We start from the raw sequence: 72,089 nt of genomic DNA, 5'->3' as shown, positions 1-72,089 counted from the left end.
ACCTTAATTATGAGACTTTAATACAGCGTATAATTGCGGAACTTAAAAACTGCATTCAAAGTGATATCCAAACCAATATTTCTTAGCATACTATTGAAATTTTTGACATTTATAGCCGATAGATTATGCTTCAACCTATGAAATTACAAATGAAAGGCAAAAACAAAAAACAAAATAAAATACAGAATAAGTCGCCAATTGCAAAGTCGTAGTTAATAGTCAATATGTCAAAGACGCCAACGAAAAGATTTTGTAGTTGATAGTACATACATTATAGTATGTACTTTTTCGATACAGTACAAATCAAAATATAAATACATAGATTAATAAGATGAATACAACATTTTCCAAACTTGTTTCTGAATCCCATATTTGAACATTGTAATACTGTATTCTTGTAATTTTCATCAATAAAAAATGTTTAAACTAGAAGCGTCTAAAGCCAAAAAATTCGATAGCTAACGTGATGGTACCCAAATTCCACCTATTTTGACAGTTTCTTAACCTATGTTTATTTATGCTTCAGACAAAAGTTTTCATTATGTGTTTATTATGTAGATGTATTATTATTTACTATATGGTTTCACCAATTTGATTTTGAATTCATATGAAATCATAGAAAAAAATGGTCTGCACTGACCTCCAAACCAGTCTTATAACAGAGCTTTTGTTTAACTTCTTTAAATATTTCAACAATTGGATATTAGTCCATGCTTACTCTTCATTATTTAAGAAATGGATACTTGTAAGAAATTGTATTTGCTAAATTGAAACAAATGACGTTTTGATTACGTCGCATGGTCACGTTTCCGTACATTTTGCTTTTTCAGTAAACATCTCATCTGTTGTTAAATACTGTGAACGTTTTGTGAATATCTAAATATTTATACCTATCTTGAAAGATGTGCATACTAGTAGTATCAAATCATAAAAATACAAATTGTTTAGTCTCTAGGAAATCTAAGATTTCCGCTGCTATTTGTCTAAATAGGTGCAATTTGGGTACTCGATGCAAAAAGAGGACGAAAGATACCAGAGGGGAGTCAAACTCATATATAGAAAATAAACTGAAAACCCCATGGTTAAAAATAAAAAGACAAACAGACAAATTATAGTACAGAAGACACAACATAGAAAACTAAAGACAAAGCAACAAATACCCCACCAAAAACTTGTGGTGATCACAGGTGCCCCGGAAGGGTAAGCAGATACTACTCCACATGTGGCATCCGTCGTGTTGGGTGCCGTGACGGTAGATGCATACATACCGAATCATGCCAAGGAGCATACGCTCAAAAGTAAAATAAGGGTATACAGAGAGAAATAACTGTAAAATAATTAAAAAGATTAACATCTCCAGTTCCTATATTCTATAAGTAAAGACCATATTGTATTTATGAAGTTGACTCTGACTATTATTATGTCCTGAAGACGAGAAATTGCATTTTGTACATCATTAAAAACTTTTGAAGTTTATGTCGTGTAGCACATATGTCTGGTTATCACTTCCAGTAGAGAGCCATTCTGTTTTGACATTTAATTTCATCGATGTGACCATAATAATAAATTGATCGTTTACAAAATTTTGAATTTTTCGAGATACTTAAGATCTCTAACTCTGGAATATAATAATATTAACTGTATTTGTCAAGACCTCTTGTAATTATGGTTCCTCAATGCTTTTTAACTTCGTACATTTTTTTCCGAGCGTCACTAATATACGACACTAGCGTCAGGCATACACAATTTTGAGTCTGGTAGCTTTCAGTTAGCCAAAATTTAAACATCACGTTGCTGAATATTGTAGATCGTTCACGTGTTCCAAATATTTAGAAACCTAACCATAGAGTTACTATTGCTGTGCGTCATACAATGTCAGCAATTTATTAACAATGTAGTCGAGTATCCCATTAAAGCCTAATATCTTAAATAAAGAAATTGATTATAATCTAGAAAATTATATGATTAAGCAAAGTATTAGCGAATGAAGCATCCTTTGTCATTTTATTTGCCAACTTTAAAGATTCGTTACACATTTCAGGAAAATCAACACCATATTCAAATTCCATGTCTAGGATTGATGAGGACACGGACCATATAGGAAAGGCAACATTTGCATATACATTTGACCTTTGAATAGATAATTTGAAAATTCCTATGACAGTCTATTTTGTTTCGTTAATGGTTATTACCAATATAAAATTATGTAAATGGGTATGCTTTCATATTACGGAGACATCAGTCTTTTGATTTGGTTCGTGGCCTTGTTAATCATTTCATCTTGGTTTTTCGTTTTTTGTAAAGGAGTTGTTAGTTTATCTTCGGGTTTTGAATGTTCCTTTGGTATCTTTTTAAAATCTCTTATTCATTAAATTCTCAAAGATTTGAATGGATTTTCCGACTGCGTTAATGATATCGTTATTTGCAATAATACTTGGTACTTGGGAACACCATATATCGAATTCTTAATTATCTTAGCAATTGCATTTCTGATGGTCAAATAAAAGACTCATGAAACCCTTCATTCAATACGTAGAAGCAATTGCTGATTTCAAGTTGTTTCTCTGTCAAAAGAAGAAACTCATGAGCTTAAGAGAATGTATCATTGCTTTCAATATTATTTTGACAAAATATTGTAGTTTTAAAAAGTTTTCATTGCGATCAATATTTTTTTCTTTAAAGGTGGATTGTGATATATGCTAGTGCGTTTTTTGTATTGTAATATATACTGTACTTTTACTGATTGTTTGATCGATATTGATAAATTGGTCACGCTTCACTGGTTGGTTACATGTCATTTTGCACGTAGTGATGACACGATATTATGAGATGAAGCAAATTTTGAGAGATTTCAACCATAACCAATGTCTATATATATATAAAGAGAAGATGTGGTATGATTGCCAGTGAGACAATTGTCTACAAGAGACCAAAATAACACAGACATTAACAACTATAGGTCGCCGTACGGCCTTCAACAATGAGCAAAGCCCATACCGCAAATTCAGCTATTAAAGGTCCCGATATGACAATGTAAAACAATTCAAACGAGAAAACTAACGGCCTTATTTGTATAAAAAAATGAACGAAAAACAAATGTGTAACACATAAACAAACGACAACCACTGAATAACAAGCTCCTGACTTAGGACAGGCACATACATAGCTGCAATAAGCTGTGACATTATGTATTTCTTTACGTGAGACTCTGTCGAAAGAAGTGTGTAGTTAATTGTAAATGATACGATAAGATCGTGAAGATTATACTTTGAAAAGGAAATGTTATAAAATGGTGATTAACCAAAAACCGAAAAACTGCAACTAAAACCACGACCTTATTAGACTTAAACAATAACATGCAAAAACGTTTTAATGGCAGTGCTTCCTTATGCTGTAAATTGATCCTTTTACTTGTGATATGAAACAAGTGATTCCTTTTTTGTTTATTTTGATCAAAAGGGAAATAAAATTTTGCGAATAAAAACATTGAAAGCGAAACACCATATAATAAATAAGCAGTTGTTTTATAAATCTGTCCTTGTCATTATTGACTGACGTTCATCTGAAAATGCATTTATAGACATTTGCAGATATGATCAAATTTAAATATCTTTCAATTATTATAACAAAATCGTGCAATCAGTGGTTTGTGGCTTTCAAAAAAGACAGTAAAAAAAAATTTCCGAATATATATAATACTCATGCTGTCTTGTGAATTTTAACTTGTCCTGAAAACCATAAAATCTCAATCAAATAGTAAAGCGGAAAAAAAAAAGAAATTCGATGGTTTGCTAGGTTTGTTAACAATTGTTTTAATGGAAAAGAAAGAATATGGTACACCGTTTATCCATGCCATATAAATCGTAGACGTATTTGACAAAACCAGAAGCAAGAAACGACGTATTGCTGCTGTTCATCAAGTGACAGTGCGGCCTTCGGTACAAACCAGCTCACAAATTACTGTTAAGACTTTCCGATGAAACATTTTGATCAACATTCGATGTTAGTTTGATCACGCATTATATACATTGAAAAACAAAGATTTTATGTAATTTCTACAAAATAAGACATCATTTTGCAAAATCATCAAACAAATAATGTACTGTCATAACTTTTTTTGATAAACTCATTGATACATAAAGTAGTAATATAGTAGAAAAGCTTAATTGATTGAAATTTATAGGAAAATTAAGAAGAATCGAGGGAGATACAAAGAAGATCTTTTGTCGGATTACGATGACAATATCACGGTCAAAAGAAAGAACGCAAAGATGCAATGCTTTAAAATTTCCTTTCTATTGATAAAGACTGTTCCGTTCACTTTGGGATGTCTTTTTGTTACTTTCGTCGTTGGTTTGTTATCTCATCACCATTTACACAAGATCTCTATTCATTCATTACAATACATAAAAAAGATCACAGAAAAAACTAGAAAAACAACCCTGACAGAAAAGCAAACGAGCTTAGGTACTCCGGAAGTGTAAAGAGTGACATAGTCTACTGCTGACATCTGATAAAATATAGACTATATTCTACCATGATTCAACCTATATGTTTGAAATGTGCATCTCAAGACTTCAGAACTTATTTGTTATAAATCCGTGTTCCCTTTTTATATGTGAAACTTATAGCAAATACCGAAAATTCAACGTCAATGATTAATTATTTCCGCTGCAATATATCATTCCGTATCTGGACAAGTTGCCAAATTAGTTTATAATGGTCTACTTTAAAAAAAAAAAAAAAAAAAAAAAAAAAAAAAAAAGGTCCGTTATCAACACCAAATTCCTGTATTGATCGTTTTATGCACTTATTAGTTCCTGATTTGAGAAAGTGAAAATTTGACAAGGTTAATATTGTTTGCTGAGTCAGTCTATGGAAGAAGCGTATCGATAAAAACTTTTCTTGTATCAATGAGCGATATTGTCTAATATCAATTGTAAATATGCAGACATTCCATGCGGAAAATGTTGTTTTCGGCAACGAAAAATTATGAAAATACTAACTTTAAAACTTATTGTTCAAATATAAACAACAATTGAGTCTAAATATACATTCAGAAGTTAGTTAGAAGCTAAAGTTTATGTCCGTGAAAAAATTTGAAGTGCTGTGTTTTTCTTATATACATAAATAAACAATGCGGTACTTTTAAAATATCAATGCGATACTTTTAAAATATCAATGCGATACTTTTAAAATATCATAGCGGTGTTTTTGTAATATCTATAATAGTAATTATTAGTATTAATATTTGACTGCTTTCTCCAAATTTTGACAATTTTACCTCTTATGTCTGTTTTGTTCATGCATCATTGTAAATATGACAGAATTTGATGATAATGTCATACACGTGACAGGTTTAGCGCAATATAACCAGGTTCAATCCACCATTTTCAAAATTTGAAAACGCCAGTACCGATGGGGTTTAATAAACAATGTCGTAATCAAATAGCTTAGTATCAAAATCATTGTTCACATATATATAACATTTAGCAAATTTCTAATGAACGCACCCAAATAATATATATCAGATATGCTCGTAACGCATGCATGGAAGACTTTCTTTATTGAAAACAATGAAACTAACTTTTGACAAAGATGAATCATACTGTACTCGTTCAGATTGATTCGACAAAATTTGGCCTGTGCTTTTTTGAATCTCCTTTTTGTATACAAATTAGACTGTTGGTTTTCCTGTTTGAGTGGTTTAACACTAGTTATTTTTTGGTTCCTATATAAAAATACCAAATAAACAGCACTGAACGATCTAAATGTATAAATATAGAAAAAATATATACACATTTCTTACGTAAACAGACATTTACATCTTATTCATTTGTTTTCTAAACATTTTTTTTTAGTATTCATTGAAGAAATGAATTTATAACAAGCGATACGGATTGTTATTTATACGATCGATTACTAGTCAAAAACGCAAGTCAGATCTCTGTGGTAACAAAGCAACGGAATGCCCTCACGGTCATCGCGATGTAAAAGAGCGTCCAGGCGGCGAGCTGATTATGTTCATAGTGATATCGATTTACCAACGGGGAAAGTCTTTGATATTAAAAAGGAACTGTTTTCCATCTCAATATTTTTTCTATGTTAATAATAAATACATTTTCTGTTTGACAAGATTTTTAATTTTCGTTGTATCTGAAGTTGTTCAATTTATAGTCTGAGGCTACTCAGTTGGTATCTTCAAAGTTCGAAACATCAGCATTTGTACATTTTAATTTGTTTGGAATATTTATTTTACCATTTGAATATTTATTGTTATTTGGAGCTGTATTGGATTGGACTGTTTGAAAGAATGTTTTTTTAAGTAATGATATGTATGGTCCACAACGAAGTTGTCGGTGCCATATAGCTTTATCCTTGTTAGAAATTCCGTAATTTCGAAATTCCGTCATTCTGAAATTCCGTCATTCTGAAATTCCGTAATTTCGAAATTCCGTCATTCCGTAACAAACCATTATACGGAGGTTTTTTTTTAAACGCCTTCATATATTGGGCTGACTTTTGTTATGTGAGTTGACCATGTTGAGTTACAGATCAAGTTTAAGTTTTGTTCTGCTTGGCTAATTTTTGCTGAAATTACGGGCTATGGACTTTGATAAATTGTTGAAAATCTCAGTTATACAGACTTTTTTCCAAAAGTTTTTGTATGTGAGCTAACTATGATGATTTGCAGATGAAATTTAAAATTGTTTTGCTCCGCTAATTTTGGCCAAAATTAAGGGTTAACAACTTCGAAAATTGTTGAAAATCACAGTTATACTGACTCTTTTTCTATACACCTCTAGATTTTGAGCTGATTTTTGACATGTGAGACTACCATCATGTTTGTGTCCACATTTGTTATTGAAATTGCAGATTTTTCAACATTTTAAGACGGGACAATTCGTGTCGCTTTGACATATCTAGTTTTTGTCTGTTTCGATATTACCCATGTGGATAGGCTATAGCAGTGTGACCTCAAAGGCAGATCCAGCCGTTTTCAAAAGGGGTTCCAAACCTAGGATAAGGGGGTGGGGTCCAACCATATGTCCCAATTCAAATAGATATAGGAAGATGTGGTGTGAGTGCCAATGAGACAACTCTCCATCCAAGTAACAATTTAAAAAGTAAACCATTATAGGTTAAAGTACGGCCTTCAACACGGAGCCTTGGCTCACACCGAGCAACAAGCTATAAAGAGCATTGATCGGCCACTGGACCTATATTAGAATCTAATAGGTTGGTAGTCTATTTACAACCGCATTTAAATTCCACCATTGCATCATCACTTCAATCAGAATTAGTCGGTTAAACCATGTGATTGAAAACAATAGACTGAACAGGTTGTTAACACTTTCAAATATCAATAGGGTCAAGCAACATTTTTAAAATGATAAGATCGTGTAAGCGTTAATTTTGTTACAGATACGAAATTTTAGTGATATTGATCCTCAAACATTAAGCCGGTCATGAATTAAGTTTGTGAATTATGTTTGCGGTTCTTTTGACATGCATTGTGATGTGTCATCGTATTAACTTTATATTAGAAAACTATAGCAGTTATATTAGAAAAGAATCGCATTCATAATTTTTTGATATTAAAAAAATATTGCTATGATATAAGACAAACATCGCATTGATATTTTAAAATATAGCAGTATCTTTGACTTATAGGCGATTTTGGCTTATCCAACAATTGAATTCATCTCAATTGCATTCTACATAATTTGCTACATGACATTCATTGAATTTGTACATCTACAAATGATAAATCGTGCATTTATGTCTCATTTATTCAACAATTCAATTTTCTCGTTTAAATACACCTTGCTTGGTATAACTTAAAATAATTCATAGAAATTATACAGCAGACGTATGTCTTGTTGAATGTCAGCCTGTTTTAAGAAAAGAATCATTACTTTATACCGAGAAATCTTCGTTCCTTCATAAAAATGTAAACATTCGTCTGAGATTTCCCACAATGCAACTCGTTGATATAAGACAATATCGCTCATTGATATAAGAAAAGATTTTATCGTATCGCACCTTCCATAGACTGTGAGTACTCAACTTTCCTCTTTTTTTTTTGGATCAGCGGAATAACATACTATTCAAAAACCCACAATAAAATGAGTCAAGAAAATTCCCGCTTATCTAATTGTGATTATGCGATGTCGTAGATAAACTTGCGCACAAAATTCCAGTAAAAAATGAAATATGAATTGTGTTCAAGTTTAAACTTTTCTAAAACTTGTATTACGATATAAAAATAATGATAAGATTTAAAATCAATTTAATGAGAAAAAAATACATAATACTAAGTCGTTTGTTAGTATTCGATTAAGTACAAAGTACAAAGTAATACTTTTGCAGCCCATCGATTACGCATTTATAAAAAGTGTTCAGATTCACGGGTATCATTCGGTTTAACGAGAGAAATGGTCGTGAAAGAATATCTAACGGCGGTCAAGTATTGAGAGACGATCGTGAAAGCTCTGGTAACGGATCGTGAAAGACATTTAATGAAAATTTTAGGTCAGAATCTTTGAAAAAATCGCTTAATTTTCAAAACGCGGAATAAATCCGAACAAAAAAATATGTCTGTCAAAATGGTTTAACCTCCTCAACATAACTGTGAAATAAGATATAGAAAATATGCAGTACTTTATGAAAAAACACAAAAGGCGCAAAGTATGTCTATGAAATTAATTACAAATAACACGCTTTTTGTACCTATAATGGTCATATATCAGTTTATCGTGATATATTTGAAATTCAATCTTTGGTGTATCTGATAGTACAGAAAAAATTAAGGTATGTTCTTCTCTTAAAAGCATTAATTTGTATATGAAAACCTTGAATTTGTTGAATATCCATCAAACTTGATCGAGAAAGATCAGGCAACGCACTATTTTGATCGTGAAAGATAATGCGTGACCAGACTTATTACTAGTAATCAGAAATCAGCATTTCTTTTTCCATTTGATAAACCTGCAACTAGTTGAAGCCCGTAACTATTTTGATAAGGATGAACATTAAAGCTATTTATTTTTATTCAACACTTTACCTAGAAAGTTAAAAAACAACAACAAAAACGTCTCTAAATAAGTTTGAAAGATTCAGCTCTGAGAATCGGTCAAGTGCAATTCAGGCAGACCGACACTATTTAGCCAATAATATGGATATGCAACGTTTAAACCAAAATGATATCCATCAAACAAAAAATTACAGCAAAACAGCATCTGTCATGAGTAATTTGAGATTGAACGATAACCAAAATTGTGTGCAACAGTACTTTCTTAAGTTCTGTATATACAACGCAGATGTGGATTGACTTAACTATATACTACAGACTATAGTATACCAGAGCGCAAATGCTGTAATGTCTCGTCTGCTTTACTTATGATAGTTAATTTTTGGAACGTCTATAATATCATGGGTTTTACTAGAAGTGTCAAATGCGCTTAATGCGCTTAATGTATTTTTGTCCATCTGATGAGTTAAGCCTTTTCAATTGATTATTATTTTAATTGATATATCGTTCTTATGTTGTACTGTTATACCACTGTCTCAGGTTAGGGGGAGGGTTGGGATCCAGCTTACATGTCTAACCCCGCCACATTATTTATGTATGTGCCTGTCCAAAGTCAGGAGCCTGTAATTCAGTGGTTGTCGTTTGTTTATGTGTTACATATTTGTTTTTCGTTCATTTTTTTATACAAATAAGTCTGTTAGTTTTCTCGTTTGAATTGTTTTACATTGTCATATCGGGGCCTTTTATAGCTGACTATGCGGTATGGGCTTTGCTCATTGTTGAAGGCCGTACGGTGACCTATAGTTGTTAATGTCTGTGTCATTTTTGTCTCTTGTGGATAGTTGTCTCTTTGGCAATCATACCACATCTTCTTTTTTTTTAAATTATGATTGTCAATGGTTCATAAAAAGAGTGCAAGGTCAGATGAACTATGACATACAGATCTCTACAAATATCCCGTTGACCAAATAAATGTGTTCCGATCCTTACAGTGCCTTAGAAACTGACAAATGTAAAAGTTATGCTTGGCCAATTAATTCGAAACATAAGGTCAAAAGTATATGAACCCTGACCGACAACCAGACATAGACATCTTACTATCATTCAATATATCAAAAACAATTGACGTGATCATGGTCATATATGAAACATGCAGACCGACATGTACACCATGCATTCTTAAGACAGATAAGTATTGTTTCCAATAAATAAAATTAGTTGAAATGAGTATGCACGACCGTAAATCATAACATTGTCTTTTATATTGTTCACAGTTTTGTAGTTTTAAGGTTACCTTTTATCAAACAAAAGAAACTATAAAATAACTGATTCCTCTTGAAATATCCGGATTACATTTGTCCTATAGTATCTGTATAAATCATGTATGCGACATGTTAGATGAAATATAGTTTCCGGGTTATTAGAAACAATCGATTTTTTCCGATTTTCTAAGATTTAATTCAAACAAATCCGCAAAAATCTTTTTAAAACACAGGGTTTCTTTTATAAATTGCATTTTTTTATTTGACTTTGGTTTGTGTCTTATTTTTCAGTACATGAACTTCAACAAATCTTTAACCTTGTCTAAAACATAGCTTTTGGTGCAAGCTATTTTTCTAATTTAAAACACAGTTACGTTTTATTTTGAATGATTAAAGTTTCCGCCATGTCTTTATCAAACAATAAAAACAATATTGAGATGCGAGCTGTGTGTTTGTTAAGGTATACGATTAGTACGGCCAAGATGCTGAATTATCTTAACTCCAAGACAAACATTTACAAAGATCGTAGTTTGTTAAATTATGAAAATGGCACAAAAAGTTGAAAATTTTCCCAACTTTGTCTTTAATTGTTTGTTGGTTATGATAGATGTTAATGTATTGTATTTTATAGACTATTTTGTAATTACAGTGATCAAAGTAGTAGCCACATTAACACAGATATTGACATACTACATACTAATAGGCTCATAGCAGCTCTAAAGATAAAACGTAAATGTTCTATAGTTCGTGTGCATATTTACAGTGATATGTGAAGTATTGGATACACTATTATGATGTACCTTGTTTAAGTAACTGACTTTTACAGATCTAATTAAACAAGAGTGTTTGCGCCTTCAAACATGTTTAAGCCTTTGTATAACTCATTAGTCGAAGAAACCCTCATAAACTTGATCTTAACAATTGAGGAAATGTCATAATCATCACGTTTCACTAATGAAAATAACATATAATTGACCAATAACCTACGCTGATGAGGTGCCTTGATCTGGACAATTACATAGACATGAAAAGAATAAATCTTGAAGGTACACACTTTAAAACACACAAAAAAGAATTGCCTGTCCAAAATCATATATCATTCTAGTTTGCTCATTTAATAGATTTATGTGAATGCCTGTTGCATACGTTCCTGTTAAATTTCTTCGCAACTTTTCTAGATCTATTTTGAATACTAAGATAAAGTACCTGGCAAATGACACGTATTGCTATTTCTAACTCACCATTTGATTGTTTTTAACGGTAGCAAATATTTACATAGTCCCTTACTTAGTAATATCGTATTTGCTTGACATTTGTTTTATGATAAGTGTTTATAATTGAAGACGAATTAGATACAAAAGATAAGGAAAAGGAAGTAAATTTGTGAATGTCAACTTTGAAACGAGTTAATTTCAACAAATGTTTTACTGTCCTCATGCAAACACTTCATTGACTTCAAAAAGAAATTTATTCCCTGTAACACATTGTGACCTTATAGCGGTTTCTATATTTTTTCTGATTGATTTCCTTTATTAAGGTAGTAATGTTTCGTTTTCATGGAGAGTTCACAGTCAATTAGAGGAAAGACCGTCTAATCAATTTTGTTTAAATTTTACTGTCATTTGCTTTATTTCACCAAAGATAGAACAACTGAAAACATCTAATATAGCCTCAATAATAAAAAAAACATGGCAATAGCTGACTGGTTGGTAATCGCCCCTTTAGAACTTTGATAAAATAATCAATAAATGAAATATTTGAAATTAACAATCATACCATACCTCCTTATTTCAAGACCAACTACATGATAAACTTTATACTGATCACACATACTCAAAAAGGAAGGGATATTATACAGCATATTCTGGTCCTCATAGGCACACATCGACTAATATGTTTTTCAGCCTATTCAATAACTGTGATGTCACACGTAAAGGTAATAAGTGTATACTACGATCGATCTAATACCGCAGTCCCAGATCTGTGAAAGAAATGCAAATTTTGTTGATCGTAGTACGATCGTGTAGATCGCAGTAAGGTCGTATCACGGTCGTGGTGGGGTCTTCAAGATCGTGATGAGCGTGGCCAACTTTGAACATGCTCACAACAATCGTGGTGCGGTCGTGGACAAATCAGGTTGCAGTAGAAGCGTAGTGAAAGCGCACTAAGGTCGTAGTAAGATCACAAAGGTCACTGTACCATCGTAGAAAGAGCGTAGCGAAAGCATGATTTTATTAGGAGAGACTGCGCTACGATCTCACATCGACGTTATTACGACCTCACTACGACCAATTACGTTCTCACCACGACCTAACTGCGCTTCCACTACGATAATACTACGTTTATACCACGCTGTTCAAGACCATAGTACGAATTTAGCACGCCCTTGCCGTCCTCACCGCGCTCTTCTTACGACCTGACTACATTCATACTACGACCATCATTCTCATTGTTATTTTCACGTAAAATATATTAAATCTCTCCAGGTTTTGTTTGTTTGTATGTAATTAGACTTCTTGTCCATTTTCTCTAACGGCTCAACCATGCTTCTCGTTTTTATATAGATTAGACCGTTTGTTTTCCTGTTTGAATGCTTTTACACTAGTAATTAATTTTTGGGGCCCTTTATAGCTTGCTACTAGTATTCGGTGTGAACCAAGGCTCCGTGTTGAAGGCCGTACCTTGGCCTATAATGGTTTGCTTTTATAAATTGTTACTCGGATGGAGAGTTGGCACTCATACCACATCTTCCTACATCTATTGACCTATCTGTGTCATCTCTGCTATCATTCACTAAAATATCGTCATTTGAGCTTTATGGACCACCAAAAGGTTGTAATTTAGTGTTGGATTGGTCGGTCCGACATCTCTGCCTGATCAGAATGCGTTACTATCAGAGCTCCCACTGCCTTTACATCAACCCCTACAATCACGCCCACGTGTTCTAGTAGGTTTTGGTGACATGACTGTACTATTTCCGTATTAATCAGAAATAGAAGGAATGGAACTGCATTGATATGGAACACGATGTTGACGTTTTTGCTAAGAACGTAGTAAGATCGCGGTATGAACGTAGTATTATCGTGGTAAGAACGTGCTACAATCGCAGTAGAAGCATGGTACGATCTCGTAGTGAGAACGTGATCAGCGTAGAATGATCTAGATAAGCGTAGTGAGGTCGCAGAATAAGCGCGATGAGAATGTGGTATAATCGTAGCGGGATTGTCGTAGAAGCGTAATGAGGACGTAGTAGCATCGTGAAATCAACGGAGATTTACATTTTCATGCCGCTCATACCGCGATCTGAATTTATTATAGATTGTGGTGAGCGTGGTGCGATCGTGGTCTAGAGGGACTGGGCTCAAATTAGATTGAATAATAGCAAAACAGAAACGGATCGACCTATAATAAAACATGCACATTTTTAGAGAGGAATGAAATTTACGTGTAAGCCCTTTCGTCGAAATTAAAAACTGCGTGTTTTATATGAACATTTAATAGATATAGGAAGATGTGGTGTGAGTGCCAATGAGACAACTCTCTATTTAAGACTGTTTTTGAAAAGACAGAACTTTTTTGCATGATTCATTTCTCAACTTTCCCATCTGAAGGGTGATAGCTCGGATAAAGTTGGTTTAATAAAACATTGTTTTGTTTTGAAGCAAGAAAACGAGCCATATAAAACAATTTCAATTTTATAATCCTGGTACCTTTGATAACTATCAATTTATTTTTTGAACGCTCTTCCACTCATATTGTACATAGTATTCGATCATTTTGTTTTCTTATCTGTCATACAAAACTGGGTTTTCAATTTATTCTTTATATTTTACACAACCTGTAGCTTTAAAAAAAAAACACCATTATTAATATTAATGTTCCTTTTTGTTTTTATATGAAACATGTTAACCACTTATTATTAAAAATGTCTACTGAAGTTATATTAAGACGCTTAAACAAAGCAAACAAAATACCGTTTCCATGACTAAAAAAACACGTTTGGACAAAGGACGAAAATACAAGAAAGTGTATGGACAATCATAGACCAGGCGCATTCGCGTATGTAAACAACGTTTTAACTGAAATATTTGATAGAAACGAACACAAATATAGTTGTAACTATAGGTATCTTCAAAGGATAGGAATATTCCTCTTTAATTGCGACAACAGTATTATAAGGGATGATGATCAAAGTCAATGAAAATTATTTTTTTAGAACCGGACTCAGTGTTTTTTAACTTAGTCGGATAGTTACACTAATACACTAATATGTTAGAAAATAAAGCGTTTTATCTAGCTAGTCATAACGTATCAGCAATGGTTTCAGATGACAAGCGGGACACTACTTTTATAGTGTGTCAGGAACTATTTCAAGTACTCGTAATCAAATGTTTGGATATACTCAACATCTGGAATCCGACGTTTATGATCTGATTTTCAAAAATGAATGTGCCGGTTTTTTACCAGCATTGACGTATTTTCCAATACGTCTCTTTAAATTCAAGATATGCTAAAAACTATAAAATATGAGTTAAAATAGACCAGAAACTAGAAACAATGTTTATCTTCCCATGACTATTTGGTTTGTTAAACAACTGTAAAGGAATCTATTTATTCATTATTTAAGGATTCTATAAACTTTAGTGAATACAAAATAGACATGTTGTTCGGTCCTTTTACGTCGTTGTATTAAGTCAATCCAGTCATTGCATTTTATTAAAGCATTATCAAGGTGAAAGAAATTAATTCATAGTAATGTTTCCTTATGGGTTGGATTTCGGTTTCCTAATTTGTTTATTGCATTTACGTAATTGCATAAAAGTTCAGTGGGGTTAAATATGATAAATGTGGGGGTTTTTTTGCCAAAGATTTAGTATGATAAGGGTTAGATAGAAATGAGGAAAACCTTAATCATTGGAATAATGAACGCGTGTGCTTCAATACGTTTTTGTAATTATTGTTTACAGAAGACGTATGAACAAAAATAGTAAACTAAAAATTTGAATTTTAATGATAAATAGGTACGAATTCTGGAAACATTTCATTGAAATTACATTAAAATTACAGGTCTTTGTACATTCAGTACTTTCTTTGGTTTGTATTAAAGCTTGAATATTAAAATGGTCTATGAAAATCGTTTCGTCGCAAAATGAAAAGATGGATACCAGAAAAATCAACTACTAGTATTTGTATTTGTCTATCAAGGCACCCAGAGGAGCACAATTACAGTTTACAAAAATTTGTGATGATCATTTTATTTTTAAAAATATCAATAAACCAACATTAATAACTATATGAAAAGGGAGACAACAACGACCGTGTAAAATATAATGAGTGAGCATTGAATGAAGAGCTGACGGATCACTGGATAATGTCTTATTACTAAATTGTGCTTTTCTAGTCTTTATATAAACTATTTATTGATATCATCATTATACTATTATTGGATCTTAAATTGAAATAATCATTATACTATTATTGGATCTTAATTTGACATCAACCATATAAATTTTGAATAGCAATATAAAAATATAAAGTAGATTTTTTTAAGCAGTCTATTATTCCTTTAAGCACCGTTGTTTTCCTGTGCCTGTCATTGAATTTTATGCGACTGTCATACAAGTTATGCTAGCTATAAAACCAGGTTCAATCCACCATTATCTACATAAAAAATGCCTATACCAAATCAGGAATATAACAGTTGTTATCCATTCGCTTGATGTGTTTGAGCTTAATATTTTTCCATCAGATCACAGTCTTTCCGTTTTGAATTTTCCTCGGTATTTTTGTTATTTTACTTTTTCCGCTTATAGCTGATGTTTTACCCTCAGTTTTAGTTTGTAACACGGACCTGGATTTGCTTAATCGAATTAAGACTATTGGACAGTCGTATACTATTGTTGGCTTTATTCAATCATATTGTATTAGTACTCTTGTTTTATACAATAATCAAAATAGCTAGAAAATGTTCAAAGCTAGTGATATGCATATCTACAATAGCTCTAACGATATAATGGAATTGTCCCAGTTGGTATGCATATTAAAATGGATATGGGAAATATTGTATACACTATTCTAATGAACCTTGATTTAGTAACTGATTTTGAAAATGTTATCTCATTACTAACCTAATTATCTTAATAGCATGTATCGCTCTACTTCTTTCTTCAACAATGGACATTGTCCATGATTATGGATTAGAATAGAATTGATGACAAAAATCTCTTTTTGTAGAAATGGTGTTAATTTGTTTTTTTTACGATTTCTCTCCACCTCCTTTAGATTTTGCTCAAAACATCAAATGTCTATAACTCCAATGAGGATTCAACTGATGGTTTCAACCATTTGAAACTTCTGGATAGATCGTGCCTTGTTGATCCTTCTTGCTTTGGGAAACGCCGTTTTTTTTTTTCAATTACACTCTTATTTTTTTCTGTTGATAAGTAAACGAACAAAACTTAAAGGTACACACTTAAAAAAATTACAAAACAAAAAGGCTTGTCCAAAACCCTACATCATACTTGTTTGCTCTTTTAATAGATTTAGTGTGACTGTCTGTGGCTCAATTCTTAATTGAAAATTTCTAATAAATTTCTTCGTAACTCTTGTAGATTTCCGTCTTTTTCAATACTAAAAAAGTACCCAGCAAATGACACGCTTTTCTCATAACATCAGTTGATTGTTTTAATGGTTGCAAATATTTATCTAATCACTTCTTATCTATATCGCATTTGATTTAAATTTATCTAATGACAAGTATTTACAATTCAACACGAATTAGTTACAAATGAGAGGGGAATGGAAGTTAATTTGTAAATTTAAATGTGAATATTGAAAAGAATGTACTTCCACAAAGATCTTAACTGTCCTCTGGCAAACACTTTATTGACTTCAAAAAGATATGTATTTCCACTTATACAAATATGATCTATTCACGTCTTCTTAATTTTGCTGATGTCTATTCCTTCTTATAGTGTTGCAATGTTTCATTTTCATGGACAGTAGACAATAAAAAAGAAGATCGACCATCTGAATAATTTTGTTTAAATTTTACTGGCATTGGCTTTACCAAAGATAGAACATTTAACTGATGAGATCTTATATAGGCTCTCAAAATGAAAAATATAAATTATTCCCTTCATAACGATAGTTGAATCATCGGCAATCGCTGGACATATTAATCAATGTGTCATATTGGTGTCTTATAGTGTGTATGTATCTAATTATAGTTATTGCTTTATAATGACCCACACAGAGGTAATGTGTCTTTGAGCCAATTCAATAACTTCACGATGGCATAACTAAAGACAATGAGTAGCTCCTGCGATCTTTAAATTCTAAAATAGTAGAATACAACCGGTCTAAACCAACAAACATATTTTGATAGAGGAATGCAATTCATTTGCAAGACCTTACATCATGATTGTTTTTGAGAAAGACAGATCTTTTTTGTATGATTAACTTATTCCATCCATATGGGAGAAGATAACTAAGATAGAGTCTCTATTATAAAGGATAAGAAAATGAGTTCCGTGGACCAAATTTTCATTTTATTTTTTCTGAATGCACATTATAAGATGAATCTTTTTTTATCTAAATATTCTAATGTTTAGTATTCTTTCTTTCATACAAAACTGGTTTTCCCATTTTTATTTTTTATTATTCTGAACATTTTTAATCTGTAGCTTAAAAAACAACACAATTAATAATTTTTTAGGACGATTTAAACTACATTTTGGCACGTTAATTATTCTATATTTATATTGATTTGAGTTCAGACACTTGATGTACCTGTTTCATTTTTAAAGAATTCTTTACATTGATTACTTTTCAGAATTATCATTAGCATACTTTAAGAATACCACCGGAATTTACAATGTTAAACGGGAAAAATGAGATGCATTAATATGTTTTGCTATCTGCTAGAATATTGACGATAAAAAAAAAAATAAACATAGAATACAAAGCAGAACAAATCAAACCAAACGATGTTTCAAAGACAAAAAAAAAGACATATTTAGACAAAGATCGAAAATACAAGAAAGTGTTTGGACAATCTAAACCGGGCGTATGCCGGCAAGCGAATGAGATTTGAATTAAAGTATTTGATAGGAAAGAACTCACAGAAATAAGAAGTACTTATAGGTATTGGTAAGGGATAAGAATATTCCTCTTGGATTGCGACAACAGTAATGATAGAATGTTGATGATCAAAGTCAATGAAGAGTTATTTTTTAGTTCCAGAATAAGTGGTTTTAAAATGTAAAGTACTTTTTGAAGAGTACTTGTCGGATTTCAGGCTACACGAGATGGTGACCATAAACATTTTGTTATAATTGCGTTTATGTTGTCTTTAACCAGGAGTGGGTTTTATTGAACTTTTAAAAACATACTCACAAAAGTAAAGTTAACGCCTTGCAAACGATTTTGTTTAAATTTGTCAGATTGTTACGTGTAAAGGTTAGAAAATTAATTGTTCTACTCAAGCTAGACATTACATTTACAACAATGCTATCGGATGCAAAACATGGTACTGTTTTCGTTTTGTGCCACGAACTGTTTCAAGAACTCTAAAATCAAAAGTTTTGAAATATTTGCCATCGTGAATTCTAAGCAAATGATCTGGTTGTATTATGCCAAAAGTGTTTATTCTGCCGTTGGCGAATATGTTCATCATATCTCTTTATTCAAGCTGTTCCAAACACTATAAAAAATAAATTTAATAAAATGGAAACAAAATCAATGTTAATTTTCCCAGGACTGTTCATTAAACAATAAATTAGAAATCTCTATATTCAATTTTCAAGGACTCTGTCATAAATTATTAGAAAATAGGCATTAATTCCATATAGCCATTTTATTTTATTCTAGCATTTTAAAGTTAAGAGAAATAGTTCATATGTAACGTTTCCTTATAGATTTGATTACGGTTTCCAAATTAGATCATTGCATTAAGTAATAGTATAAAATTTCTGTGGGTTAACTGATCTTAACTCAGATAAAAATTATTTTTTTAAAGTCAAGCATATAGTATTATAAGGGTCAGACAGAAATCAGGAAAACCTTTCCTGTGAAAAGATAAACGCATGTGCTCAAATATGTTATCATAATTATAGTTTGCAGAAAACGTAGTTATGGACAAACAAAGTAAAACTGAAATAAATTGCATAACGAGAGTGAAACAGAAATCAGGAAAACCCAGTTTGTAACATATCAACGAGTGTGCTCGCATGTATTCCTATAATTGTAGTTTTCAAAAAACGTAAGGATAAACAAAAATAGAAAACTGAAAAATCTGTATGTTTACTAAGTACGACTTCTAGCAACATTGAAACCCAGACAAATCTATACATTTTAATATTCCCTTGGTATGTATTAAAATCTTGAATATTGAAATAAGCTTACCACTACTATCGCGGATATACCATATCAATGGTGCAAACTTTGTTTCATTAAGTTTACTGTTCATAACATAAATATGAAAATCATTCGAAAAACTAAGAGTTTTATTTTCCCTGGTGTTAAAGAGGGGCGAAAGATACCAGAGGGACAGTCAAACTCATAGATCAAAATAAACTGACAACGCCATTGCTAAAGGTACCAGGATTATAATTTAGTACGCCAGACGCGCGTTTCGTCTACATAAGACTCAGCAGTGACGCTCATATCAAAATATTTATCAAGCCAAACAAGTACGAAGTTGAAGAGGAAAAGACAAACAGACAAAAATAGAACACAATACACAACATAGAAAACAAAAGACTAAGCAACACGAACCTCACCAAAAACTTGGGGTGATCTCAGGTGCTCCGGAAGGGTAAGCAGATCCTGCGCCACATTTCACCCGTCGTTTGCTCGTGTTATTACAAACCCGGAAAATTGCCTAATTCTGTAGGTCATATTCGTGAAAAGGGAATGGGATTGTAGTTACGACATACGGAACATATCCGATAGTATCTGTGAAACGGTTATTCCATAACGGTCAACCAACTCGTGATGGCGTACGTAAAATTTACAAAGGTATGATTTCAACTTCACCATTTGGAACTCTTGGTTTAATAGCATTCTTGTGAGCAGCATCCCTCTATCAAGGAAATCATGATAGGAAATACAAGCCCGGGAATATCTGTATGCAGGCGCTGCTGGAATGTTGCTACAGAGGAATGAAAAGTTCACAACTGGGAAGCTGAAATCATCATTTTTTTTCGTAAAGTTTTGTTTTCAACCGACCTACATTATCAATTTCTAGATGTAAGTCAAGATATGAGGCCGACTTAACTTTGTCTGTTGTATCCTTTATCTGTAGTTCGATGGGATCAACATAGTCACCAAGTTTTGAATTTTAAAGTGAGAAAACATCATCTTTATAGCGGAAAATAGAGTTAAAGGATATTGCTAACTTCTTATATTTCTTCGTAGGTAGTTCCTGTATGGAGTCAGCCTCATAACAATAAAGAAGTAAGTCGGTAAGAAGAGGGCCATAATTGGTACAAATTGGAATGCCGACAGTCAGTTGAAAAACACGTCCTCCAAACGAAACAAATATGTTGTCAATTAAGAAATCAAGCATCTTGATAATGTCAGTTTCAGTGAATTTTTTTTTAAATCAGAGTGGTTCTTTACAAAGTAGGATTTATCCCTCCCTAAGACAAGATACTTGAATCTACGTTGATTATTCTTCTTTTAGAAAACAAAGCAATACCAACTCTTTCAATTCGAAGATAGGTCTAATGTGACAATGTATATATGTCTAGCAAACTAATTACCAAGCTAATTGGTGATTTTTACACCATCTGATTGTCAATATTATATTTCTCATTCATCTCTTTATTTTGGGCATGCTTATAACTTAAAAAAAACAGCATACCTAAATCTCGCTTTTAGCCTCCGTCAAAGCTGGAAATTGTAGTTTATTTGTTATACTATTCTTTGGCCAAAGCAACTGTCCATGTGCGGGCTGTATAGCCAATCGAAGTCGTTAAAAACTGCCAGCTATACAAAATTAGTATGCATGAATTTGAGTGTTATAGGGGAGGCAACACTTCCTTAAATAAAATTCTATTGTGACTTCTTGCTTTTTCAACATATGTCAAATTAATGTCTACAACAAAATTTATCAAAAGTCTGAAAATTACACCCAACAGCATAAGCCATAAGATCTAATTTTTTTAATGCCGACAAACTTTATGTACCTCAAGGGATTCGAATTCACACAGTTGTGAACTTATAATTGAATTTGTTAATATCTTGTACTAATCATCTTTCCATCATGCAATGAACCAATGTCCCCTAGCTTATTTCAATATTCAAGCTAATAATATATACTAAGAGAAATACTGAACTGCATAAAGTTTATACAAGTTAACTGATCTTGACAGATGTCTCGTGATGGGAAAAGCTCACACTGGCCCCTTGATTTATTTGTGATAAAAAGAGAATTTAGTTAAAAATATTTTTAAAAAGTCTACAATGTTGGAGAGTTGTGATTGTTAAAGATGCACTTAGATCCAGGAGAGCAACACAGACACTTTAAAACTTCTATTTTTATGTATTTTAACTTAAAACCTAAAGGTCAAACAGCAGTAGGAATGTTGTTGGCTGCTTTTTAAGTAGGAACAAACACAAAAAGCTTTCCATGAGTATTTTAATTGAGTCTCTTTGACAGAGTTTTACAGACACTCTACAATACAGATAAAAAAAAACATATATGAGCATTGGATACGACAGGAAATGACACTATAAGGATTGATTCAAAATGAAAAGAGACCTGATTTGTAGTTACTGAGTACAACTAATATTTTATTGGAAGATGGGATAGACAGAAGACAGACTTAAAACAGAAACTTTCTCTTTCTGGAGCATGTATAATAACCATAAGGAAAACATAAGAGTTTTTGGACTATCAAAACAGTAGTTTTTCTCAAAAATTAAAACTTTCTAATTCCCCAAAGTATATTTCTGAAAAGTTTGTGTCACGCCATGGAATATTTCTTTATATCTATCATTGTTATAAAATTTTTCTTTGCTTAAATGTAATCATAGTATATTCCATACGTAGTATTCATAATTATATCACATTGATGAATGACTTATCCAAATGAACTGCATGCTTTTTAGTTGTCTCAAAAAAATCCATTCTTACCAGTAATATCTTTTCATACCTTCATTCTGTATTCAGATGTTGGATTCTGCAAATGTCTTGTATAATTAGCTATAAATTTACAGGTTGGTTTTTCTTTTTCTTAGTTTGAAACTTTAGTTCCAATATTCTCATTTATAAATGTTTTAATTCTTTGAGTTTTATTAATGTTCAATGGTATATTAATATTATTTGTAACTATTTGCTGTTTACACATAAATTTACAGCAAGTATATAAGTTGGCACTTACAAATTACTAATATTGCCATATGGGATAAATACCCTTCGACACATGATCTGATTTTCATAAACAATAAATCCAGTAAATATCAAGAAAAAGCTACAAATAATTAAATATACAAAGAAAGATGACAATCTATAAACCTTAAACAAACTTTAGCAAAAATGAAAAAGGTTAGTTCTAAAATTGGAACTCATTTACAAAATTGAACCATAGTATGAAAGTGGACACCTATTCACAAAATTCATCTCTATGGTATTTTTTGAATTAAACAACTTTAGCTGCTTTTAATGATTTATTATAATGTTTTACTGAGTCACATGTAAAAAACACCCAATAGTTTAGTCATCATTAGCTGCCATATCATTGTCAAAGTTTGAGCCATAATCTGAGGGTCCAGAACTTAGTACATCTACTAACATATGTTTAGGTATTTCTGATCCTCGTACTTGTAATGTATAGCAGGCTGTTTCTACTTTCTGAAGACTCTGTCTTAATGTGCTCAGTTTCCGTCCAATTTCACGTCCACAGTTTCCAAATGACACAAAACCAGACTGCATTAATTGTAAAAAGTCACGAACTTGAAAAGGTGTATCTAAATCCCCCTTCCCAACACTTCCCACAGCAAGTCTCATTAGCTCTCCTGTCAAATCTGCTAGCCCTAAAAAATACTCTGTTGGAGGTACATGTACTTGTACTTCTCTCAGTTCTTTATCCATTTCACATTCATTACAAATGTCAGGAATTTTTGTCCCTTCAGAATTTCCGTCTTCATTTTTTTGTGTAGTGAGTTGTGAAAGTCCATTATCTATGTTGTCCACAGATGAACAAGTAGACTTGAATGTGAGGTCTTTTTGTACTTCTTCTAAAGTAACTAGTTTTTTGTTCTTTAGATAATGATAGAATGAAACTGCTTCAATGTATTCTTGTAATCCTACAACAACAAAAAATAATATTGATTACCAGTAACCATATTTTGAGTAACATATCATGAGTTTCATCCATGTATGTATCACACAATTTAAAAAAAAAATGTATTTATATGTATAGATAAATAACCCAATTTCTTTTCAAGCATGTTGAATTTCAAGGATACACCTATAAAATGACACTTTTTTATACTTGAAATTTTACACAGATAGATATAAAAAAGTGCATTTGTGAAAAGTAGATAGTAAAGGAATATATTTAAACTTATTAACACTTATTGTCCTCATTATGTTGATTATGTTGATGCTGATATTTTGGTCATGCTTTTCTTCAACAGCTTAGTATGAAGTTTTTACACTAAATCCTTCAGAGGTGTACTAACTGAGGCCACATTTAAAAGAATGTCTGTTTCCCCTCCCCCGGGTCTACCCTTTGTAAACCGACCAGGAAGGCGGGTTCTTTTTTTTTTTTTTTAACTGGATGTGATTGTCATAGCATGGTCACATGAATGGTTTGACTTGTCTAGTCCAGGCCACTTATCAGTTGTTTGTGCTCAATTTGAGTGTATTTATTTAGATTATCAATCCTTCTGCTTTCAAGCACTTTTCAAAAATGGAAACAAATTATTTTCAGGAAAAAAATAATTAAGATTTTTTTGTGGAAAATAATTTTTTGATCCGGGGGCTTATTTTTGACCCGGGTGGGGGGAGGGGAAACAAACATATTTTTAATTTTGGCCTGACATACAAGACTGGGAAAATACAGATTGTTTGTAAGTTGAAATAGGGCTTTAACTAGCCTCCAATGACTGTAAATAGTTTTAGATCAGAAATGTGTGTCTTTTGTTACATGTTTTAGTACTATGTACTGATCTGTGGGTCAAGCCCTCTCCAACAGATTATTACTGCTTGTTTTTATAATGTTTTGCTTATCCACTGTCCAAGTTTAGAAGTCAAAAGGAAAAGAGAGCTCACAATCATGTTAAACCAGGCCCCCAATCCTTTTGTGCCAGGAACCTGTGAACCAGTTGCTATTTGTTAGTTGCTGACCTGCATGTGTTAATCATCCATTGTTGTAATATAAACCCAGCCTTTGCATTGCAAAGTTTGATATTTTCAATACAATGGCAGATTGTATATTGAAAGAAGGCCTGCCTCTTCTCTCCTTTGTGTAGAAATTTAATTGTTGTCCTAATATCTCACTAATTCTACTTTTCATGGTCTGAATGCTATATCACATTTCACTATATATGATTCTGAAAGTGTAGGAGCCCTGCTAAAACTAATGCAAATATGGACAGAAACCTATTTTTCCTTAGAAATACCTGGTGAATAAGCTCTCAGAAACTTGTATGGATCTTCTTGGTCTAGTTCTTTTGCTATTGACAACAGTTTGGTGTTCTCTATGGCCTTTAATTTCTCCAAAGCTTCCTCTAGTATTTTTATGTCGGGTGAGGACCTTGATATAAAAGATAAACTACAAATATATCTATCAGATTTATTGAGTCATTCATTAGTTGTTTTTGGCTTTGAACTATATGTCAGTTAATGTTAATGCGAGTACTCTCAGATTTGTCCTTTGTGTCTTTTTGTTTTTTGGATGTACAAGTACCTGTCCACTTCCATTCTGCGCTTTACCGACTGTTCAAGGGCTGTATAGCCAGTCATCGGTGCTTTTGTTAGATGAATTTCTAGTTGTATACATCTCCTGAGTTAAACCTTTTTCAACTGATTTTATAGTTTGTTCTAATGCTGTACTGTTACACCACTATCCTAGGTCCACTACAGTTCAGTGGTTGTTGGTTTCATGTTTGTAATATTTGTTTTGTTTTTTAATTGTTTTGTTATGAATTAGGCTGTTAGTTTTCTCAATTGAATTGTTTCATATCTTTCATGTCAGGGCTTTTAAAGGCCAACCATAGAGTATGGGGTTTTCTAATTATTGAAGGCCGTATGTTTGTTTATAGTTGCTTACATCTACTTCATTTGAATTTTGATTGATAGTTGTCTCATTGGCAATCATTCCACATCTCCTTATTGGTATATTAAAATAAAAAATAAAGTTTGAAGTTGTCATATAAAATGAAAGCAGAAAAAAGAGGTATACAATGTATAGGGAAAAAAGTTCTGACAAAAGTGTCTGTGCTTTACAAGAATAACTCTGTAAAATCAGCCAAACGTTTTAATTACGTTGAGATCTTTAGGGAATATTAAGCTTCTCAATGATCAAAATTAGTGTTTGTCAAACTGCATATAACCAGTGTAATTTTTTTGATAAAATGGTTGGTTTAAATTTTTAGAAATTCTTATATTTTTGTCAAAGGGTCAAACTTGATACTTTGTCAAAATTTTATGAAAATTAACCGAGCCAAATTAATTTTAGTGAATGTGTTGGGTACCACCTTAAACCAAATATTGTCTTAATCAAATAAACTATTGACACAGACATATGGCTTTCCTGTACATATTCCTGTATGCTATCTAAACGCATGTAAAACAATTGTATAATGCAGATGATTATCAGTATATTTAGAAAAATGGAATGTAGGGTTTCCTGAAAAGAGTACAATGTTATGTTGTAGAAAAACTTGTTTCAAACTAGATGTGCTAGAATTATATACATGTGCATGTGCATGTATACCATGTATACAAGGATGAAAAAAAAACCAGAAGGTTCCAAAATCCAGACATTTGGAATAATCCAATATTTTGAAAGGGAATGTTGGATGAGGACCAGTTAAAATCAGAAATTCTTAATTTTTATTAAATAATTTCTAACAGGAACTCTTTGAAAAAAACATTCTTTTATCATACAAGGGGTTGCCAATTTAAGTTAATTTCATAGCATTTCATTCCTCTTAAAACAACAAAAAGCTGGATATAAGTATTCTGTTTTTGCAGGATTTAAAAAACATTTAAGTTGGGCATTAGTGTTACCATTGTTATATTTTGTTGTTGTTTTTTTGTTTTGCAAGTAGAGAAGTAGTTAAGTGATGAATTGAACCAAACACATAGCTATTACCCAATAAGTCTTTGTAGCAAGAAAATGGTTCGTTTACTTTCTATAGTGACATCTCTACTTAGTTTAACTAATCTTTCATGTTTATCATGTTTGGTGTCCAGTTCTAACTGATACTGTCTAAACATTGCTACTGTTGGACAGTTCTCATCAACAGTTGTTGAAGCTTCTGCTTTTCTTTTTCTTTGTGCTGAAAAATAAAATATTACTGATCAAGGCCTGCAACTTTAAAATTAATAGAAATGTTGTCCTTTAAAAACACAAATTAAGATAAGTTTGAAAGAATAATAATAGAGGACAATGGGTCAAATTTATCGTATTACAAGGGGGGGGAAGGAAAAGAAAAATTTATACAAAAAAAATATATATTTTACTTGGCGAAAAAAATAATAAAGTGGGGAAAAATATATTGTTTTGGCGAAAGAGGTTGCGAAAAAAATAATTGACCCAGGGGAAACCCTGTAAATTATGCTAATAGTTTTATCAATTGAATTGCTTCAATTTTTCATTTCAGGGCAATGACAACTGTCAAAAGAATAAAGAGTTTGTTAAACTGCTGTTTGCCTTTTGTTTATTTTATGCTTTTGAGTATATTTCATTGAAACTTGGTATAGTCTGGGGTTGTTTCTTCAAAAGAATGACTTGCACATGTACATGTACACAACAGTCCATGTCCCACTCTTGCTATAATTTCTTTTTTTGTAAAAATACTGATTACAAACATGACAAATGCATATCTGCTTTTTTCAATTGATTGTATGTGCAAGTCTTTTGATTCAACCATTGTCAACAAAAAAAATGGAAATGCCCACTCCTATGGGTTGGCAGAGTGGACAAGCCAGAAATTTTGCACACCCAGTGCCCACTCCCACAGTGGGCGGGTGGACACAGAAAAATCCACCTGAGCTGTGATGTACATGTAGTTCTAAAAAGAAAAACTTAACTTAGAAATGCAGGTACATTTTTTTTTAATGCTGGTGCCTGCAAAATAGCCACTGTGCATGCCTTACAATAAACACACATTTAATATTTCTGTTTAAAAATGAATTTGTTACAGCCGGCAAAGTATTCATTTTTAAACAGAAATATAACAAGGTTTTCTCATTTTTAAAGAAATATGCAGGTGTTTTTAAGGTTCATCATAACAAATGGACAAATATGGCCGTATTTTCACCTCAAAAACTACTCAGTGTACAGACTTACCTGCCAGTCTGCCAGGCCTTAAAACTTTCCAAACTGCACAGGTAAGTCTGTACACTGAGTAGTTTTTGGGGTGAAAATAAGGCCATATTTGTCCATTTGTCATGTTTGTTATGATGAACCTTTAACAGGTTGCAATTGGGCTCAAGTCAGGAAATGTGGGGTATTCCCTATTTTTAGAGAACACTCCAGTTTTCTGGGGTGAAAAAAAAAAAAAACAGTTTACAGGGACTTCATTTTTCCTTTTCAGTTTATGGTATGCAATCTACAAAAAACGCACCTACATTTGTAAATATGATAATATGTATTTATGATAGCAAGTGTTATATAAGTTAAACCAGATGCTCCGCAGGGTGCAGCTTTATACGACCGCAGAGGTTGAACCCTAAACGGTTGGGGCAAGTATGGACACAACATTCAAGCTGGATTCAGCTCTAAATTTGGATTGTGATTAAATAGTTGACACAGCATAGGTTTCTGACACAGAATGAATATGGTCTAATGAACTTAAAATATTTTTTTTGCCTTTGAGCAATTCACTATGCTGTTGAATATTAATCCTCTCAATAAATGTTTGAAGAAATTTTCTTTTTATTTTTGAAATCTGAAATGAGAAAAATTTAACCCCCCCCCTCCCACCCCCCACCCCCCCCCCCACCCCCGCCCTATTTTTTTTTCACAGCCCCCTTTCCCTTTTTCCAAAACTGATCTCAATTCAAATTTCTAATGGAGTTTGCAACAATAACTACTCATTTAAATACATCATATAATATTAAAATGTAAAATAAAGTGCTTGTTATTACTGAATGGTAAAGATTGTTTTAAATGATCAGTTGGTAGTAAAAGTGAATATACATTGTATATTGTATAAAACAATGATTTAAGTTGATTCAACTACAATTCAGGACAAAGAAAGATAACTCCAATTGAAAATTTCTTTATTGCACAATATTGTGCAATTAGATATTTCTTGCTATTGCGCAATACTGTGCAATTGAAAATATTTGCTATTGCACAATACTGTGCAATTGAAGATTTCTTGCTATTGCGCAATACTGTGCAATTGAAAATTTCTTGCTATTGCACAATACTGTGCAATTGAAGATTTCTTGCTATTGCTGAATACTGTGCAATTGAAAATTTCTTGCTATTGCACAATACTTAATATAGTAATTTTGGATCCTGATTTGAACCAACTTGAAAACAGGGCCCATAATCAAAAATCTAAGTACATGTTTTGATTCAGCATATCAAAAAAGCCCAAGAATTCAATTTTTGTTAAAATCAAACTTAGTTTAATTTTGGACCCTTTGGACTTTAATGTAGACCAATTTGAAAACGGGACCAAAAATTAAGAATCTACATACACTATTAGATTTGGCATATCAAAGAACCCCAATTATTCAATTTTTGATGAAATCAAACAAAATTTAATTTTGGACCCCGATTTGGACCAACTTGAAAACTGGGGCAATAATAAAAAATCTAAGTACATTTTAAGATTCAGCATAGCAAAGAACCCCAAGGATTCATTTTTTGTTAAAATCAAACTAAGTTTAATTTTGGACCCTTTGGACCTTAATGAAGACCAATTTGAAAACGGAACCAAAAATTAAGAATCTACATACACTGTTAGATTCGGCATATCAAAGAACCCCAATTATTCAATTTTTGATGAAATTAAACAAAAGTTCAATTTTGGACCCTTTGGGCCCTTATTCCTAAACTGTTGGGACCAAAACTCCCAAAATCAAACCCAACCTTCCTTTTATGGTCATAAACCTTGTGTTTAAATTTCATAGATTTCTATTTACTTATACTAAACTTATGGAGCGAAAACCAAGAATAATGCTTATTTGGGCCCCTTTTTGGCCCCTAATACCTAAACTGTAGGGACCTCAACTCCCAAAATCAATCCCAACCTACTAGTCCATCAGCTAGTTCTCAAAAGCGCGCTAGTTAAGGAGTTTGTGTTACACCCCAGGGTACCGCGATTTTTTTTGATAGAATTCAACTTCATTATCTTATTGATAAAATACAAGGTGTTAGACTAAAAAAAAAAGTGTCCAAAAGAGGTTTAAAAACGTCCCTTTCAATGGTCCCCTCATTTAGCAATCACGACTAAGTAATTTTTAAATAAGATTTTTAATATAAAGCAATTAAAAAAAAATAAAGTATAGGTTTAAACAACTAAAACAGATACAAAACTATCATATTAATTGTAACTCGGAAGATTTTTTGTTTTAAAAAAAAAAAAAATTTTACATTAAAAATAATCCGATTTTTTTGGTTCAAATTAAGGCACATTTTCTCCTTTCATAAAGAAATTCGTTATACAATTACCCGTTTTAGTTAATTAAACTTGAGAATTAATCATTATGCAATGTATAAATCATTTGCAGTATTTATATATCGTCTAAAATATGAATTATTTCATAAAATATATGTACGTGCAAATACTCGTGAAATACCGGAAATCACCAAATTACCGTCTTTGATTCAGTATACAACATGTACAATGTATTCACACATAGGGAAAACGGTACTATTTATTCTGCCATAGGCGACAATGTTAACATTTTCTAAATTTACCACTTTTTAAGATAAAAACCTGGATAAAACAGTTATATGTTGTGTTAGTACTTTATTACTCTGTTTTAAAAATTAAAGCCAAATAGTATCATGACCAACTTCCAACGGAGCTTGTTTATGTTATCCATGCCCACCGTCATTTTGCACCAAATTTATGAAATTTTGCAAGTCTTTTCGAATAATTCTCTAGAAAATATTTCAATAGGTTTTAAAATTTATATTGTAAATATACACACTGCAGTTATTCATAGATAAATAAAAAATATATTGTACCCTTACATCCAATCACAGCGCTCCTAATTTGACTTCCTTCACCTGCCTTGGGTACACAAAAGGCCAACCTAATGCTGGGAAAATTAAATACTACCGTTTTCCCTATACTGTGACATAAAGATATAAAGAATTCTTATGACATTATTAATGCAATACTGGGCTATTGTGAAAACCTTGGCTATAATAAATTCTTGTATGACCCCAGTACTTAAAGAAACATAGATCATTTTATGTCCCCACCCCTACATGCTGGTTTACCTCATTCTCTACTTCTTTCAGAAAAGCCTTAATAAACAACCTGTATCCAATCATATCTTATCTTATTTAAAAAGAATGATAAATAGTTCCATTTAAACAGATAAAATGGACAGTTCCATTCAATTTGTATTCATTTTATCAAAAATTTACAAGAAATGCACAAATTCAAGATTTTTCATACTAATCTCCATTCCATGCTTTAGTATATGCCATATTGTGGTTGAAATTTTTAGAGCTTGTTATAAAATCTATTATTCTGTCTTGAGATGATGAAAACAAAGATATTAGACACTTTAAACATTAAATATGCAAACTACTCAGCTATAAAGTTGCCTTTGTTGCCTGTATTAATCAATGAAAAAGCTGAATTATGTCCCTTGGGAGTATTAATTTCCAACAAAAGTCCTTTCAAACAGTAGGAAATGAAAAATTATTTATGTCTGATATAATAAAAGAAAGAAACTACAAAATGAAGCACTTTTGAAATATTTGCTGCATGCATTATCAAGAATGTGAACAATTCTTTACACAGGAGAGTATAAATTCTATGTAAATTTAGCCTCAAGTGGGCCTCTTTTTTTCTTAGATGAACAATTCTAACACTGAAAATGCTTTCAATGTGACCAAATATTGCCTACTTCCATAAACAGTACAAACTAAACCAGACAATTTCCCATTTTAATAGATTATGTTTACAGAAATACCCAAGTTATACATTTAGGGAATTACGCAGCAAAAAAGGCAAACATTTCAGTAAAAAATATTTGTCGCGACTTGAATTCTGGTGTTTCCAATTGAAAAAATCATAGCGAAAGGTGAAATCAAATACAAAAGAACTATAATATGGTGCATTTTACACAATATAGTTAATATTGACATCCTAGAATAAAGTTTTATATCATTACCAATCAATTTGACCTATCATGATGACTCAGCACTTTTCTCAACAGTATTGTTCTCAGTGAAAAATTTCTATTCTTTCTGATAAAAATCAAATGTACTAATCAAAAGTTTCAAAATAGTATAAAAGAATTGAAGTTTGAGTGACTTTGATTTCCCTTGCTATCTTCAGTATAGGGAAAACGGTACTATTTATTCTGCCATAGGCGACAATGTTAACATTTTCTAAATTTACCACTTTTTAAGATAAAAACCTGGATAAAACAGTTATATGTTGTGTTAGTACTTTATTACTCTGTTTTAAAAATTAAAGCCAAATAGTATCATGACCAACTTCCAACGGAGCTTGTTTATGTTATCCATGCCCACCGTCATTTTGCACCAAATTTATGAAATTTTGCAAGTCTTTTCGAATAATTCTCTAGAAAATATTTCAATAGGTTTTAAAATTTATATTGTAAATATACACACTGCAGTTATTCATAGATAAATAAAAAATATATTGTACCCTTACATCCAATCACAGCGCTCCTAATTTGACTTCCTTCACCTGCCTTGGGTACACAAAAGGCCAACCTTATGCTGGGAAAACTAGATATCATTGAGATGGGAGCCATCTCTGTGGGCCCCGCTGTGAATAATGTGCATTAAAAAATTGTATCTTTACCATAGGACATGGGTTTGTCAACTGAAATCAAAGTTTTTGACCTTGACCTTGAAGTTGTAAATAAATTATGACACACCCTTTGGTGTTGGTTTATAAACATGTCAAGTATAAACTTTGAAATGATAAAGGTTCTCAAGATATAGAGCGGACACGATCTTTACCATAGGACATGGGGTTGTCAACTGAAACCAAAGTTTTTGACCTTGAACTTTGCCCTAGGCAGTCGTTCATAAATTATGACACACCCTCTGGTGTTGGTTCATATACATGTCAAGTATAAACTTTGAAATCATAACGGTTCTCAAGATATAGAGCGGACACGATCTTCACCACAGGACACAGGGTTGTCAACTGAAACCAAAGTTTTTTTACCTTGACCTTTGACCTAGGAAGTTGTACATACATCATGACACGCCCTCTGGTGGTGGTTAATAAACATGTAAAGTATAAAGTATGAAATCATAATGGTTCTCTAGATATGGAGCGGACACAAAGTGTTACGGACGGACGGACGGACGGACGGACAGACTGATCACTATAGGGGACCGCCTTTGGCGGGACCCTAATTAAATACTACCGTTTTCCCTATACTGTGACATAAAGATATAAAGAATTCTTATGACATTATTAATGCAATACTGGGCTATTGTGAAAACCTTGGCTATAATAAATTCTTGTATGACCCCAGTACTTAAAGAAACATAGATCATTTTATGTCCCCACCCCTACATGCTGGTTTACCTCATTCTCTACTTCTTTCAGAAAAGCCTTAATAAACAACCTGTATCCAATCATATCTTATCTTATTTAAAAAGAATGATAAATAGTTCCATTTAAACAGATAAAATGGACAGTTCCATTCAATTTGTATTCATTTTATCAAAAATTTACAAGAAATGCACAAATTCAAGATTTTTCATACTAATCTCCATTCCATGCTTTAGTATATGCCATATTGTGGTTGAAATTTTTAGAGCTTGTTATAAAATCTATTATTCTGTCTTGAGATGATGAAAACAAAGATATTAGACACTTTAAACATTAAATATGCAAACTACTCAGCTATAAAGTTGCCTTTGTTGCCTGTATTAATCAATGAAAAAGCTGAATTATGTCCCTTGGGAGTATTAATTTCCAACAAAAGTCCTTTCAAACAGTAGGAAATGAAAAATTATTTATGTCTGATATAATAAAAGAAAGAAACTACAAAATGAAGCACTTTTGAAATATTTGCTGCATGCATTATCAAGAATGTGAACAATTCTTTACACAGGAGAGTATAAATTCTATGTAAATTTAGCCTCAAGTGGGCCTCTTTTTTTCTTAGATGAACAATTCTAACACTGAAAATGCTTTCAATGTGACCAAATATTGCCTACTTCCATAAACAGTACAAACTAAACCAGACAATTTCCCATTTTAATAGATTATGTTTACAGAAATACCCAAGTTATACATTTAGGGAATTACGCAGCAAAAAAGGCAAACATTTCAGTAAAAAATATTTGTCGCGACTTGAATTCTGGTGTTTCCAATTGAAAAAATCATAGCGAAAGGTGAAATCAAATACAAAAGAACTATAATATGGTGCATTTTACACAATATAGTTAATATTGACATCCTAGAATAAAGTTTTATATCATTACCAATCAATTTGACCTATCATGATGACTCAGCACTTTTCTCAACAGTATTGTTCTCAGTGAAAAATTTCTATTCTTTCTGATAAAAATCAAATGTACTAATCAAAAGTTTCAAAATAGTATAAAAGAATTGAAGTTTGAGTGACTTTGATTTCCCTTGCTATCTTCAGTATACTGTGACATAAAGATATAAAGAATTCTTATGACATTATTAATGCAATACTGGGCTATTGTGAAAACCTTGGCTATAATAAATTCTTGTATGACCCCAGTACTTAAAGAAACATAGATCATTTTATGTCCCCACCCCTACATGCTGGTTTACCTCATTCTCTACTTCTTTCAGAAAAGCCTTAATAAACAACCTGTATCCAATCATATCTTATCTTATTTAAAAAGAATGATAAATAGTTCCATTTAAACAGATAAAATGGACAGTTCCATTCAATTTGTATTCATTTTATCAAAAATTTACAAGAAATGCACAAATTCAAGATTTTTCATACTAATCTCCATTCCATGCTTTAGTATATGCCATATTGTGGTTGAAATTTTTAGAGCTTGTTATAAAATCTATTATTCTGTCTTGAGATGATGAAAACAAAGATATTAGACACTTTAAACATTAAATATGCAAACTACTCAGCTATAAAGTTGCCTTTGTTGCCTGTATTAATCAATGAAAAAGCTGAATTATGTCCCTTGGGAGTATTAATTTCCAACAAAAGTCCTTTCAAACAGTAGGAAATGAAAAATTATTTATGTCTGATATAATAAAAGAAAGAAACTACAAAATGAAGCACTTTTGAAATATTTGCTGCATGCATTATCAAGAATGTGAACAATTCTTTACACAGGAGAGTATAAATTCTATGTAAATTTAGCCTCAAGTGGGCCTCTTTTTTTCTTAGATGAACAATTCTAACACTGAAAATGCTTTCAATGTGACCAAATATTGCCTACTTCCATAAACAGTACAAACTAAACCAGACAATTTCCCATTTTAATAGATTATGTTTACAGAAATACCCAAGTTATACATTTAGGGAATTACGCAGCAAAAAAGGCAAACATTTCAGTAAAAAATATTTGTCGCGACTTGAATTCTGGTGTTTCCAATTGAAAAAATCATAGCGAAAGGTGAAATCAAATACAAAAGAACTATAATATGGTGCATTTTACACAATATAGTTAATATTGACATCCTAGAATAAAGTTTTATATCATTACCAATCAATTTGACCTATCATGATGACTCAGCACTTTTCTCAACAGTATTGTTCTCAGTGAAAAATTTCTATTCTTTCTGATAAAAATCAAATGTACTAATCAAAAGTTTCAAAATAGTATAAAAGAATTGAAGTTTGAGTGACTTTGATTTCCCTTGCTATCTTCAGTATACTGTGACATAAAGATATAAAGAATTCTTATGACATTATTAATGCAATACTGGGCTATTGTGAAAACCTTGGCTATAATAAATTCTTGTATGACCCCAGTACTTAAAGAAACATAGATCATTTTATGTCCCCACCCCTACATGCTGGTTTACCTCATTCTCTACTTCTTTCAGAAAAGCCTTAATAAACAACCTGTATCCAATCATATCTTATCTTATTTAAAAAGAATGATAAATAGTTCCATTTAAACAGATAAAATGGACAGTTCCATTCAATTTGTATTCATTTTATCAAAAATTTACAAGAAATGCACAAATTCAAGATTTTTCATACTAATCTCCATTCCATGCTTTAGTATATGCCATATTGTGGTTGAAATTTTTAGAGCTTGTTATAAAATCTATTATTCTGTCTTGAGATGATGAAAACAAAGATATTAGACACTTTAAACATTAAATATGCAAACTACTCAGCTATAAAGTTGCCTTTGTTGCCTGTATTAATCAATGAAAAAGCTGAATTATGTCCCTTGGGAGTATTAATTTCCAACAAAAGTCCTTTCAAACAGTAGGAAATGAAAAATTATTTATGTCTGATATAATAAAAGAAAGAAACTACAAAATGAAGCACTTTTGAAATATTTGCTGCATGCATTATCAAGAATGTGAACAATTCTTTACACAGGAGAGTATAAATTCTATGTAAATTTAGCCTCAAGTGGGCCTCTTTTTTTCTTAGATGAACAATTCTAACACTGAAAATGCTTTCAATGTGACCAAATATTGCCTACTTCCATAAACAGTACAAACTAAACCAGACAATTTCCCATTTTAATAGATTATGTTTACAGAAATACCCAAGTTATACATTTAGGGAATTACGCAGCAAAAAAGGCAAACATTTCAGTAAAAAATATTTGTCGCGACTTGAATTCTGGTGTTTCCAATTGAAAAAATCATAGCGAAAGGTGAAATCAAATACAAAAGAACTATAATATGGTGCATTTTACACAATATAGTTAATATTGACATCCTAGAATAAAGTTTTATATCATTACCAATCAATTTGACCTATCATGATGACTCAGCACTTTTCTCAACAGTATTGTTCTCAGTGAAAAATTTCTATTCTTTCTGATAAAAATCAAATGTACTAATCAAAAGTTTCAAAATAGTATAAAAGAATTGAAGTTTGAGTGACTTTGATTTCCCTTGCTATCTTCAGTATACTGTGACATAAAGATATAAAGAATTCTTATGACATTATTAATGCAATACTGGGCTATTGTGAAAACCTTGGCTATAATAAATTCTTGTATGACCCCAGTACTTAAAGAAACATAGATCATTTTATGTCCCCACCCCTACATGCTGGTTTACCTCATTCTCTACTTCTTTCAGAAAAGCCTTAATAAACAACCTGTATCCAATCATATCTTATCTTATTTAAAAAGAATGATAAATAGTTCCATTTAAACAGATAAAATGGACAGTTCCATTCAATTTGTATTCATTTTATCAAAAATTTACAAGAAATGCACAAATTCAAGATTTTTCATACTAATCTCCATTCCATGCTTTAGTATATGCCATATTGTGGTTGAAATTTTTAGAGCTTGTTATAAAATCTATTATTCTGTCTTGAGATGATGAAAACAAAGATATTAGACACTTTAAACATTAAATATGCAAACTACTCAGCTATAAAGTTGCCTTTGTTGCCTGTATTAATCAATGAAAAAGCTGAATTATGTCCCTTGGGAGTATTAATTTCCAACAAAAGTCCTTTCAAACAGTAGGAAATGAAAAATTATTTATGTCTGATATAATAAAAGAAAGAAACTACAAAATGAAGCACTTTTGAAATATTTGCTGCATGCATTATCAAGAATGTGAACAATTCTTTACACAGGAGAGTATAAATTCTATGTAAATTTAGCCTCAAGTGGGCCTCTTTTTTTCTTAGATGAACAATTCTAACACTGAAAATGCTTTCAATGTGACCAAATATTGCCTACTTCCATAAACAGTACAAACTAAACCAGACAATTTCCCATTTTAATAGATTATGTTTACAGAAATACCCAAGTTATACATTTAGGGAATTACGCAGCAAAAAAGGCAAACATTTCAGTAAAAAATATTTGTCGCGACTTGAATTCTGGTGTTTCCAATTGAAAAAATCATAGCGAAAGGTGAAATCAAATACAAAAGAACTATAATATGGTGCATTTTACACAATATAGTTAATATTGACATCCTAGAATAAAGTTTTATATCATTACCAATCAATTTGACCTATCATGATGACTCAGCACTTTTCTCAACAGTATTGTTCTCAGTGAAAAATTTCTATTCTTTCTGATAAAAATCAAATGTACTAATCAAAAGTTTCAAAATAGTATAAAAGAATTGAAGTTTGAGTGACTTTGATTTCCCTTGCTATCTTCAGTATACTGTGACATAAAGATATAAAGAATTCTTATGACATTATTAATGCAATACTGGGCTATTGTGAAAACCTTGGCTATAATAAATTCTTGTATGACCCCAGTACTTAAAGAAACATAGATCATTTTATGTCCCCACCCCTACATGCTGGTTTACCTCATTCTCTACTTCTTTCAGAAAAGCCTTAATAAACAACCTGTATCCAATCATATCTTATCTTATTTAAAAAGAATGATAAATAGTTCCATTTAAACAGATAAAATGGACAGTTCCATTCAATTTGTATTCATTTTATCAAAAATTTACAAGAAATGCACAAATTCAAGATTTTTCATACTAATCTCCATTCCATGCTTTAGTATATGCCATATTGTGGTTGAAATTTTTAGAGCTTGTTATAAAATCTATTATTCTGTCTTGAGATGATGAAAACAAAGATATTAGACACTTTAAACATTAAATATGCAAACTACTCAGCTATAAAGTTGCCTTTGTTGCCTGTATTAATCAATGAAAAAGCTGAATTATGTCCCTTGGGAGTATTAATTTCCAACAAAAGTCCTTTCAAACAGTAGGAAATGAAAAATTATTTATGTCTGATATAATAAAAGAAAGAAACTACAAAATGAAGCACTTTTGAAATATTTGCTGCATGCATTATCAAGAATGTGAACAATTCTTTACACAGGAGAGTATAAATTCTATGTAAATTTAGCCTCAAGTGGGCCTCTTTTTTTCTTAGATGAACAATTCTAACACTGAAAATGCTTTCAATGTGACCAAATATTGCCTACTTCCATAAACAGTACAAACTAAACCAGACAATTTCCCATTTTAATAGATTATGTTTACAGAAATACCCAAGTTATACATTTAGGGAATTACGCAGCAAAAAAGGCAAACATTTCAGTAAAAAATATTTGTCGCGACTTGAATTCTGGTGTTTCCAATTGAAAAAATCATAGCGAAAGGTGAAATCAAATACAAAAGAACTATAATATGGTGCATTTTACACAATATAGTTAATATTGACATCCTAGAATAAAGTTTTATATCATTACCAATCAATTTGACCTATCATGATGACTCAGCACTTTTCTCAACAGTATTGTTCTCAGTGAAAAATTTCTATTCTTTCTGATAAAAATCAAATGTACTAATCAAAAGTTTCAAAATAGTATAAAAGAATTGAAGTTTGAGTGACTTTGATTTCCCTTGCTATCTTCAGTATACTGTGACATAAAGATATAAAGAATTCTTATGACATTATTAATGCAATACTGGGCTATTGTGAAAACCTTGGCTATAATAAATTCTTGTATGACCCCAGTACTTAAAGAAACATAGATCATTTTATGTCCCCACCCCTACATGCTGGTTTACCTCATTCTCTACTTCTTTCAGAAAAGCCTTAATAAACAACCTGTATCCAATCATATCTTATCTTATTTAAAAAGAATGATAAATAGTTCCATTTAAACAGATAAAATGGACAGTTCCATTCAATTTGTATTCATTTTATCAAAAATTTACAAGAAATGCACAAATTCAAGATTTTTCATACTAATCTCCATTCCATGCTTTAGTATATGCCATATTGTGGTTGAAATTTTTAGAGCTTGTTATAAAATCTATTATTCTGTCTTGAGATGATGAAAACAAAGATATTAGACACTTTAAACATTAAATATGCAAACTACTCAGCTATAAAGTTGCCTTTGTTGCCTGTATTAATCAATGAAAAAGCTGAATTATGTCCCTTGGGAGTATTAATTTCCAACAAAAGTCCTTTCAAACAGTAGGAAATGAAAAATTATTTATGTCTGATATAATAAAAGAAAGAAACTACAAAATGAAGCACTTTTGAAATATTTGCTGCATGCATTATCAAGAATGTGAACAATTCTTTACACAGGAGAGTATAAATTCTATGTAAATTTAGCCTCAAGTGGGCCTCTTTTTTTCTTAGATGAACAATTCTAACACTGAAAATGCTTTCAATGTGACCAAATATTGCCTACTTCCATAAACAGTACAAACTAAACCAGACAATTTCCCATTTTAATAGATTATGTTTACAGAAATACCCAAGTTATACATTTAGGGAATTACGCAGCAAAAAAGGCAAACATTTCAGTAAAAAATATTTGTCGCGACTTGAATTCTGGTGTTTCCAATTGAAAAAATCATAGCGAAAGGTGAAATCAAATACAAAAGAACTATAATATGGTGCATTTTACACAATATAGTTAATATTGACATCCTAGAATAAAGTTTTATATCATTACCAATCAATTTGACCTATCATGATGACTCAGCACTTTTCTCAACAGTATTGTTCTCAGTGAAAAATTTCTATTCTTTCTGATAAAAATCAAATGTACTAATCAAAAGTTTCAAAATAGTATAAAAGAATTGAAGTTTGAGTGACTTTGATTTCCCTTGCTATCTTCAGTATACTGTGACATAAAGATATAAAGAATTCTTATGACATTATTAATGCAATACTGGGCTATTGTGAAAACCTTGGCTATAATAAATTCTTGTATGACCCCAGTACTTAAAGAAACATAGATCATTTTATGTCCCCACCCCTACATGCTGGTTTACCTCATTCTCTACTTCTTTCAGAAAAGCCTTAATAAACAACCTGTATCCAATCATATCTTATCTTATTTAAAAAGAATGATAAATAGTTCCATTTAAACAGATAAAATGGACAGTTCCATTCAATTTGTATTCATTTTATCAAAAATTTACAAGAAATGCACAAATTCAAGATTTTTCATACTAATCTCCATTCCATGCTTTAGTATATGCCATATTGTGGTTGAAATTTTTAGAGCTTGTTATAAAATCTATTATTCTGTCTTGAGATGATGAAAACAAAGATATTAGACACTTTAAACATTAAATATGCAAACTACTCAGCTATAAAGTTGCCTTTGTTGCCTGTATTAATCAATGAAAAAGCTGAATTATGTCCCTTGGGAGTATTAATTTCCAACAAAAGTCCTTTCAAACAGTAGGAAATGAAAAATTATTTATGTCTGATATAATAAAAGAAAGAAACTACAAAATGAAGCACTTTTGAAATATTTGCTGCATGCATTATCAAGAATGTGAACAATTCTTTACACAGGAGAGTATAAATTCTATGTAAATTTAGCCTCAAGTGGGCCTCTTTTTTTCTTAGATGAACAATTCTAACACTGAAAATGCTTTCAATGTGACCAAATATTGCCTACTTCCATAAACAGTACAAACTAAACCAGACAATTTCCCATTTTAATAGATTATGTTTACAGAAATACCCAAGTTATACATTTAGGGAATTACGCAGCAAAAAAGGCAAACATTTCAGTAAAAAATATTTGTCGCGACTTGAATTCTGGTGTTTCCAATTGAAAAAATCATAGCGAAAGGTGAAATCAAATACAAAAGAACTATAATATGGTGCATTTTACACAATATAGTTAATATTGACATCCTAGAATAAAGTTTTATATCATTACCAATCAATTTGACCTATCATGATGACTCAGCACTTTTCTCAACAGTATTGTTCTCAGTGAAAAATTTCTATTCTTTCTGATAAAAATCAAATGTACTAATCAAAAGTTTCAAAATAGTATAAAAGAATTGAAGTTTGAGTGACTTTGATTTCCCTTGCTATCTTCAGTATACTGTGACATAAAGATATAAAGAATTCTTATGACATTATTAATGCAATACTGGGCTATTGTGAAAACCTTGGCTATAATAAATTCTTGTATGACCCCAGTACTTAAAGAAACATAGATCATTTTATGTCCCCACCCCTACATGCTGGTTTACCTCATTCTCTACTTCTTTCAGAAAAGCCTTAATAAACAACCTGTATCCAATCATATCTTATCTTATTTAAAAAGAATGATAAATAGTTCCATTTAAACAGATAAAATGGACAGTTCCATTCAATTTGTATTCATTTTATCAAAAATTTACAAGAAATGCACAAATTCAAGATTTTTCATACTAATCTCCATTCCATGCTTTAGTATATGCCATATTGTGGTTGAAATTTTTAGAGCTTGTTATAAAATCTATTATTCTGTCTTGAGATGATGAAAACAAAGATATTAGACACTTTAAACATTAAATATGCAAACTACTCAGCTATAAAGTTGCCTTTGTTGCCTGTATTAATCAATGAAAAAGCTGAATTATGTCCCTTGGGAGTATTAATTTCCAACAAAAGTCCTTTCAAACAGTAGGAAATGAAAAATTATTTATGTCTGATATAATAAAAGAAAGAAACTACAAAATGAAGCACTTTTGAAATATTTGCTGCATGCATTATCAAGAATGTGAACAATTCTTTACACAGGAGAGTATAAATTCTATGTAAATTTAGCCTCAAGTGGGCCTCTTTTTTTCTTAGATGAACAATTCTAACACTGAAAATGCTTTCAATGTGACCAAATATTGCCTACTTCCATAAACAGTACAAACTAAACCAGACAATTTCCCATTTTAATAGATTATGTTTACAGAAATACCCAAGTTATACATTTAGGGAATTACGCAGCAAAAAAGGCAAACATTTCAGTAAAAAATATTTGTCGCGACTTGAATTCTGGTGTTTCCAATTGAAAAAATCATAGCGAAAGGTGAAATCAAATACAAAAGAACTATAATATGGTGCATTTTACACAATATAGTTAATATTGACATCCTAGAATAAAGTTTTATATCATTACCAATCAATTTGACCTATCATGATGACTCAGCACTTTTCTCAACAGTATTGTTCTCAGTGAAAAATTTCTATTCTTTCTGATAAAAATCAAATGTACTAATCAAAAGTTTCAAAATAGTATAAAAGAATTGAAGTTTGAGTGACTTTGATTTCCCTTGCTATCTTCAGTATACTGTGACATAAAGATATAAAGAATTCTTATGACATTATTAATGCAATACTGGGCTATTGTGAAAACCTTGGCTATAATAAATTCTTGTATGACCCCAGTACTTAAAGAAACATAGATCATTTTATGTCCCCACCCCTACATGCTGGTTTACCTCATTCTCTACTTCTTTCAGAAAAGCCTTAATAAACAACCTGTATCCAATCATATCTTATCTTATTTAAAAAGAATGATAAATAGTTCCATTTAAACAGATAAAATGGACAGTTCCATTCAATTTGTATTCATTTTATCAAAAATTTACAAGAAATGCACAAATTCAAGATTTTTCATACTAATCTCCATTCCATGCTTTAGTATATGCCATATTGTGGTTGAAATTTTTAGAGCTTGTTATAAAATCTATTATTCTGTCTTGAGATGATGAAAACAAAGATATTAGACACTTTAAACATTAAATATGCAAACTACTCAGCTATAAAGTTGCCTTTGTTGCCTGTATTAATCAATGAAAAAGCTGAATTATGTCCCTTGGGAGTATTAATTTCCAACAAAAGTCCTTTCAAACAGTAGGAAATGAAAAATTATTTATGTCTGATATAATAAAAGAAAGAAACTACAAAATGAAGCACTTTTGAAATATTTGCTGCATGCATTATCAAGAATGTGAACAATTCTTTACACAGGAGAGTATAAATTCTATGTAAATTTAGCCTCAAGTGGGCCTCTTTTTTTCTTAGATGAACAATTCTAACACTGAAAATGCTTTCAATGTGACCAAATATTGCCTACTTCCATAAACAGTACAAACTAAACCAGACAATTTCCCATTTTAATAGATTATGTTTACAGAAATACCCAAGTTATACATTTAGGGAATTACGCAGCAAAAAAGGCAAACATTTCAGTAAAAAATATTTGTCGCGACTTGAATTCTGGTGTTTCCAATTGAAAAAATCATAGCGAAAGGTGAAATCAAATACAAAAGAACTATAATATGGTGCATTTTACACAATATAGTTAATATTGACATCCTAGAATAAAGTTTTATATCATTACCAATCAATTTGACCTATCATGATGACTCAGCACTTTTCTCAACAGTATTGTTCTCAGTGAAAAATTTCTATTCTTTCTGATAAAAATCAAATGTACTAATCAAAAGTTTCAAAATAGTATAAAAGAATTGAAGTTTGAGTGACTTTGATTTCCCTTGCTATCTTCAGTATACTGTGACATAAAGATATAAAGAATTCTTATGACATTATTAATGCAATACTGGGCTATTGTGAAAACCTTGGCTATAATAAATTCTTGTATGACCCCAGTACTTAAAGAAACATAGATCATTTTATGTCCCCACCCCTACATGCTGGTTTACCTCATTCTCTACTTCTTTCAGAAAAGCCTTAATAAACAACCTGTATCCAATCATATCTTATCTTATTTAAAAAGAATGATAAATAGTTCCATTTAAACAGATAAAATGGACAGTTCCATTCAATTTGTATTCATTTTATCAAAAATTTACAAGAAATGCACAAATTCAAGATTTTTCATACTAATCTCCATTCCATGCTTTAGTATATGCCATATTGTGGTTGAAATTTTTAGAGCTTGTTATAAAATCTATTATTCTGTCTTGAGATGATGAAAACAAAGATATTAGACACTTTAAACATTAAATATGCAAACTACTCAGCTATAAAGTTGCCTTTGTTGCCTGTATTAATCAATGAAAAAGCTGAATTATGTCCCTTGGGAGTATTAATTTCCAACAAAAGTCCTTTCAAACAGTAGGAAATGAAAAATTATTTATGTCTGATATAATAAAAGAAAGAAACTACAAAATGAAGCACTTTTGAAATATTTGCTGCATGCATTATCAAGAATGTGAACAATTCTTTACACAGGAGAGTATAAATTCTATGTAAATTTAGCCTCAAGTGGGCCTCTTTTTTTCTTAGATGAACAATTCTAACACTGAAAATGCTTTCAATGTGACCAAATATTGCCTACTTCCATAAACAGTACAAACTAAACCAGACAATTTCCCATTTTAATAGATTATGTTTACAGAAATACCCAAGTTATACATTTAGGGAATTACGCAGCAAAAAAGGCAAACATTTCAGTAAAAAATATTTGTCGCGACTTGAATTCTGGTGTTTCCAATTGAAAAAATCATAGCGAAAGGTGAAATCAAATACAAAAGAACTATAATATGGTGCATTTTACACAATATAGTTAATATTGACATCCTAGAATAAAGTTTTATATCATTACCAATCAATTTGACCTATCATGATGACTCAGCACTTTTCTCAACAGTATTGTTCTCAGTGAAAAATTTCTATTCTTTCTGATAAAAATCAAATGTACTAATCAAAAGTTTCAAAATAGTATAAAAGAATTGAAGTTTGAGTGACTTTGATTTCCCTTGCTATCTTCAGTATACTGTGACATAAAGATATAAAGAATTCTTATGACATTATTAATGCAATACTGGGCTATTGTGAAAACCTTGGCTATAATAAATTCTTGTATGACCCCAGTACTTAAAGAAACATAGATCATTTTATGTCCCCACCCCTACATGCTGGTTTACCTCATTCTCTACTTCTTTCAGAAAAGCCTTAATAAACAACCTGTATCCAATCATATCTTATCTTATTTAAAAAGAATGATAAATAGTTCCATTTAAACAGATAAAATGGACAGTTCCATTCAATTTGTATTCATTTTATCAAAAATTTACAAGAAATGCACAAATTCAAGATTTTTCATACTAATCTCCATTCCATGCTTTAGTATATGCCATATTGTGGTTGAAATTTTTAGAGCTTGTTATAAAATCTATTATTCTGTCTTGAGATGATGAAAACAAAGATATTAGACACTTTAAACATTAAATATGCAAACTACTCAGCTATAAAGTTGCCTTTGTTGCCTGTATTAATCAATGAAAAAGCTGAATTATGTCCCTTGGGAGTATTAATTTCCAACAAAAGTCCTTTCAAACAGTAGGAAATGAAAAATTATTTATGTCTGATATAATAAAAGAAAGAAACTACAAAATGAAGCACTTTTGAAATATTTGCTGCATGCATTATCAAGAATGTGAACAATTCTTTACACAGGAGAGTATAAATTCTATGTAAATTTAGCCTCAAGTGGGCCTCTTTTTTTCTTAGATGAACAATTCTAACACTGAAAATGCTTTCAATGTGACCAAATATTGCCTACTTCCATAAACAGTACAAACTAAACCAGACAATTTCCCATTTTAATAGATTATGTTTACAGAAATACCCAAGTTATACATTTAGGGAATTACGCAGCAAAAAAGGCAAACATTTCAGTAAAAAATATTTGTCGCGACTTGAATTCTGGTGTTTCCAATTGAAAAAATCATAGCGAAAGGTGAAATCAAATACAAAAGAACTATAATATGGTGCATTTTACACAATATAGTTAATATTGACATCCTAGAATAAAGTTTTATATCATTACCAATCAATTTGACCTATCATGATGACTCAGCACTTTTCTCAACAGTATTGTTCTCAGTGAAAAATTTCTATTCTTTCTGATAAAAATCAAATGTACTAATCAAAAGTTTCAAAATAGTATAAAAGAATTGAAGTTTGAGTGACTTTGATTTCCCTTGCTATCTTCAGTATACTGTGACATAAAGATATAAAGAATTCTTATGACATTATTAATGCAATACTGGGCTATTGTGAAAACCTTGGCTATAATAAATTCTTGTATGACCCCAGTACTTAAAGAAACATAGATCATTTTATGTCCCCACCCCTACATGCTGGTTTACCTCATTCTCTACTTCTTTCAGAAAAGCCTTAATAAACAACCTGTATCCAATCATATCTTATCTTATTTAAAAAGAATGATAAATAGTTCCATTTAAACAGATAAAATGGACAGTTCCATTCAATTTGTATTCATTTTATCAAAAATTTACAAGAAATGCACAAATTCAAGATTTTTCATACTAATCTCCATTCCATGCTTTAGTATATGCCATATTGTGGTTGAAATTTTTAGAGCTTGTTATAAAATCTATTATTCTGTCTTGAGATGATGAAAACAAAGATATTAGACACTTTAAACATTAAATATGCAAACTACTCAGCTATAAAGTTGCCTTTGTTGCCTGTATTAATCAATGAAAAAGCTGAATTATGTCCCTTGGGAGTATTAATTTCCAACAAAAGTCCTTTCAAACAGTAGGAAATGAAAAATTATTTATGTCTGATATAATAAAAGAAAGAAACTACAAAATGAAGCACTTTTGAAATATTTGCTGCATGCATTATCAAGAATGTGAACAATTCTTTACACAGGAGAGTATAAATTCTATGTAAATTTAGCCTCAAGTGGGCCTCTTTTTTTCTTAGATGAACAATTCTAACACTGAAAATGCTTTCAATGTGACCAAATATTGCCTACTTCCATAAACAGTACAAACTAAACCAGACAATTTCCCATTTTAATAGATTATGTTTACAGAAATACCCAAGTTATACATTTAGGGAATTACGCAGCAAAAAAGGCAAACATTTCAGTAAAAAATATTTGTCGCGACTTGAATTCTGGTGTTTCCAATTGAAAAAATCATAGCGAAAGGTGAAATCAAATACAAAAGAACTATAATATGGTGCATTTTACACAATATAGTTAATATTGACATCCTAGAATAAAGTTTTATATCATTACCAATCAATTTGACCTATCATGATGACTCAGCACTTTTCTCAACAGTATTGTTCTCAGTGAAAAATTTCTATTCTTTCTGATAAAAATCAAATGTACTAATCAAAAGTTTCAAAATAGTATAAAAGAATTGAAGTTTGAGTGACTTTGATTTCCCTTGCTATCTTCAGTATAGGGAAAACGGTACTATTTATTCTGCCATAGGCGACAATGTTAACATTTTCTAAATTTACCACTTTTTAAGATAAAAACCTGGATAAAACAGTTATATGTTGTGTTAGTACTTTATTACTCTGTTTTAAAAATTAAAGCCAAATAGTATCATGACCAACTTCCAACGGAGCTTGTTTATGTTATCCATGCCCACCGTCATTTTGCACCAAATTTATGAAATTTTGCAAGTCTTTTCGAATAATTCTCTAGAAAATATTTCAATAGGTTTTAAAATTTATATTGTAAATATACACACTGCAGTTATTCATAGATAAATAAAAAATATATTGTACCCTTACATCCAATCACAGCGCTCCTAATTTGACTTCCTTCACCTGCCTTGGGTACACAAAAGGCCAACCTAATGCTGGGAAAATTAAATACTACCGTTTTCCCCATAAGCATTATCAATTTGCAACTGAAAACACACATTTAATTGTCGATTTATGATGTTTTTGTGAAACAAATTATTTTATAAAGTGAATGTGTAACGAAATATTTATGAACAAAATACAAATTAAGGTGATTTTTTTGTGTTCAGAAAAGGTGCACCCTATCGAACTCAATAAAGGTGTGCTTGATAACATTTTGTGTTTTAGCTATGTAGTGATTGACTTAATATTGTTAAGTCATTCAATCGACAAACATCGCTTTGAACGAACGTCAAATAGTCAGTTGTGGGATTTGGTAATACTTTTTACTTTCTTAGGTTTCTTAGAGATACCAAAAAAATGGCTTTGTTGGTTTTAGTTTAAATAAAGATTGTGATAAACATTGGTTGCTAAATGCACATGAAAGAGCTTCAATATCCTTAAAATGTCGACATTTGGTAGGGATGGTTAACCTTGAAACATCCGCCCAAAAATAACTCAGAAAAACTCGAATGAAGCGAGACGAAACTGATGTTTTGAAATTATGTCAGACACTGCAAAGCTGGTCAAATCCAAACATCTGAGCAGTTATATGGCTTGTTCTTGGGTTCTATAGCTTCTTCGGAATTAATGTGCGACCTTCTAAACGCGTATGAAAAGGGAAAATTTGCTACAGAAATTTTTATTACGGAACGGCTCATTCAAAAGTCAACCGATATCTTCAAAACACTCAAAAGAAAATCATTGCTTACATTTTTAAAAAAGGAAATAAAAGGCAAGCAGATAATGGCTGATAAGAACAACAAAATATTGAGAACAGATGCAAAAAAAATGTCGCCTGCTTGTCATAGCCAAGACAAGATAGTTGGTTTTGCGATACATTCTCCAGTTTGAATTATGTCCTCTTCCAATGTCTCTTGCAAACTTTGATGGTACACATGTAATGAAAAATTAAAATCTTTCCTAGGTGGTCTTTTAGAAAAGGGCATTCCTTAGGAATTTGATGACACGACAGTTATTCAGTTCATTACTAGGATACCAAGCACTTTTTTCGATTTGGCAATTACTATTTAAAAAATCATCCTTTTAGTTTCAAAAAGAGGTCCCGCATTGATTTTGTCACTGATTGTTATCCCACAATATTCATAAAGAAATTAGAACGGCAGAATTTTGGGAGGGCATTTATCAGTACGATAAGTTCTAGAACACCACAATCGTGTTCTTGGGAATGGAAGAAATGGTTGTTAGTTGGGGGAAACAAAGTTGCTCTTGTTGAATTCTTTGGTTTGGAAAAGAGTAAACAATCCTATAGATTTACACTTGAATGTATTGATTTATTTGTATCACATGGAAGTATGTGCCACAAAATATATGTTAAAAATGAAATAGCGTAGAGTGGTGTTAGCTTATAATCAAACAAGAAGAAGCCGATAAAAATGTTTCTTAATGCAAAAACATGCAGCTGACAAAGGTTACGACTCCATTGTAAAAAACCTTCTGACACTGATGTGGAAGTATTGGCTTACTATTTTCACAGTTGCATATCAATTCTAATATTGTTAGTCTGACAGATACATCTTCCAAATGCAGATTATCAAATGTGCAATCAATGTGTGCGAAATTTGGTGAGCATGATTGTAGAAAACTACCAGGATTTCACGCCAATACAGGTTATGATTCAGTAAGTGTTTTGTCTTGTAAGGAAAAAAGCAAAGCATTCGCCTTTTTGACACGTTATGTGGAGTTTTCAGATGGTCTATTCCATCTTGGTGAAACCTTTGAAGAGGTTGTCGAAGAGTTGTCAAAACACTCGAGAGGTTTTCGTGTTCTATATATGGCTACGAAATTAAAAATATAGATGAATAAAGATCAGAACGTTTTGAAATGCAAAAGATGCAATGTTAAGACACATTAAACAAGCTAACTTTCAGACGAAGATTTGGAAATCTGCTTTTAAACACAACACTGGTCTGTTGCCAAACAGCTATGGTTGGATCGTTTAGAACGCTTTGATCAGTATCAATTGGTTAGACCAACCACCAGCGTTAGATGCTTTGATAATTCTGATGTGCTGTTCATGTAAAGCTTGTTGTGCCAACACAAGATGTTCATGTGTTCAACACTGTGTTGAACAGATAGCTGTATGTTAATGCTGGAAAGCTTGTAGATATAAAGATTACCAAATCGTTGATATTGCTAACGGTGACCACGAAGATGATGTAAATGATGATAATGATAATTCGGTAGATGCAGGTCACCAAACTGATGATCATTCTATGGATTGACCTTCTGAGTGACCTTAAAATGTGGTGATTCGGTTGTTGAAAACAATTTTTAAAAATAAAAATCTAGAAACCCTGACATTTTTGTGTGTTTTAATATGAGAGTTATTTCATGAATGTGATGTATAAATACATGACAGAATCTTGCATTTCTGGTTGCTTTTGTTTGGGTTTGTCGTGGATTCTATGTTTTTGTGTCTCACCTTTACTTTAGTAACTTTATGCGCTATGTTTCAATGTAAAAAAATATATACCATTTTATCAAGAAAATTAGTATGTATGCTTCTTTTCATTCAAAATCATGACTTTTTGAAATTACCTTCCCCCTTTTTTCTTGGTCCTCTACGATTTAAAATTAGTTAAAAATTAGCCTGCGTTTTAATTAGATATGATGTGTTCCATTTAATAAAAAGAATAGTACTGAATACTTGGTTATTTTTTACATTTTTCTGTAAATATGTGCAAAACAAAATTTTTGATATACCCTTAAATACGTCCCCTGTTAACCCCTTTTGGACACTTTTTCAGAAGTCTAACACCTCTTAAAATATTCTTCAGATATTACTCTTTAAATTTATACAAAAAAATTGCGGTACCCTGGGGTGTAACACAGAATTGAAATTTTGCCCTACCAGCTGATGGACTATACCTTTTGTGGTCATAAACCTTGTGTTTAAATTTCATTGATTTCTATTTACTTATACTATATTTATTGTGCGAAAACCAAGAAAATGCTTATTTGGGCCCTTTTTGGCCCCTAATTCCTAAAATGTTGGGACCAAAACTCCCAAAATCAATCCCAACCTTCCTTTTGTGGTCATAAACCTTGTGTTAAAATTTCATAGATTTCTATTCACTTTTACTAAAGTTGGAGTGCGAAAAACTAAAAGTATTCGGACGACGACGTTGATGACGACGACGACAACGTGATACCAATATACGACCAAAAAATTTTCAATTTTTGAGGTCGTATAAAAATTAAGCTAATTTCAAGTCTAGTTTGATGCTCAACTCACAACAAAACAATTTTTTTGTTCACCAATTCATACATTGATCATCAATTATTAGATGACAATAAGATGAGTTAATCACTTGGGCATTTAATTTCAATGAATAGAAGTTTTCAATGGGAGTGAACATAATTCAGTTATGGTCAGTACTACCTGGAGCATTTAGCTAATCAATTGATTCCTAAACAAAAGATCTGTATGTTTTTGAGTTTGCTTCATTTTTTCATGTTTTGTTTTCCTGAATATTTACAAATACTACTGACATGACTGATACAGTTAAAACATGCACTTTTGTAGATTTTATGCCATAAATTGAAATAGAAAAAGGAAGTCCCTGTAAATCGGGGTTTTTTAATCCCAGAAAACTGGAGTGTTCTCTGAAAATAAGGAATACCTCACTTATTCTGGCTTGAGCCCAACCTGTTAAAAAACACCTGCATATTTCTTGAAATATGAGAAAACCTTAGAAATGGGGTAAAGAGGAATATCAACTGTTCGGACATTACGAACAGCTTTTACCATCTATTTAGGCAAGAACTGGGTAAGGCCACACACATTTTACAGAAAAAATAGCAAAACAGTAAAATTTGTCAATGGTATTATTAGCACTAATGCATTGACACTAAATGGTTATGGCAACAAATTAAAGACAAACTACAATAACATATATACAATGAAGGAGTGACAGATGATAATTATGAGAGAAATATATATATAAAACAAAAAAGAGAAGCATATGCATTATTACAGAAATCAAGTACCTTTTAATAATAAGTTTCTCACCAACAAGCATTCATTCAAATAGTTGACAACAATTTTTAATATTGTTGGGGAATTACTATTTAGAATTGATATAAGCAAGTTATATGATAAAGAAGATAATTTGTTGTTCAATAGAACATTATTTAATTTTTTAATGAGGTTATCTCTCACATAGTTATAGGAGGAAAATTTTAAAAGAAAGTGTAGTTCATCTTCAATGTCTCCATTGTTGCAGCAAGACATACCCTACTCTGCTTTGGTATTTTTAGATATCACCCTCTTTCAATAGATGAAGTATGAGCACTAAACCTAATCTATATAGTGTTGATCTATCACATTTGGATTTGCATTGATCAACATAGGAGGGTCTTCTATTTGGTTTATATAAAATTGATAATGGAAATGGGAATGTGTCAAAGAAACAACAACTCGACCATAGAAAAAACAACAGCAGAAGGTCACCAACAGGTCTTCAATGTAGCGAGAAATTCCCGCACCCGGAGGCTTCCTTCAGCTGGGCCCGAAACAAATATATACTAGTTCAGTGATAATGAATGCCATACTAAACTCCAAATTGTACACAAGAAACTAAAATTAATATAATACAAGACTAACAAAGGCCAGCAGTTCCTGACTTGGGACAGGTGCAAAAATGCGGCGGGGTTAAACATGTTTATGAGATCTCAACCCTCCCCTATACCTGGATAAAGGCCTGCAACTAAGAAAATCAGAAAATTAGTTAAATACTCTAAAATATATCAAAATTATCTCCCCTTGACCACTGATCCTTTCTTCATGCATTTGAATTTCAATTATTATTTTATGTTTCTTTAATCACTCTGTAATGTTTATGTCATGTTGTAATTAATGTTATGCTCTTAATGGGCCCTTTAATTTGGAAAATAAAAATATTGTATTGTATTGTATTGTATTGTATACCTCTAGCCAATGTAGAAAAATAAACGCATAACAATACGCACATTAAAATTCAATTCAAGAGAAGTCTGAGTCTGATGTCAGAAGATTTAACAAAAGAAAATAAACAAAATGACAATAATAATGACAATACATAAATAACAACAGACTACTCTAGAGCAGTTAACTGACATGCCAGCTCCAACCCTTAATTAAACTGATTGAAAGATTATGATTTAATCATATGAATAACAGGCACAATCCTTCCCGTTGGGGGTTTAGTATCATACCATCATAACATATATGAGAAGTGTCATGCCAACAACTGTTTTTTTAAATAAATGGGTTTAGTTCTGATATAAAGACCCTATAAGTGAATCAATATTAAGTTATTAATGCCAAAATATACAATCTTTAATGACCTGACAACAGTATCGTAACTATATCCCTTCTTAATAAGTCTATTTAAAGGTTTTGTTACTTTCTGAGGTGAATACTGACATTTTTGTGCTTTATAAAGAATATTTCTATAAAAAATTGGATGTGAAATACCTGAATGTATAAGAAGTCTGCATGTTGAGCTATATTTACAAATGATGTCCTTATACCAAAGATAAAATTTAGTAAATGTTTTGACTAGTTCATTGAGTTTGTGATATCGAAAACCCTGGTGTAATAATTTTGTCAGTAATTCATAAATTACTCTTGTTAAAATCTAAAACATTGTTACATACACGAGCAAATCATACAAGTTGAGATATATAAACACCGTAAGATGGTGACAAGAGAACGTCACCATCTAAAAATGGATAATTAACAATAGGAAATGAAAAATCATCTCTTTTATCATAAATTTAAGTATTAAGCTTTCCGTTAGTGATATAGATATCAAGATCAAGGAAAGGGCAGTGATCATAGTTAGTATTAGCTTTATTTTAAGTAAGTTCAACAGTTCAGACAACATGATAAATTTCTTTAGTATACATACTGAAGTCGTCATTATTGAGAGCCAAAATATCATCCAAATATTTAAAAGTATTATTAAATTTGTTTATCAGATGTTGTTTTGATGGGTCTTTGCTGATTTTTGTCATAAATTGTAACTCATAGCAATACAAAAACAGGTCCGCAATACGTCGTGCACAGTTAGTCCCCATTGGAATTCTGATAACCTGACGATATACGGAATCTCCAAAGCTAACAAAAATGTTATCTAGTAAAAATTCAAGGGCAGATATATATAGTAAAAAATGTTTTAATTTTTTATTTTGATTGATGTCAGTCTCTTGCTTCTGGAAGGCTATATCGTTGATTCTTTCTTAAATTATTTTTTTAAAAATATATTTTAATATCAATAGGATTTAGATTAATAAAATTAAATCCAAGTCTTGAAATAAGATTTTTCATATTTATTATCCAAGAGTTATTTTTTTCAGTTGCTTTATATAAGTGAATTATTTGACTCAAGTATATGAAGCCAATACTTTATTGCTGAAAATTCTATTCTGGTACATGTATATAAAGGCAATCTATTCAGCTCGGCTAAACATGCAGCATTTGATGCTTTACAATGTATTCCTAGAATTTCTTTAATAAATTTATACTGCAAGTGTTCAAAGGGATCTGAATTTCTGTGTTGTTTGCCTATTCCCCATACTTCACTACCGTATAGAGCAATAGCTATAGACACAACTAGGGAGTCAAATAATTTTTCTAATAGCTTGCATTGGTTATTCAGTCCAATTGGTTTTTTTTTTTAAAATATGAGCCTTCAGAGTCTTATATTATAGGACTAGAATATGGGCCACCCACTCTAATATTAAATTATATGATTTTATTTAATAATCAATGTGTTAAAATCACCAATATATTCTTATATTATCATTACAACATGTACAAGTGTTACATTTGTATTTGGATAATAAAGGTGGTATTCGGTCATTTGAGGTACCGCTGGCGTTAGGATATCTTCAAATAGACATTAGACAATATTTTAATGGCACAAACAAATTTGCAATGAATAGTATTAATGACTGAAAGGATAAACATGGTAGTAAAATACAAATTAATTCTAAATTCTATTTTAAACCGTAGAAAACCATGAAAAAACGTTGATGACGTCACGGTCACATGATTGAATTATGTCTTTGGGATGATAAAAAAATAACGTCAGCCAATCATATTAAAAGACGCATTACATTCTAAATTAAATACACCTTATCCGCCATTACTGGATATCACACAGGTTCCCGTAAAATTTTTACGCCACATTGGAAAAATGATTGTTGTATGCGTCAAAAGTTCAAGCGGCCGTGTCAGCCGGGATTAGCGATAAGGTGTATTATATAATTTCTGATATTGCAAAAAAAAAAAATTTCCAAACAAGAACAATTCTCGCAGTCATCAGTAAAATTGTTCTATGTATGACAGTTAAATAAAGTCTTGCACTGAGAAAGACTGCATGTCATTCAGTAGATTTTTTTAATTACTTCTTTGTACCTGGCATTTCTTTTCTGTTTTCAATTTGGTTAATTTCAACTCTTATTTCCGGTTCACACAGTGCTGCCCCCTGTTGACAAATAGTACATTGGGATAACGTCGCCCTATTTATCTTTTCGTACCCTACATTTGTTACTTAGATCCTATTTCTTATCTTTATCAGGGGCGGATCCAGCCATTTAAAAAAGGGGGTCCCAACCCGGAATAAAGGGGGGGTTCTAACTATATGTCCACATTCAACTACATTGATCGTCCAAAAAAAAAAAGGGTGGAGTTCCAACCCCCGGAACCCCCTCTGGATCCGCCACTGTTTGATAAATAACATCTACAATGAGACCCAAACAATCTTTGCATTAATTATATAATTCAATGATCAAAATTCGGCAAAAACTTTCAACAACAAAATGCCGCGAGACGACAACACCCTCAGTCCAAACATATCTGGATGATCTTCTTTGGCATCAGCTATTAAATCCTTTGAGGAAGACAGTGGGTCTCTTATCACTAATCTCATGGTTCTCACAAAATAAAATGTAGGCTAATCCAGAAAAATTTCAAGCCATAGCAATTGGTAGTAAAACACATAAAAACAACATAGTCTTCAACTTAAATGGAACTTGAACAACATCAAATGCGATGATGAAGTAAAAATACTTGAAGTAACCATTGATTTTAAGCTTGACTTTATTTAACCAATACATATCTAACATTTGCGAAAAAGCCAGCCAGACATGTTCTGAAAAGAATTTGATCACACTTGAACAAACTGTGTAATTTGCACTATCAGGGGGGTATGCAAAATTTCAACGGAGGCAATTTCTTTGCATTCTCTAATTCAAACAAAAGATGCTTTCAAGATTTCTTGGTTTACAACATATCTGTTTCGTTTTAAAAAAAAATCTTTTCCAGAAACAATTGACATTCCCAGGGGCACCAACTGTGTTTCTTATTTATATGATAAGGCTGACTTCATACAGCAGGGGCGTAGCTAGAAAGAAACGATGTGGAAGCAAGTACCGCCGAGCGGAGCGAGACGAAAAATTTTTGGGACCCTATTATGCAGCAAATTTTTTTTTTTTTTCGGTTTTCGGTCATAGGACGGTTAAAAGAGGAGCTATATGTAGATAAAAATTTATGAATGTAAAACTATTAATAAATCTTCTAAATATAGTAATACATAAACAACACATATTTGTGATACAGAATTTACTCAAAATTGTCCAAAATCTGCTCTTCGGGTCTGGGCAGAAACAAACTTCTCTATTACTTTGTCAACATTCACACTGAAATCCCGATGAATATGCAGTAATGCTATGTAACTTTCGTTGTTCATTGTTGATCGTACATTTGTTTTCAATTACATACGTAGTACCGTGACTGATAGATCTCAGGGCCATCATGGCATGGTAGCACTCGAGAGATGTTATAAACCAGCGTACGTGTTCGGCATCGAGCGACCTCCCAATTGAATTCGTCAAAATTACATGCTTGGTCAGTTTCGTATGTTTCAGACAATATTGAGATTTGTTCGTTTGTGATATTTCCTACAACACGATGAAGCAGATACAGCACAAAGAAGCGATTTTCTGATAACTTGACGCGACCCCACTCTCCAGTTGCCTTATCATATGGTCTATGAACGCAAAAAATAATGAGACTTTCCAATACTGTTTTGGCGTGGTTGCAGGGTGATTGGCTCCGGTAGTCTGTCAACCACATCGCCTCGGCATATTTTCAACGATATCGAAGGGATCTGATAATTCTAATGCCGATTGGTACATCTCATTCCAAACTGATGAACTGTACACTGTAAAATGTGCTCCAAAACTACATATCTTAGACTGAGTATTACAAATTCAAAAGTAAAAATCTTGTAAAAGATACAAGTAACCTTCCGATTTTGTCATAATCTCCAAAAAAAAACCAATTATTTTGAAACCAAATGTCGTTATTTAATGATATTTCATCAATTAAAAAAAGTGACAACATAGTTGTTTCCTTTAACATTCAATTTATAAATTTTTATTTTGCCATTTCTTTTTTTGCATGCCGAATCAATGTGCACGCAACTTCGGAGCTACGATCTTTTTCTGAATGAACAGCTTCATCAACACTTGTAAATAGGTTGTCAAACTAATATCCGGGATAGACGGAAAAGACACCAACAGTCTCCGATTCCGATTGACCAACTCAACTCATCTCTCTCTCTCTTCTGCTTTTTTTTTTTTTTTTTTTTTTGTGAAAACGACGTGGATGCACGTGCTGTCGTGCCTCCGGGTAGCTACGCCCCTGTACAGGAACCTTCTTTAGATAATAGAAAAGAAGTTATAGCAGCACCCTTTTATTTTGACTTTCCGCTGTATAGAGATGATGTTCTCTCACTAAATAATTCAAAATTTGGTTATGCTGTTGAACGCATCTATCCCATCGAACTTGAGGTAAAGGTTACAACAAAAACAGTCACGTCTGCCTCATATATTAATCTTAATTTACATCTAGAAATTGAAAATGGCTCATACCGAATTAGACAAAATTACTGTGTGTGTACTAACATGACAGGTGTCACATGTGGAGCAGGCCATTATCTGCCTACCATTTCGGACCACCTGAGATCTCTGCAAGTTTGGTTGGGTTTTTTTTTGGGGGGGGGGAGGGGGGGGGGTCGTTGGGTTCAGTATTTAGTGATCTTTAGTATTCTATATTGTGTTTATGTGTACTATTGTTTGTCTTTTTCTTTTTTTATCCTTGTAGTTATCAGTTTATTTTCCACTTTTTTGAATATCCCGTTGGTATCTTTCGCCTCTCTCTTTTCTAACACATCCGTAGATATTTTTCTTTCGATGCAAATAGACAATGAATTCAATTCAATAACAATTGTGTGAAAAAAGTAAACTATTTAAAGTTTAAACATATTCATTTATAGTGGATTGGGAAACAAGTTTTGCAACTTATATTAATCCCTTCAGTTCCACTTTGCGGGTGCGAGTGCTACCTTGTAGCGGCATCAGCCTGCTCTTTTTCGACATCTATACAACGGTGTCTTTTACGTGCAAGAGATATGGCGCTCTCTTAACCGGGCCATTTATAGTCCCCTTCCTACGGACTATCATCGTTTCCTCAAGACCATACTCGCAAATGGTGTTAAGGGAGAGCCGAAAATTCTGTCTCTGAAATTTTCTTCCCGAAACGGGTATCAAAACTGGAATCTTTGTGTTAGTAGTCCGATGCACTAACCACTACACCACGGCTCTCAAATATTGCATTACACATAATGTTTACCTTTGCAGTAACATATTGAAAGACCAAAAAGACCTTAATAAACGTGTCTGAATCACTCAATCTAAATTTTCGACCTCATTTTACATAAATATAAAATAACACATGAATGGTATTTTTTTTAATAACTAGGTTACATATTTGATAGACCAGGTAAAAAATAGCAAAAACGCAAGCCGAGTTTTCGTCAATAAATCACCGTGGGATCAATGATGATGGAAGTGTTTAACGACCTTGACAGTGTTTCAAACTGTATGGTATGTCCTTAAATAAACAAGAGTGATGGGAGCTTAATTTTGACCGAATATAAAAACATAAAAACAGCCTAATATAAAACAACCTGTTATTCAAAGTTGAATTTCACACACATAGCATGCAATATAAATAAAAAAAAAGTAACAAATTAGGAATGAAGTAAAACATTGTTTGTCTATATAAAAGTTTTAAATCAAGTAATGAAGTTAGATTAAAAATAAGGTAACTATCATCAGTGAATAAATAGATTTATTAGATGCCGTGAAGAAACAACATTATAAAGTAAAATCTGGGATATAATATAAGCCTAAGGTTAGTATATAGTCCCATGTAACATTTGAAAGCTGAGCCTGACATGTATGTTATAACACAAATAACACAAATATACTATGTCTCTGGCGAGGGGGTCGGACTCCAGGCTCTCAGCGGAGGCATTAGGTAACCGTTAATTAGGCAGTTTCAAACAGGATAATTTCCTAATCATAATGCTCATTACAAGCATGTCAATCAAATTAAAAATAAAGACAATACAATATGATTATTAAAGTTACACATAACAGAAACAGAGACGGATTTAGGGGGCGGGGAGCCCCCCCCCTCTTTTTGGGTAAAAATTTGGTTGCTTATATAGGGAATCGTGGCTGGAGCGGGCCCCCTCTAAGGCAGTCAGTGGGTCCCCACTTATGAAAATTTCTGGATCCGCCACATCCAGCCATTTTAAAAAGGGGGTTCCTAACCCAGGACAAAAGGGGGGCAACTACATGTCTCCATTAAGGGCATACGATACAGTTACAGGGGAGGTAATGACGTTGCTAACGTAAAATGTTATTTTCGCGACGTCAAACTATGACATATCGGGAAAAGACGCATTTTTCGACTATTTTTTTGTCATTCAAACTGATTTAATTTGAAAACGAGTGCATGGACCCCTATTTTTCAAAAGGACATTTTGTTTCATTTTGCAGGGAGATTATGTGGACCAAATTTTATAAAACTGTAAATAGAGGATTTTTTTAAATTTTGATAAATATACAGCAAAAAAATACGATTTTTTCTTAACATTTGATAAATATGAGTTATTTCTGAATAAAAAATGCATAATTTTTTAGGATATTTATAAAATACAAAAATTACAAATTATCTAACAAAAAACAATTTGTTTTTATCTTTTAAAACAAAAAAGTTATGGCTTTCTTTCGAAAGTGAAAATACGGCCACAAATCCAAATTTTGATACAAAATTTCGACCTCATTTTTTTAAAACTCAAAAAGTAGCACATGAAGGTATATTTTTTATTACATGTTTGATTTAAGCAGGCAAAAACTAGCCTATATGGAAATTTTCATCAAACTGTAAATACAGGATCAAAACTGTATCGTATGCCCTTGGGAATTCGAGAGTCAGTTCATACAATACAAACAGTCCGATACGGCTTGGGTCGACTCGATACTTTTGTGCTGGTAACTTTAGATTTGCCAGAGCACTAACGAAGAATAGAAAAGTCGATATGAACCAGTTTTCCTCATTTATATTGTAACATGACGTCAGTCAGACACCTACGCAATCCATTTCCTGTTGTTCATTCATAAAAATGAGAATCTATTGAAACACGATGCCGGGAAAAGGTAGCGGTAAGTTTCACCTTACACATGTAGATTTATATTTTTGACACATTTTATGTTTCAAAGATGTTTAAAAACCTCACAGTTTCAGTAAACTTCACAGCTAAAATTGTCTGTCAGTCTGACTTGTTTATACTTGTGACTGCATTTATTTATTGATATAACATTAACAAGCATACTTTATAGCCCCATAATAAAATATGTTGGACAAACGTTATCCGACGTTAAGGGGACAGCACTCCACCAAGAAAATTAATCCATAATAAAAAATAATTATAAGGTAATCGACTGCAGAATGAACACATAGAAGTAGAACATGTTATGATGAAGTAAATCACTAATGTAGGGTCTGAGCTTGAGGGCAACTGACTTAAAGTAAAAGAGAGGAAAGGATACCAAAGGGACTTTCAAACTCACAAGACAAAAATACATTGACTACGCCATTTCTAAATTAAACAAACAAACAAAGACACAACATAGAAAACCAAAGACTGAACAACATGAACCCCACCAAAAACACTGGAATGATCTCGGGTGCCCTGGAAGAATCAACAGATTCTGCTCCACAAATGACACATTCAGGGAAAGAGGACAGATTTGTAGTTACAGCAGTTTGAACAAAACTGGTTTTCTGGCCCCAAATCTATCTGATTATCTGTCATTGTCTGAACATTGTCATCTGTGAAAGGGATATTTTAATATGAGGCAGGCATTACCTGTGAATGGAGACGAAGTCTGTATGAATTATTTTTTTAATTCAAACACTTTCATAAAAGAAATGGAAATACCGTAACGTTTCCAATGTTGGTTCAATTGTTAGGGATTTAGTTGTGACTTTATTCAAGTTATGATGCCACATTCAATGTAAACAAAGAAATGCTTTCATCAGGTAACGTTTTTTTCATGTCAAACAAATATTAAAAATGAATTGGTATTGAGTTCCAATCCTATATTTTACTAGATTGATAAATATATATTTTATTGAAAGTCTCATGCAAACAAGACCGGAAAAAGGAAGTAGATTTCTGTGCAGATGTGGGGATTTAAAAAAGTCTGAAAAAAAAGTTAACGATTTTGAGTTCATTAATAGAATGAAAAAATTCGGGAAATTTTCCAGATTTTTTTAAAATTTTATTTTTTTATTGATTTTTCTACCGTTATAGGGGACTTCGTCCCCACATAAAAGACAACCAACTAGTGGACTGTGGTAGCATCTTCTAAATTTACAAAGGGACAGTTTCAGGAATGCACACTATCTAATTAATGAATTCTAAATTAAGGGATTGTTTCTCATTTGAGGCCTAAATTGATATATTGTTTGTTTCCCCAATCCTGACCCTGCCAAGCCAGGTGTGGGTAGATAGGTAGGAAAATAATTTTATTTTTCCAAAAAGCTTGAATATAATCAGATGATTCTGCAAGCCTGAAAAACCAGAAATGAATAAAATAATATTTGACTTAGTTTTGACACTAAAATTTTATGAGTAGGACCATTTTTGTAGGTTCGGTCTGGATTGTTGAAACAAATCATATTTTATTTTAGGCCTGAGGAATATCTCCCCATTTGGCTGGCTGTTCCCAACCTGTTATTTAGTTATTTCAATTACTGAATGGTATTGGAATAAAAAAATATGATTTACCAGAACCATGATTTTTTTAAAAACTTCATTTCAATGATTTCCAGACTGTAAAGTCATTTTCTATCTGCAAAGCATATTAGGTAAATCTTTTTATTACTTTTTAAGAAAACATAATGCCATTTTGATAACAACCAATATCATTAAGGAGAATTATAGTAAAGAAAACGTATGCTTTTTCTAAATAATCAAGGCACATCATAGGTGTCTATTGGATCATCATTTGACATCAACCATATAAATTTTGATTTGTCATTTAGAAATTTGAAATTATAAGTAAATTTAGAAGAATAGTTTAAAATGAAACTGGACCTTTCAGGATTGTAATGTAAAGTGATGGACACTGGAATTTTTATTTTATTTTATACTTAACAATTTACAAAATCTTTTGGTTGGCGGGTATTTCTTTGAGTATACCAATTTCAATTTCAAAATTATGGGCACCAATTCTAAATTAAGTTAAGGCTTAAATTAAAATATTGTTTGTTTGCAGTTTACCGACCGACCCTTGAAAATCCTCCCGACTGTGAAAATTTTATTGCTTTAAATTTGAAGAAATTGTTTTTAATACTTCTATTGACACGATCCGGAACTTTGGGTCCTTTCCGGAAATGATTTAAAGTCTGGGTCAATTACGCATTTCAAGTTCAGTTTTTCTTAGCTTCCAGTCAAGCGTTCATGTGACCATTTAATGATAAAGCACATGGAAATTGTTTACAGGTATCCATGAAGTCACTGAGGAGTACTTTACGCTGTCGTCTCGTGTCAATTTTAAGACAAATAACAAACAAAAAAGTTTATTAGTAAACTGTTTATACAGATTCAGGCACATGTAATGATGTGTGATGATATCATTGACGATGATGCAGCGGATATTCATAACTGACACGATAACCATTCTGTCTCAAACAAATCGGGTACAGAATCTGTGGAGCCTGACTTTATGGAACCAATTTCAGTGGTTAAATAATTCGACAGCAGCTTGAAGTACATATTTTCTACAAATCGTTGTGAAGACGACAAAGATGAAACCACTCCTCCGTGACTTAAATCTTCATGGATATCTGTAAACACGCCTGTACGGAGGAAGGGCTCATTTGAAATGTTAATGGATATAGATCATGCCAAATCAATAAGAAGCAACCCTAACTACACAAAGATGTAGAGAAAATGAATGGTTAGCTTGAAAAATAAATATACTCTCTCTATATTAAATCTATCTTCGATTGCAATGAGTATGCTCCTTTAGGATAAGGGGGACTGCCCCACTCATTGCAATTATTCTCTTTCTTACAATATTAAATATACCCAAACTGTGTGGCCTGTGTGAATTCAATTAAAACATGTCCTTAGGAGCTATGCTGCCAATTTTTTTTATGCATTAAAAACATTTCAGTACAGACCATTTACTTTTAATGGGGTGCTATGGATTTCACCCCAAACTTTAGATTTCTTTGGTTTTCATTAAAGCCTGGCAAAAATATAACCTTATCACATACATATAATTAAATATTGTTAGAAATATGAAAACAGTCGAATGTCTTAATACTTTTTTTTCAAGTTGCCTTTTTTTTCAATTGAGGAAGATTCAATGGTTATTTTTTTTTATTAAAAATACACTCTTTAATATATTGTCTTATAAATCTTTAATATCTACATTTATCTGATGAAAATACTCTACTTATGAAAACATTCTAGTCAAGAAGCATACATGTCTGAATATATTTCTTTAAAACTGATTGATTGATTGTTGGTTGCTTAACGTCCAGTGGCAAATATTTCATGCATATTCAGGACGAGAACAAGTTCACAATAAATACAATAGGTAGATCTTTAAAACAGTTCTAGTCATAATGACACTCCTTGTTTATAAGTGTTCCAGTATTTAATAATTATACCATATTTTATGTCATAAATTGGATAATGACACTATGTTAAAGTTTCAGTTTTGGTTAAAAAGTTTTTTATCTGAAAATGCCTGTTCATTTGATGTTGGTTTTCAGCATGTCCAGTGTTTGTTGTTTTAAAATGTTTTTTTTTTTCTTCACAAGAAACTTGGTTTAGTGTAACTGCTTGTTTAAACTGTATTTTGGCTGATAAAATAAAATATTTTTCCTACCTACCGACCTTTCAGTCTGAAGGTACAGTCGGAAAACTGCAAACAAACATATTTTTAAGGTTGGCCCCAGTGTTTGTTGTTTTAAAATGTTTTTTTTTTCTTCACAAGAAACTTGGTTTAGTGTAACTGCTTGTTTAAACTGTATTTTGGCTGATAAAATAAAATATTTTTCCTACCTACCGACCTTTCAGTCTGAAGGTACAGTCGGAAAACTGCAAACAAACATATTTTTAAGGTTGGCCTAACTCATTACTGTAACAGATATTTTTTTTCCACGCTCATCCTGAAAACAGAAAAAATACATACATAAAGTGCACCTGAGTATAACACGCAGGGACAAAGACAGAGAAAAAAACCTGCGGCTTATTTAACGATTTTAACGGTAAATCTCTTTGAAGTAAGTAGACTCAACAATGGAAAAATTAGTTGTGAAAATTGATTTCAGTGCAAAACCATACTTTTATAACATGCGGATATATATATATATCACAGATGTCCTATCATGACACATTTCCCTCTTACACATTTGTAACTCCTTGTCATTACTGGCAATTAATTCATAAAGCAAAATTAAATTGGAAAATCATCTATTCAGATAGGTCAGGAATAATCATATATTGGTGCCAGGATTATAACACAATTATTGAACATACATTTTGTACATGTATATATAATCCACAATTTGAAAATTACCTTAAAACGACTGTATGGGTCACATCAAATGAAGTCGAGTTTGGCATTAGAGCTTCGAATTATGCATAACTTTATTCATCAAATTACATTTGGTAGTATATCATAACAACCACTTCTCTATAATAAAATACAAATACACATTCACATACATTGTAAGTAAAAATATAAATTAAAAATATACTATACAAACAATAGGAATCACTTTCTTTCACTCTTCATAAATAACTTAAACTAAAAAGCTAATTGAAATACATATTAATTATAATTAAGTTCTTTTACATTTCTTAATATTTCTTTAAATAGATATTGTTCTTAAAAATTTTCATAGATATGTCTTACCAATTAATCATTATAACCTCTCTATACAAAATACAAATGTGTCTCAGAATAATAAATAACTTGCAATGAATAAAGCCACATACAACGTAACATAAACGTCATAAACTTTAAAAAAAGGGAAACATTACAATTTATATAAGCGCAACGTTACATGCGCAAATACTCAAAAATAATATCTAAAAGTATTACAAATAAAATAAATAAATTCAGTAATAATAAATGGAAGAAACCAAACAATTTGGAATAACATTTCAAATCTAACAATGACTTATTGAGATATATATCATTTATTTTAAAAACTAAACCTTAAAATTATATTCATGCATCTTTTTGCACACACATTTACTAAGTTCATTTATTTTCTCAAAATTGAAATAAGCATGGTCAATTTTCGAAAAAATTGCAATTTGAAGTTATATTTAGTTGAAATAGTTTCAGTTTTAAATTTATGTATAGAGCCATTCCACAAATAATTTTTGAATAGAATTTACAATTAACAAAATGAGAAAATTGTTATATATGTTATATACTCCTGAAACTTGATATGTCAGCAGCTACCATTAAAGTATGAACAAAATGGTGTATGCTAGCTATATAGGCTTAACTTATCAGATTTCATTATATCGCAGAGTCAAAAGACCCTTACATTATGAAATACCAACTGTTAGGAACAGGAAGTATTTTTTGGGGGTGGGGATCATATAGGTTTGCTGTATTGTGTTAACATACCATTGGCGGATCCAAGGGGATAGTTCCTGGGGTTGGAACCCCCCCTTTGTCCTGGGTTGGGAACCCCCCCTTTTTTAAATGGCTGGATCCGCCACTGCATACACATTCCTAGCATGAATTTCATTATTCGCACAATTGATTATCAATAATTAGAACAGATCCTATTAAGCTTAGAGTGAACACATAATGTGAACTTCAAACAGAATGACTAAAAATCATATAGGAATTAAGGGCCTTGCCTTCATCTTTCAAGTTCTGTAATTTTTCACTGCATTTTTACCGAGATACTCACCAAAATTGGTATTCTACAAAACCTTAAAACTGAATATCATGATCATGATCATGTTTTGTTTTGTCAATGTATTTGCCATAACCAAAATTTGTTTTTGTCTGTTTTGCAAATAAAGAATTATTTAATATCTGGTGAGGAAACATGTACATGTATAGCATCTGCTGATCTGAAAAAAAAATCTGAAATAAGCTCAAGTCAATTCCAGTTATATGTATGAAAAAAAATCAAAATGGTCTATCTATCACAAGACCAGACAAACAGATGTCTAAATGCAGAATCTACTTGAAACATTTAGTGACAGATGTTTTTCACATCAAGCACTTAAATAAGAAGTGGAAAGCATTAAAAAAGTAAGACACAACTCTTTTAACCAATTATCCACCAAGAAAAATGACAAAGACATAATGGAGGAAATTGTTTCTTTAAAACCTAAGATGAGGTTAATTGAATTTACATGTCACATTTAATGAATATTTTGTATGTAAACAGGAAGTTTAGAGCAACTGGTACAGGAAATTAATAATTACTACAACATATGTCTGGGGGCATTTATGATTTTGAAGTGGGAAATAGTTAGTTTCCTATCTAGCCCTTTGTGTTAGTTAGTGATATTTATTTTGTACGTTATTGGATTGCTTCATTATTTCGATTGTAAATGGAACGTTGTCATAATGAAAAGTGCTTTCAGAGAAAAAGGTAGGGCCACAGTTCTAATTTAATTTTCTTCTTGGTTACTTGATTACACACTGCACTATCAAATATTGATTTTTCTCAGGAAACTAAGTCCTGACAACTATGTAATTGCTTTCATTTACTTTTGCTTGCATTTAGAATACATGGAATATATACATTAGGTTTTGTAATATTTAAGTAAAAAAAATGTTTGAAAATTTATATCCCAGATGAGATGCACATTTATGTATGCACTCCTTGTTAAAAATGATGGGTTTCATGTTATTGATGCTTCCTACAAATTCATAATGATGAATTATATTCAAATTGTTATGAAAATAAATGAAAGATATACAACTTTCAAATACTATAAATTGACAATGATTAATGAGAATGATCAATTGAAATGCATAATTGTATCAAGATGACACTTTTTTTGAAAGACTATTTTTCATTATATCCCATTAAAACAGTGATCTTCCCAGGCAGTACTTTCATACATGGAATTTGAAATTTTTACAATTTTATCCTAATCTGCTCATGTCCAAGAATTACAAAACAATATTTTATTTGTATATTACATTTTGATATGAAACCTTGCACCATGATTCATACCTTGGTGGTATAAAAGCCTGGGAAGAAAACTAATGTCAGAAAAAAACAAAATTAAAATTATGATATGAATGCTTCAATCCATGGGCACAACAATTGTTGCCACGCATTAACAGTCCAAACCAAATGTTTATATTATATTTACAGTAAAGCAGGTAATATCAATATTGGGTATTTGTATTACATTGTTTGTCAAAAATAAGTAGGGATTGAGCCCAATAATAGAGTGTGTCAACATTTCCAGTAATCATTTTAATAGATTAACCAGATTATCTCACTTCCTGTGTTTAAACATTTAATAATATTTGTTTTTCTCTTTTAGGTGATGATAAGGCCGAATCAGATGATTCTGACAAAAAACCATTATCTGGCAAATTATCAGCCGTGAGAGATAACCATCCCCAGCAGAGAAACAGTGCAGTTATGAGTAATCATCGTTTATATCGTTCTGCAGTCAGACCATTCTTTTGTTGTGGAAGTCAGTTTTCACTTAACAGCATTTCTGAATTTATTGAAATTCCTACATCATCAATAGAAGCTGAGGAGACTGAATATGTAGATATAACAGATGATGAAGATGAAGCAGAGTTAATGAACTCCTTATCTATAGAAGATGTTGATCAGACAAGCATTAAAGTTGTCCCGGAGAAAGTTTCTCCTAGACAAACAAATTCAAGACGGAAAAAGTCAGAAAATACTCAAGATAAAGGAACAATGAGGAAGAAATTTTTTACATTAAAATTACGTGGACGTCTTCAAGTGCCAAAAAACACTCGTAAAAATGATGAGCAAGAGGAAGTGAGTACTGAGAAGTGTGTTTGTACATCTTTTCGTAGAACAGAGGAAGCAGGTGCTACATCATCTGGGAGCTTGGGAGCTACAGGATCTTTAACATGGACAAGTAATCCTTTTTATTCAGAAGATAGGGTACAGTCTCGTCCAAACTCAGTATGGGGTCAAACAGATCTTTTTCTCCTATCTCAAAGAATTAACTTTGATGAACTTTATCCAACAGAAGATATTGATGAACAACGTATTGCCCAAAGGGCAAGGGAAATGGAAGAGGGCATTGATGTTAATGACGTTTGGGTGAAAGCTCCTGTACTTGGTGCTGTAGGTGGCAGTGTTGAACCGTGTCACCATCGTGGGTCTTGTCAAAGAATAAATAAAAAGAGAGAAGACTTTTATGGAGAAATATCATATCCTCAAGTAAGAGGAACATTCTTGCCAAGGACATTGATGACGTCAAGTGAGATGATGGCATCCCGTGAACTATTGGCTAATCCACACTTAAATCGACCAATGAGTCAACCACTACAGTCACATTCACAGGTTGATTTCATTCATTGTTTGGTTCCCGACATAAGTTCTATAACAAACTGCAGCTTTTACTGGGGTGTGATGGATAGATATCAAGCAGAACAGCTGTTAGATAATAAACCTGAGGGTACATTCCTATTACGTGATAGTGCACAGGAGGATTATCTGTTCTCTGTCAGTTTCAGACGTTATGGTAGATCTCTTCATGCTCGCATTGAACAATGGAATCACAAATTCAGTTTTGACAGTCATGATCCTGGAGTATTTGCTTCAGAAAGTGTATGCGGTCTCATTGAACACTATAAGGATCCTAATTGTTGTATGTTTTTTGAACCAATGTTGACTATTCCTCTTCACAGAAACTTTCCATTTTCATTACAGCATTTATGTCGTGCTACTTTAAGTGACAGAATTACATATGATGGCATTAATTTTCTTCCATTACCCAGATCTCTGAAAGAGTACCTCACATATTATCATTACAAGCAAAAAGTGAGAATTCGAAGATTTGACTTGAATGCATGAGATTATATATTACATATATAGATTGGGTATTACCAAAGGATCTCTTAGCCATTGTTTCCATCATCTTCAAGTGTATAAGTCTGCAAAAATATTTTATTGTCTGTCCACATCAAGTCATTTAAAAGCAATGCAATTGCTTCCATACCCTTCCTATTCTCTTGTCAATAAATGTTATGTTTAGATTGAATGATTTTTGTTACAGGAAGTTATATTGGTAGCCCACATTAGGTCATGATACACAAAAGTTCATCAAAGATGGCTTTTATGTTATACATTGTTAACAGGTTTTGTCTTCTGTAGTACTTAAGCCAGATGAGTCAAACTAATTCATTGCAGCTTTTTTTTTACATTATATACTATTTCTCATCATTAAGATATTATCATAATTCATAATTTATAATATAACTTGAGGTTGTGATCACTTACAGAGACTTGAGTATGTACTAACTAGAGACAACTTTTCTCCTTTCTTTCTTTGCTATTTAAGGACTTTGAAAATATTCTATGATTTATCTCTGATACTTTGAACATTTACCATCTACCTCGTTAGTTTTTAGTTCATCTGGCTTATGCTAATATGAGCTGAAGCTATCATTTGCTGAACTTTTGTCTGGCATCTGCTGTCTGTTTTAAGAGGGCAGGCCTTGATATTGAACCTAAAACATTCTCATCCCGTTTAATGTTTCTTATATTTACCCCATTGAAAGCCTTTACGGGTACATGCATCTATCCCATTTTAATCAAACTTAAATGGTGTTTTGAAAGTTTTCATTTGAAAATAATCATGACATGTGTCAAGGTAGGTAGTCACTGATCGATACAGATTGACTGGAATAAATAAAAGATAAAGTGTCCCAGATGTGTGATTCAGGAATATTTATAAACTTTTCTAATACTACTTAAAAGTATATTCAGGTAAATTTAAGAACACAAATAAAGTCATATCAGCATTAAATCTTAGTCTGAATCAAAATTTAATTTATTTACATGTATTGTAAAATTTAAGTGATTCATTGTTTTATAATTATGTATGTACATATATTTATTATCAGTTATTTAACATGTTTAAAAAGATAAGTTTTGTATACAGCAAATAGGCTGGACTGCATCAAAAGTATCTTCTATTGAATTAATAACAGTGTTATAAATGATAGAAAATATGAAACTGACTCTGTTACATTTTGACCTTTTCATATATCTAAGATTTTTTTTAAGAAATCAGTTTTTAAACAATTATTCATGTAAGGTCAGAAACAAATTTATCTGGTTTTAAGTGAAATTATTTTGAAAAGTAAATTTAATGAATTAATTGTGTACACTTTACTTATTTAGCTTAACTGATTTCATATTTTAAATTGTTTTTTCTATCTCTAAGCTTAAGGCAATGTTTCTTTAAATTAAATTAAAAAATTCAGACTGTTTACTTTGACTTTGAAATGATATTTTTGTAAAGTTTGTCAATGTCTAGGTGTTTTACTATATATGACCCTTTTTTATGGCTGTTTCTTCAAAATATACATTTTAGATGAGAATTGGTGAAAGAAAGAGGCAACATTTCAAAAAAGGATGCAGTTGTGTTTGTTAGCTTTGATGTTTATTTGGTATTCTTCTAACCATTTTATAAAGAAATGTTGACTTAACTTACATTAACTGTTAAAAAATATGTAATGTATACATTGTGTACTTCAAAAGGTGTGACTTTTTAAGGAAATTGTGATTCAGTTTTCCCCAATAGGTTTCAAATGAAAATTTATTTCTGATTGGATTCAAGTTTCATGGTTTCTAATCTATGGCCTGTCTGAATTTAAAACAAAAAGTGGACTTTTTTATTTATTTCATTCTGCTCCACCTATTAATGACTTTCAGACCAGTAGATATTGTGTAAATCTTCTTATAAATGGTTGACAAATTGTTGTAGTTGTGTCATGTTACCCTTGGTATATTCATTTATTGTAAACAGTGGTGCTTATTTGTTTTGTAGATTTAAATTCATTACATTGTAAGTTGAAAGTTACGTATACATTTATTAAATTATATTATTTACAAGAGTTATCTTTCATTCCATTAAGTAGTCAACCAAATGGTCAAATTTTAGGCATTTGTTTAAACATTGAATGTCATTTGGAAAAATCAACAACTTTTCTCCTTCAGCATCTTTAAAATAGAAAACTATGTGGGTGTCATAGTTCTTTTAAATGTCATTTGATCTATCCAAGTTTCATTAATGAAACTGTTTAGTATGGCCAAGTTATAAACCTGGAATCATTGATAAAGAGAGGCAAAAGTTACCAA

The 72,089-nt window shown here is 31.6% G+C and overlaps 2 protein-coding genes across 4 annotated transcripts; one reads left to right on the top strand and one right to left on the bottom strand.

Moving 5' to 3' along the window:
- Positions 1-22,958: 22,958 nt before the first annotated feature.
- On the bottom strand, positions 22,959-55,799 carry LOC143067964 (translin-associated protein X-like). 2 transcript variants are annotated; one of them, XM_076241632.1, is made up of 4 exons: positions 55,707-55,799; positions 26,628-26,814; positions 24,931-25,064; positions 22,959-23,610 (listed from the first exon to the last, which is right to left on the bottom strand). In XM_076241632.1, the coding sequence occupies exons 1-4, from the start codon at positions 55,711-55,713 to the stop codon at positions 23,018-23,020; spliced, it is 921 nt and encodes a 306-aa protein (XP_076097747.1). In that variant the 5' UTR covers positions 55,714-55,799; the 3' UTR covers positions 22,959-23,017. The 2 variants fall into 2 exon arrangements, with proteins under 2 accessions (XP_076097747.1, XP_076097748.1); XM_076241633.1 differs by having other exon boundaries at positions 55,697-55,770.
- A 4,932-nt stretch (positions 55,800-60,731) lies between these two features.
- LOC143067962 (suppressor of cytokine signaling 5-like) lies at positions 60,732-71,843 on the top strand. Of its 2 annotated transcripts, none has more exons than XM_076241631.1 (2): positions 60,732-60,868; positions 68,275-71,843. In XM_076241631.1, the coding sequence occupies exons 1-2, from the start codon at positions 60,850-60,852 to the stop codon at positions 69,795-69,797; spliced, it is 1,542 nt and encodes a 513-aa protein (XP_076097746.1). In that variant the 5' UTR covers positions 60,732-60,849; the 3' UTR covers positions 69,798-71,843. The 2 variants fall into 2 exon arrangements, with proteins under 2 accessions (XP_076097746.1, XP_076097745.1); XM_076241630.1 differs by lacking the exon at positions 60,732-60,868 and adding an exon at positions 67,210-67,364.
- The last annotated feature ends 246 nt before the right edge of the window (positions 71,844-72,089 follow it).

Source organism: Mytilus galloprovincialis, chromosome 3, assembly GCF_965363235.1.
Source record: "Mytilus galloprovincialis chromosome 3, xbMytGall1.hap1.1, whole genome shotgun sequence".
Taxonomy (NCBI): Eukaryota; Metazoa; Mollusca; class Bivalvia; order Mytilida; family Mytilidae; genus Mytilus; species Mytilus galloprovincialis.
This window is presented reverse-complemented; position numbering and strand designations above follow the sequence as displayed.

Excerpts from the sequence above, each read along its gene's own strand:
- LOC143067964 (XM_076241632.1), bottom strand. Across the intron at positions 25,065-26,627 it reads TTGCTACAAAGACTTATTGG|GTCCTCACCCGACATAAAAA; the intron begins GTAATAGCTATG and ends TTTTATATCAAG. Across the intron at positions 23,611-24,930 it reads TCTGAGAGCTTATTCACCAG|GATTACAAGAATACATTGAA; the intron begins GTATTTCTAAGG and ends TTGTTGTTGTAG.
- LOC143067962 (XM_076241630.1), top strand. The coding sequence starts at position 67,340 with ATGAAAAGTGCTTTCAGAGAAAAAG. Across the intron at positions 67,365-68,274 it reads AAGTGCTTTCAGAGAAAAAG|GTGATGATAAGGCCGAATCA; the intron begins GTAGGGCCACAG and ends TTTCTCTTTTAG.